We start from the raw sequence: 60,948 nt of genomic DNA, 5'->3' as shown, positions 1-60,948 counted from the left end.
TCTGAGCTTGTTAATCACAACCAAGCTGTGTATACTGGTGAAGTGATATTGTTATTCTCACATAAAGGTCTGGTCAAGGAAAGTGAGGTTTTGCTCTTAAATCATGTCTCGTCCAGTTAGGTTCTAGGAGGCAGAAAAGCATGCTGGGATAGTCACCATTACATTTCTAGGTGTAATTCACTCTTGTGGCTTTCTGTGATCAGCTCAAAAGCGAAGCGAAGCCAGACAGCGAGGCATAATGAAACTGGGTCAGGAGTCATGAGTGAGAGAGCTGAGACAGGATGGATTCACCTACTCATCTCACAAGGAAACACAACTTAATCAGAATCAGAATCAGAAAAAGTTTTATTGCCATTGTCAATGAACAGGGTTCACAGACTAGGAATTTGCTTCGGCATGAAGGTGCAACATAAAAACAAGTAAAGTAGGGAAATATATATAGAATTAATAAAATGAATAAAAATACAAAGGGCAATGTACAACAACAGTACTATATACAGCAGTGCATGTGGAGTAGTGCATTCCAAGTAAAGTGACCAAGGCAGGGTTGTGGGAGATAAGTGACATGATTATATACTGTTCTTGAGTCCAATGGCAGAGGGAAAGAAACCCTGTGGCGGGAGGTTCTGGTCTGAATGGACCGAAGCCTCCTTCCAGAGGGGAGTGGATCAAATAGTCCGTGTGCGGGGTGAGAAGGATCAGCTATGATCCGATCTGCTCTCCCCACCGTCCTGGAGACGTACAGGTCTTGGAGAGATGGGAGGCTGCAGGCTGTCACCTTCTCAGAGGAGCACATAATGCACTGCAGCCTTTGTCTGTCCCTGGCAGTAGCCCCAGTATACCACACCGTGATGGAGGAGCTGAGGATGGACTCAATGATGGCCGTGTAGAACTGTACCACCAGATGGGCCGGCAGTTTGGCTTTCCTCAGCTGCCGCAGAAAGTACACCCTCTGCTGGGCCTTCTTGATGAGGGAGCTGATGTTCAGTTGCTGTTACTGCACCAGGTCACCAGCCGGTCCACCTCCTTCCTGTAGGCAAACTCATCACCGTCTGAGATGAGTCCAGTGAGGGTGGTGTCGTCCGCAAACTTAATCAGTTAGACAGAGTCATGGATGGAGGTGCAGCAGTTGGTGTACAGGGAGAAGAGCAGAGGGGAAAGTACACAGCCCTGGGGAGATCCTGTGCTTAAAGTCCGCGTGTTCGAGACAATCTTCCCCAGCCGTACTCGCTGACTGCGGTCCGTGAGGAAGTCTGTGATCCACCTGCAGGTGGAGTCGGGCACATGAAGCAGAGAGAGCTTGTCCTGGAGCAGAGTGGGAAGGATAGTATTGAATGCAGAGCTGAAATCCACAAACAGGATCCTAACGTAGGTTCCTGGGGAGTCCAGATGCTGCAGGATGAAGTGGAGGGCCAGATTTATGGCATCATCTACGGACCTGTTGGCCCTGTAGGCAAACTGCAGGGGGTCCAGAAGGGGGTTGGTGATGGACTTGAGGTGGGATAAAACCAGACGTTCAAAGGTCTTCATGACTACGGACGTCAGGGCCACAGGCCTGTAGTCATTAAGTCCTGTGGCGTGTGGTTTCTTGGGGACAGGGACGATGATGGAGGACTTGAAACAGGCTGGGACATGGCATGACTCCAGGCAAGAGTTGAAGATTCCCGTGAAGACTGGGCCCAGCTCATCAGAACAGTGTGTCAAGGTGGCAGAGGACACAGAGTCAGGGCCCGAAGCCTTGTGTGAATTTAAGGTGTGTGTGTGTGTGTGTGTGTGTGTGTGTGGAGGGGGAGGCATATGGAGATATAGTTATTTAAAAAGAGAAACCTTTCTGCTGAGTCAGCTTATGATTTGTAAATTACATCAAGCAAGCCAGATTAAGGCATTATACAGATTAAAAAGAAAAGCATAACCGTAACCTACAAGGCTAACCTTTAACCTTTAACCCTAAACCAAGGCCATAGAATTAGCATGGATGTCGGTGACAAAGTCAAGAGCAAATCTATGTCCTTGCCCTTAATCCATAAAATAAACTATATAGTTATAGATTATATTCAGGGAACAATTGTTCGATGGCAAGACAAGATGCTTAAGGTCTTAAGGATCTTAATAATTTATTACAGAATTAAAACGTTTTTCTTCCTGAAATGAGTTAGTACGTACTCTATTGTTGAATTCATAGCATCACCTTGTGGTAGTTCACATGAAGTGCACCATGCTTGCCTCGCATTCTTTGGGCACAATAAGCTTGTAGGTGCGGCAGACCAGTTTGTAATTGTGTCCGTCATTATTGTCCCAGAATTCCTCTCCAAGGACCCGAAAGCAGATGGCGAACTGCAGGGTGGCATTAGGTTGGAGGATGAACGCCGGCACGGGCAAACGAAAGCGAAACACATCCGATTCCGGCTCACCTCCGCCCCTGTGCACGGTAGACGCCCAGCACGCTTTTGATTCATTAGCGCTCTTCCAGTCTGTGAATGAATAATGTACTGTGACCTCTTTCTCGAATGCCAGGTTCAGCACCTGCACTGAGCCAATGACGCCCAGCTCAGAGCAGTAGACATTCTCAAGACAGACGCGTTGACAGCACAGTCGCGCCAGGAAGCTGGGTTCGCCCGCCATGTTCTCGGGGAAGGATGGCTGGATGTAGGGTAAGGACAGCTCCAGGCTCTTCCCGGAGGCGAGCTCGGAGCTAGCCAGCAGCCGGCACATGACGTGAGCTGGAACCGTAGGGTCCTCGCCGGCCTCGAAAAGCTTCACACGTTCCAGCTCCAGGCCGAGGGAGTCCACAAAGCGGACATGGAGGATGTCGTGGGCCTTCTTCTCAGTGGAGGGGGGCAAGGAGCGACTCCTCCTCCTTATGATGGGCTGGGGCTCGGGCTCACAGGAGAAACTCTGGCGGGTGGGCCTCTCTCTCGGCGGAGCTGTGCGGGGGCTTGGGGGGCGTATCGCCACAGACCTCCTCTGAAGGGGCTGAGGGTCAAATGTGTGCTGCAGGTGGAATGTCCTTGCAGGCCTCGACCCTTTGCTGTTGCCGCTGGTCAACTGCACTGTCACCTCCGGCTCCCCTGGACAGGGCTCCCCTGGACAGGGCTTCCTGCCAGACTCTGACATGCTTCACCAGAGCTTTGCGATAAAAGGGGCTTCATTAGTGTTTTCAAATCATTTAAACTCTCATTTATTGACGTCAGTATTATTTACTGTTTGCATATTTGGAAGAAGGAGAAAAATCTGAAAATCTGATTTGGTGCATACAGGGCAGCTTCCGAAGGTCACCTAAAATGAGAGGAGGGCTAATGTCTTTTTTTCAAAAACCATTTAACAAAGACGTCAGGAATAGTCAATCCATACACAGTAATTTATATACATAAGTGAGATGTAATGCAATTTATGTTGCATAACAACTGGGATAGGGCAGTCATTGTCTGGTGGTTAGGGAACCGGTCTTGTGACCGGAGGGTCGTAGGTTCGAGACATGACTGAGGTGCCCTTGAGCAAGGCACCTATCCCCAACTGTTCCCCGGGCGCCGGGCTACACACACACACACTGCATATGAATCTATACATGGCACGTAGTGTATATGACAGCTTTTATTGTCATATGGACAATATTACTTCCAGCAATAATATGATTACAAAGCCACATAGTGGCATAACAAAATAACTAACAAACTTAACGACTTGACCCTGACAAAATACAGGGGAAAAACAACTGGAAAGCTACTGAAACCTACATTGTTCACTCAGTGTGTAACCTCTGCAGCTTTTCTTTTTTCCTCTTTCAGCGCCACCTTTACGTTTCGTAGTTTGTTTAGACCCTGGCTTAGACTGCTCCATCTTTACAACAATGCGGACTTATTTTTTTCACGTTTCAGTAGTGTCAACCGTGTCGCGGAGGGATCACATGATGAGTTAGACCCTCAGCAGTGTCCGTGCTAACTAACTGGCGTCTCTCTCTTGACTTGTCAAACAGGGAGATATAATTAATGTGGCGTTAGTATGGACAAGGCTTTTCCAGTTCGTAACTACTTGTATTAAAGTGACACAGCTGCTGTATGTTTTCGTAGTCCGGCACGGATATTCTGGGACAAGTTGGTTTTTTTTCTGATCTCCGCTGCCTACCGTCAGCCCGCGGCCCGGTCCAACTCGTTCATGTGTTTACAGGCTCAGTCCGCGGCCGCGCTGAGCAGGTTTGTCTGACTGGAGCGGGGGAGGTAATAACACCGTTAAACAGCAGCGTGACTACGGGCCGGGGCCGCAGTGCGCGGTAATGGCTCCTCCACGGGCTGAGTTAAACCACCGGCGGCCCACTAACCCATTGGCCTACCGGGTGAAATCCCCGGTAGTAATGTATGCCAGTCCGCCCCTGACCACATCCCCCTGGTAATCACTAGTGTGTGTTCTAATTGCATAGATGGGTAAATGCGGAGGACAAATTTCGATTGAGGTGAAAATCACAACTGACAAATATGGCACCTTTCACGTTCCCATTAAGAATTGTATAAGGACTGATAAAACCTACCGAATAAAAAAGCAGGTAAATTGACATACTCAGACCTTGAAGAGTTGCAGACTCTTCTCGTATGACTGGATGTGTCCACGTTCACGTTTTGCCACGTGAATCGTCAGCTGCTTGTATCTGTGGCCATCGTTGATCACCGATATGCGCTGATAGTCATAAAATTATTGTATTTATTACACATACATTAAAAAAGAAAAACATTCAAGTCACCTATGTTTTGGCTTCGGCTGTACAAAGGCATGGCCACCTCTGACATTTAGATATGGATCCCACTGGAGGTGTACTTCCAACGGCTGTCGATATGGTTTATTTTTAGACCACAGACCTCTCAGCTGGCGAGAAGAAAAGCGCGTTTTGCGGCCGTTTCTATAAATAATGCACGCGCACACGTCTGTATGGCGGTTCGCTACATGTTCCTAGCACCATTATTGGGAAATCAGTTAAAAACGTTGTACATGTTCAGTTGCAAAATAGCTGAGCGGATTTATATTACTACATTTCCCATGAGTCCACGCGGCTCACAGTACAAACAGAATCCCGCCCACCAACAACTGGATTACGGCGCGTGTGAAAAAATTAATTTGGGTCTATGGAAAATCAGTCAGTCGAATGCGGTATTATTACTAAACGAAATTGATTACGAAACAAACCACCTAGATTATTCGGCATCGTGTTACCGTCTCATTACTGACAGACGATCTGGTCGCTGCTGAATTATTTATCCCAGCCATACAAGGTTCTGTGCCGTCTGAAGCTGTCGAACAGATTACAGGGATTGATGACAGAAAATGTTAATGAATGGTGGGTGTAACAGCACGACCTGGGCACAAGCAAACAAGCCCGGTTATTTACATATAATGTATTAAAGAAAATAAAATTTGTGCGTAAAAACAGTATAATATGGTGCCTCTTGTAATAACCGTTAACGATGAGGACAGTACAGCAGGAATGGGTTATACACAGTGGCCACAATAATCTTACGTCGCACAGTCGGCCCAAGACGAAAATCTCAAGAAATGCCTCACGGTAAGAAATTGTAACTCGCTCCATTGTTTCTGCTATGGGTAAGTAAGCTGGCCGTTAATGTATGTGTTGTGGCACACCCACCTGAGTTCTTCTCTGGACATTTGCAGTACCGTAGATGCCCACTGTCGAGGCTGACTGTTTTTGTTTTACTAGAGATCGGAGAAGCACAAACACCCCTCGAATTCCCGAAAAAGATGGAAATATGGCAGTCGAGAACGTGAGTGTGTTTACGTTAAAGTTTAGGCATGATCAGAATAAGTATGCAAATGGAAAATGTAATAATGGTTCTGTAAATGCACACGTGCTATTTACATCCATTTGTTGATCTGTGAGATAAGTCTATATAGTATTAGTATTATTAATGATGAATTATTGTAATCATGGCTATTTAATAGTTTTTCTTGTGTCAGTAGGGATTACAGATAAGAGGAACTGATCGGGCTTCAGTTGTCATCACAGCTACAGTTTTGTAAGATGTTGCATTTATTCATCATTATTTTATATTGTTATGATTTCTGTGTGTACTGGTGCATATTTCAGTCTTTTAACATGACACATTGTTCTTTAGCAACCCCAGAGAACTCGCCACTAAACCAAAATCTCAGCCGTCCTTGAAAGCACCAAGGGAGAGAAGTCTCAGGAAGAAGACACGGTGCAGTAGTGCAAGGAGCACGAATGTCGCCACCGAGCCGGAGGGCCTTACGGGCTCTTCTCCACTCTCCCTCATGTCTGCGCCCGCCCCACGGCGGGAGCCGTCAGAGGCCCTGCCCCCCAGTGAAGGTGCGGTCTGTGTATGTGTCCCAGGAACTGAGGACACAGATGGCGACAGCGACCTGTCTGACACGGAGAGATTCCCGGAGCCTCCATCCATCACCAGCCCTCCACAGCTCCACCTCCAGGCGGAAGCCCTCGACCGCTGTGACTTCCAGGCCTCGCCGCCTCCATGTCCGGGCCAACGACGTCCCCCCCGTGAAGGTTACCCTGACTTTCTTCCACCACCCTTCAACTCCTGGAGCCTTCAGCAGCTGGCCGTGTACCTGAACACGGACGGGCGCGGCGTGGCCCGGCCCAGGCCTGCCAGCCATCTGGAGCGGTACCTGGACCGGCTGCTGCGGCTGGAGTGGCACCAGATCCAGACGGTGCTGGAGGAGAGCAGCGGGCAGACCGGGTCCACGTCCGGCGGCTTCCATCGGCCCCAGGCCACGGCTCACTGCAACCTCAGCACCCCAAAGAGCATCCTGCACTGCCCACGTGCCTTCCCCCTCGCCTTGCTCTCCTCCCTGTCCGACACGCCGCCCAGCAGCGCCTGCCTTAGCTGCAGGAACCACCATCGTATGGCCGACTCCGCCTGCCACTCACGCATCCACCCTCGCTCCTCCCACTTGAGCCCCCTCCCGGAGGTGAGGGGGAGAGCCACCGGACCATCCAGGAGGAGCAGTAGCGAGACTCGGACTCGTCAGGTTGAGCACGCACCAGCGCCTCGTCATCACAGACTCAGCGACCCGTTGGACACCAGCAGTCACCTGAAGCGCATGCAGGCCATCGGAAACATTCGGAACCCAGCCGCCTCCCTGTGTGGCGCTCAGGGTGTTTCCAGCGCTACAAGCCTGGAGGTGGGTGCTTTGAGGAGGAGGGGCCACGTCGAGGGAGAGGGGCGGAGTCGGTCCTGCGGGGATATGAAGGCCAGGGCTGGGAACACAGTGCATAAACCACCACAGAATACAAGATCACGCCCACAGTCACCAGGTGCTACAGGTTCAGGTGAACTGCAAAGTTCCATAGACTCCATAGTCCATAGTTCAGTAGTCACACGTAAACCTACTGGGAAACAGAAACATGTAGAGTTTGTAATAACATAACATCAAAAATCTCATATATTCCATAATCTGTTTACCATGTACAGCACTTTATCTTTGAATTGTTTGTGATTTTGTTATTTTGTAAATATAGTTAAAATTTATTAAAATGTGTTTTACATGTTTTTTTCCTTTAGAATTAATCTATATTGTCATGTTTTTATTTCTTTACTTTTGTTTACTTATGAAGGTCAAGTGTTTAGTCAGGTGAATTATGGGATGCACACATCAAAGGCAGCTTCAAGAAACTACAGTTTGTCTTTATTAATAACTCTTCTAAAATGATTTTCCTTAGACTTCTATTTGGAACAGTGTGATTAAAAATCCGTATTTCTAAATTGTTATAATACGTCATCTATTTTATGGGCAGTTTTATACAGTAAAACACAATACCTCACATTATTCTGCACTGTACTGTAACACAAAAATGAATGTAAAGTTTGCCTGTACTATGAATAATAGTATATACTATTAGTATTTATATTGATGTGCTTTGTACTCAATTTTTTTTTTCTGACATGGAGAAAGTATATTGTACATATATCAGCTAAATAAATGAATGTCTGTAGTGCTCTCATTTAATTTGTCGTAAGTTAAGATGCTCAAACATAGTTACATATAATAAATATCTAGATTAATAATTGAATCGGTGGAATATCAATCAATCAATCAAATTTTATTTATATAGCGCTTTTTACAACAGTTGTTGTCACAAAGCAGCTTTACAAGTGCCGGGTCCTAGCCCCCAGTGAGCAAGCCAAAGGCGACAGTGGCAAGGAAAAACTCCCTAGTTTTTTGCATGAGGAAGAAACCTTGAGAGGAACCAAGACTCAGGGGGGGAACCCATCCTCCTCTGGCCGACACCGGTCACCATGACAACAACCACAATTTATACAGAAAGAAGAGTAAGAAAAGGAAAAAGATGTAATAATGTCCATCATGGTGTAGGCATCCGGTTTGGCAGGAGGTGGCTGGCCCAGGATGGATCGCTGGTCTCCTCATCTCATTATTCCTCAAGCCGGCGGGCAGCCATGTGGAGAAATGAAACAGGGAAAATTAGCGCTGCATGGGGACATATACAGGACAGGTGAAATTATAAACATTTCTGGAGTGTGGCAGCAACTCCGGCATTAAGTTAAACTATTACAGCCTAGCTAAAAAAAAAAGGCATTACCAGAAGGTAACACAGGCTTGGGGGCAACCTGAGACAATGGCATCCGTCCACTGCACTGTCAACAAACTTGAGTGACCACGAGCAGTGACAGGATGACAGCACCAGCGCCCCAATCTACCATAAAACCCTTTGCCTGTGAACCCCTGGATCTGTACCTTTATCTAAGGGGGGATATTAATTTTCAAACGCTAAACTAAATAAGTGGGTTTTCAACCTACACTTAAAGATTGTTACTGTGTCAGAGTCCCGTACGCATTTAGGAAGATCATTCCAAATATATGTGCACTGTAAATTCAACAGGGAAGACTCAAGAACAATGATAACGAATTTATTTCTGTATACTTAAAATTCTATAACCCCCATACTCACATAGCGAGCTGTTTTGAAATTATTTTTTATATATATTTTTTAATGGATTTTTTTTTTCAATCGCGCTATCCGCTTTTATTTTGAAATCGCGCACCGCGATCTCAAGACGAGGCTGCCTCCACGGCAACAATAAACAGATAGCAGATGCCCAAATACGTTCGCCACTCACCCCCCCCCCCCCCCCCCCCCGTTCGTCGCCACCACTCCCCCTCCCCGTAAATGGCCCCTTCAGTCAAAAAAAAGTGTCCCCTCATCATTTCTATTTGACTCAAATAGAAATGTTCTATAAATTAACAAATCAACTCTAATAGCCTGTCATTTTAGAGAGCTGGAGCAATGTCGGAACAAATCTTACAGTATTCTTGTTTCCGTGGACAGCCGGACATATTTTGCAGGGCGCTCACAGTCTCAGTAGATCATGATGGATTCCCAGCGAATGATAGAATATCTCATGGAGGTGGAAATAGCAGCCGAAGATATACTCGCCGACAAACAACAGGTACATGATCATATATGGTCGTTCACTGCATGATTCATGTAATGAACGTCACGCTAATCATCTGAAATCATCAGACCTAAAGTTAACGCTAGCTAGCTTAGCTAACGTCCCCGCTGTCTCATGTAACACAGATCATAGATCTGGACGCAAGAAGAAACAGAAACCGCGAAGCGCTGAATGCTTTACGATCTACTGACATGACTTCTCAGAAAGGTACGATTTACCTAATTTAAACCATATTATAGAAAGGTTCTTATTCTGCAGTTAAATTCGCGCATCTCCGTTTAATTCCTCCCACAATAGCTGCATTTTCCGTCTGTTTTTCTCAGACAAAGTGAAAGTTTGCTTTGGAAATATGTTCATTAAATTTTCCACGGAAAATACAAAAGCCATGATTCAGAAAGGTAAGTGATCCAATGATTTTACGTCATGCTGTCCTGCTCTAACAGAAGTAATCTGTATTCATTGTGAAACATCTTATTAACAGACCAAGAGCAGCTTGACCGGGAAATAAATGACCTTCGAAAACGTCTAAAAGCAAAAGTCAGTAGTCTCAATGACCTGCAAGGTATTTCAACGTTCTGATTGTTGACGTTCATTAACCGTTTTAATGATTGTTTAAATAAAAAAAATTGCTAGGAACAAATTAGGCATGTTTTTGCATTCATTACATTACGTGTTTGTTTGCCTATATTTTATTTTTGAAAGTAGAATTGTGAGTATACTGTATAGCTTACATATTCATGCTCACCGACTCTTCTTCATAAATCTATTGTTTTCTCATTAGTATTAACACAGTATTACACAGCAGTGTTCGTTATTTGTCATTTTTCTGTCCTACAGGAAAGTCTGAACTCCAGGGATACAACCTGTCTCCTCTCTCCAGTGAAGAACTTAATGCAATTAATAGTATCCTGAAGAGATAATGCACTCCAGGCATGACAGATGAAGCATTTGTAATGTATTAGAGACTGAGGCAGTCAAGAGATCTGTACATGGTGTTTGGGTTACGTTCAGAACTGAGTCGTGTACATATGAAGCCATTTGGACTCCTAATGCTGAGAGGATGGAAATCTCAACTTGAGGAAGAGGCAAAAAGTGTTTTCAGAAATATTTGAGTAAAGTAAAAATGACTTCTATAAAATGCCTGTAAATGTGCATTTCATGCCACAAAGTTGTTTATCTCCTTCTGGCTTATAAACACGTATTATAATGCACAGATACAAAGTTGCACTACAGTGACTCATACTTGGACTTTGCATTATGCTGTCAGTCCTGCTTTTAATTACATTGTACCTGTGCAGTGTATTAATTTTTTTGTCTTTGAGGTTATCAAAACTTGTTTTACATGTTTCAGAAACCAGTAATTTACAAATAAATTGTCTATTGTTTTACTTGATGAATATTTAGATCATAAAAACCACACAGTACCGTATTCAACCAGTAGGGGGTAGTGTTGCTTCATTAACTAGAGCCACAATTGTCCATACAATTTATGTGCTTCCTTCAAGCATTGCTGGTTTGGACCCGCAGTGTAATTTTATCTGAATGGAAATGCTTGGTGGTTAAATTAAATCCTGTTGAACGGCAATACCTCAGTAACAATTTTCCTCCTAAAATGTGTTATGAGCTACTGTGAGCTACTCGATACCCTAAGACAATATTATTTTATGTTCTGTAGAGAAAACAGGAAACTTGAGTACAACTGTACTTAAACTCATGGGGGCAAGTTTTAGTATTCCAGCAAACAAGTGAGAAGGTAATTTCATTATACTGTTCTCTTTATCTCCTAGTAAAGCAGCAGTGGTTTCTTTAGGAGGCTATGGAGTTGCATGTTGGAGGGAAGCCCCTTTTTGCTAAGCCTAAGGGTGTTCAGAGGGTTGTGTGATATAGAACAGGCCTGGATGTGATCCAATGTGATGAATGTATGAAACAGACATGGAAACTGAGTTTGCTTTTGGCCATGTGATCATTGACCTGGATATTTGTACAGAACAATCCGTGTGAACCCACTCTCCACATGTAGATGTGCAAGATATAAAGAAATGCATGGAAAACATGCAGAAATGAGTTTGAGTCAAAGAGGGTATGATTTAATCACTGGGTCAAAGAGGGTATGACTTAAGCACTTAGTCAAAGCTGTAAGCATGATCCAGTGTATAAGCTCAATTTGTGCTGTGATGTTTGTAACACAATTCCAGAGAACCCTGCTACTGTCAAAAGGCAGTTAAGATGGAAACCAGTAAAAAAGGCTTAAAGGCTTACATTTATAGGTCAAGGTGTCAAAACCCCTGGTGCCATGATAGGTCCTGGAAGAATGGAGTCACTGCGGATGCAAGGAGCCTTGCTTTGACAGTTGGGTTGGGATACTTTCAGCTGGCGTTACCTCTCCTGCGCAATGCAGTGGTGGAATGTGGGTAACTGCTCAGCTGAGCCAATCAAGCAGCAATCTCAGACCTGTTTGTCCAAATGGGCATCGGGATGAGGTCAGCTCCACTCAGGTGTGGGAGGAATTAAATAACTTCTAATGCATTAAAGTGTACTCTGAGAAATGCTACAGGTCTTCATTTAGTGTAGAGGGGTTGGAGTGCACAGAGAGAGAGAGAGAGAGGGAGTAGGAGGTTGGAGCTACACTCGCCAGGACATCAGTTATCTTTGGAAGGAGCTTCTGTTAGATTTTTATCAAAGCCAGCTTTCTCAGGCAGTGTGCTTCCAAGATCTTTACTCAGTCTTTGCTTTAACCAAAAATGGATTCATAGCTGAATGCTCACATTTTTGTAGCTCCATTATATAGCAATCCAAAGTATCGTGTTGGACCAGGACACCAGGTTCAGCACTGGTCAGACCTTCAAAATAGACGACTCCCAAATGACAGAGTATCTTTTCCCCCAGGGATAGAAGGCAGTTATAATAATCCATCTTCTCTCTTGTTCCAAAAAGCCATATATATTCTGCTGTTGTTGTCCCATGTGGGGAGACTTGAGTCTAGTTGCAATATGATCCAGTGTCGCCATGCGTGATGAAGAGGCAGCAGCTGAAGGCGAATCTGGATGACGTGTGACCCACCCCACCTGCAGCTGCGGCCGGAGACGGCCCTGTGGGCCTGAATACGGATACCGAACCCCCACACACAGCCAGGGAGGGTGGACAGACATGGCCAAGAAGACCAATTTTCCCATTTCCCTCCCATTGAAACAAAAAATCCCAACAATTACTTGATGATGGTGGCGTGCCGAATCTGACGTTGGGCTTATTCTCATTGGTTGGATGAATACTACAGTATTGTGATCACTGACGCAGAACATCTGATGATTTGCACCATAATCTACATAACAGTACGATGAGGTGATCCTTGTAGCTGCAGACTCCAGCTTAACTCTCCATCCAGAAGAAACAAACATAATGGGGTTATGAGTGAACCATAACACTAAAGCCCACGATGAAGAGAATAACACTGATTATCTCACAGCAATGGCACCTCTACAGGGTAAACATATTAGGTAAGCCTATTAAGTAGCAGGTAAACATTCAGTTCTTGAAATTAATGTGTTGGAAAAATGAGCAAGTGTAGGAGTCTGAGGGGCTTTGACAAGAGCCAATCTGTGATGGGTAGATGACTGGGACAGCACTTCCAAAACAGCAGGTCTTGGGAGGCGTTCACGACATGCAGCGGTTAGCATCAAACCGTGTGATGCTCTGGGAAACCTTGTGTCCTGCCGTTCATGTGTGAATGTTAGTTTGAAATGTGCCAACTGCCTCAGAAATGTTGCAGACATGTGTCTCTTCATGACTGTGGCCTCCTTCAGCAGAATAACATACCCTGGCTGACACTCTGCAAAACCTTCAGGAATGGTTTGAAAAACATGACGTGAGAGAAGGCCTAATTAACACTGGACACATGGCCCCCATTCTAGAAATATAACATAATATAATTAGGGTTCACACACGTAGTGTGGGAAACCTATTGTAATTGTCGGGTTTTTAGGGGTCCAAGCACCAGCGGTGCTGGAACCCTATTGTAATTGTTCCGATTATTATTAGGGTTCACACACATAGTGTGGGAAACCTATTGTTATTGCTCGGATTTTTCTTTCTTATTAGGGTTCACACACATAGTGTGGGAAACCTATTGTAATTGCTCGGATTTTTCTTCTTTCTTATTAGGGGTCCAAGCACCAGTGGTGCTGGAACCCTATTGTATTTGTTCCGATTATTATTATTATTATTATTATTCTTTTTCTCCGCTAAAACGCGTTGTGCAGCCTAAACCGTAAGACCTACAGACTTCTCCTTTGGCCAACTTGTAGTACTCCTCTCCGCTACTCAGGCGCAACACGCCAGCCCGATCCGACCATAGGTGGCGCTATAGCGCACACAAACGCATGAAAAAGTTTAAACTGGTGTTTCTCCTAAACCGTATGGCCTAGAGACAAAATGTAAACTTCATCTGATCAGGCATGTGCTCATCTAAAAAAAGTTTCATTGAAGCCATATGCTCCGCCCCTTACATGTCGAGCTAATTTGCATAACATGCAAATACGCACAAATTTTTGAGCGCGAACTAGTCCCTGGATTTTTCACATACATGCACATATGTGGTATCCAGGCGCTCACAAGAGTCTGAACTTTGATTCTAGCAGAGCAAAAGTGCACATTTCTGCTCATGGGCGTGGCCACATGCCTCACAAGTCAAAGGTCAAAAAATCCTTCGCCAAAAATACACATATTCTGCTATATCTCAGGCATGCTTTCACGTATTCACACCAAATTTCACATACATGCACCTCTTGGGTGTCTAGACCTGCACATACATTTTGGCAGACATGCACACCTAGGTGGCGCTATAACGGCCAAAAAACTCTCCTGCCCACACCGATTGGCCAAATAACTCCAAACTTGGTACGCATCATCTATATGCACCTACGGCACAGGTCCCTGACCTGCACCATCATATGTCCAATATGGCCGCCGCTATCGACCAATCAGCTTTCAGTCTGCTAAAATGCATCGTGCAGCCTAATCCGTAACACCTACAGACTTCTCCTTTGGCCAACTTGTAGTACTCCTCTCTGCTACTCAGGCGCAACACGCCAGCTCGATCCGCCCATAGGTGGCGCTATAGAGCGCAAAAAATTGTCACGCCTACACCGTATGTCATAAACAAAAAATTCCAATTGCATCTGATCAGTCATCTTCCATTCTACAAAAAATTAATTTGAAGCCATTAGCTCCGCCCCTTACATTTCGAGCTAATTTGCATAATATGCAAATACACACACATTTTTGAGCGCGAACTAGTCCCTGGATTTTTCACATACATGCACATATGTGGTATCAAAATGTTCAGAAGAGTCTGAACTTTGATTCTAGCAGAGCAAAAGTGCACATTTCCACACATGGGCGTGGCCACATGCCTCACAAGTCAAAGGTAAAAAAATTCTTCGCCAAAAATCCACATATTCTGCTGTATCTCAGGCATGCTTTCACGTATTCACTCCAAATTTCACACACATGTACCTATTGGGTGTCTAGACCTGCACATACATTTTGGCAGACATGCACACCTAGGTGGCGCTATAACAGCCAAAAAACTCTCCTGCCCACACCGATTGCCCAAATAACTCCAAACTTGGTACAAACCACCACAAATGGTTGTACTGTGAATATTTTCATTTTCCATGCTGAACATGCATGCTGATGCAAAGGTCATTCTTTTCCTCAAAAGAGCTAGAGTTGAGCCTGTAATTGGGTCAGGCCCATTAGCTCAATGGTTAGAGCAAGGTGCTCCCAGCCACAATGCATGTGGACAATGGCAGTTCGAATCCCGCGTCGGGTGGCACACCACCATAAGTTTAAAAAGCTGCAATTTAGATTCTGTTTTTTTAGCAGGCACTTCATTCACGAACGTGCTTCATATACTTTCATATACATTTCAAATACCTTTACATGATGTACCAGTGGGTGCGCAAATCTTGCCAAACCTCAGCTTGGACCCCGTAATTGCCGCTTGCGGCTATATTTATTATTATTTTTCTCCGCATAAAACGCATACTGCAGCCTAAACCGTAAGGCCCAGGAAGACCAAACTTGGCAGACTGGTGTAGTCTGTTTGCGGGACCGTGCTTAAGTACAGACACCCAAATTGGCCTGATGGTGGCGCTATAGCGCAGCATTTTGCGTTTGGGTTCATATCTCCCACCCCGAAGGTCCTAGAAACAAAATTCCACTTCAGGTGCATTCCTTGGCTCCAGACAAACAAAAAAGCCTCAAGAACCATTAAGCTCCGCCTACTTAGATTTTTTGCTAATTTGCATAATATGCAAAACCTACTTTTTTATACTAGTCCCTGGTTTTTCATCTGATCACCACAATCTTGGTGTCAAAATATTCACAAGAATCTCATTATCAAGGAATATCAACAAAACTGTGACATGGGTATACAGTCTGGTTGTCACATGTCAATCAATAGCTCTGAGGCGTGGCCAAATTGACTTCAGCAGCTATATCTCAGCAATGCTTTGACCAGTCTTCATGGAAATTTATCAGTTGTTAGAGCACATGATTCAAAGGTCACAGGTCAAAGCTGGCCATGATTGTCCAATAGGGGGCGCTATAACATGGGAAAAACTGTATCTCAGAAACCATTAGTCACATCAAGCCAAAACTTTACTCGCATCATCAGGGGCCCAAGTGGTATCAAGGCACACATGGATGACATCATTACTCAAAAAACATGGCCGCCATGAGCTAATTAATTTTTATTTGAATTAATTGGCCATTTGACAGACTTACCATAGGTTCATACACATGAAACTGACATGGTATGTTCATGTACACACCCTCTAAGACATACTCATGTTAGAAGGGAATTGCACCACTAGGTGGCGCTATACTAGAAAATCCAGAATTTCTCCTACATATTTTCACTTATCAAGAAATGCTTGCACTCATATGATTGTATGCAGAATTCCTAGCAACTTTCTAATTACATGTGTTTTGCAAAAATGTACCACTTTTTCACTATTATCAAATATATATAACTTGTCATTTTCATACTAGTCCTAGCATTTTAACTCCATTACCTTTAAATCACACCTTGTAATACTCAGCAGACTCTGAAATGCTAAGGTTTGCAAGAAAATCCTAAGGTTTTCACAAATTAATATTTTTCATATGCATCACAATGCTACCATCGTAACACATCAAATTCACAGTTCAATAACTATGCCATAGTATGTCTGATTGTTATGAAAATTGACAGCCGCATTCAAATGACCATTGTGGTGCTGTGTGCCAAGTTTGAGCCAAATCCGTCCACAAACAGCTCTACAGTGAATATTTTCATTTTCCATACTGACCAGTGCAGGGAGGCATAGACAGCTGCTAAGACACGCACGTTCTCACACACGCTGCCCCCCTCCTCCACTCCCCTATGCTTCTAACACTTTACAACCCTTGGGCTCTCCCTCCCCCTCTCTCTCCTTCACATGCACTCACAAAAACAAAGGCCTCTCTGGCCTATAGGTTTCACATACACACTAATTCTAGCCATTACTACCAATTACCCAGTGACTAATATACAGATATTTAGCCTCTTTTTTCCACACACCCTCACATAGGACTTCCTATATGCTTCATATATACATTTCTCTAGCCATTTCCAACACACTGATATTTAGCTTCATTTTTCCATCCACACTCTCAACACATGCCCTCTATACATCCTGAAATGACATAAGAGAGGACAGACACATGTAATTCACATTTCACACACAACCTCTAAATAACTGCATGCTTTACTTATCATCAAAGTCTTGTTAGATACACATTCCTAGTGGCCTCCCTACTATGGGCACAACAGTGAGAACATGTCAGAGTAGGGATGAGAACATCATGAACAGGCAAAGATAAGAATATTTGTGTTATTTTATTGTATAGTAAGCCATTACTCTTTGGTTTGTTTGAGATTCACATGTGACAGATTTTGTCAGCTAAATGAAAAGGGTTAAAGAGTGGGGTTTACATGTGGGGCATTAACAAGAGCTCTCCTGCTGCTATGTTCACAACTTCTGACAAATTCAGCCAAAGGTATATTTATTTGACTAGGCCCCTGGGTCAGTGTGTCAGTGCTTTTAACCTAATCTCAGCATTTGATTTAGTTGTATGGTCTGAATCATTTTGTTTAATATCTTCCACACTGTATGGCCTAGAAACAAATTTCTACTTCAGCTGTATTCCTTTGCTCAAGCCAACCAAAAAAAGCCTCAAGAAGCCCTTACTGCATACATGAAAAAACACACAAACACACACATACAAAGCTAATCACAGCATTTGATTAACTTCTATGATCTGAATCATTTTGCCATGACATTTTGTTTTGATCTTTTGGGCCTTTATTGCCCCAGTTGAATATTTTTTTGCAAATTACTTTATCTGTCCATTTTTTGGACTGAAGTAGCTTCATATCACTTGTTGGTCTAAAAGACCCTTTGGGCTTTTGTGCCTTTTTTTGTGTGAACCCGCCAATCGCCGCTTGCGGCTATATTTATTATTATTATTTTTCTCCGCATAAAACGCATACTGCAGCCTAAACCGTAAGGCGCAGGGAGACCAAACTTGGCAGACTGGTGTAGTCTGTTTGCGGGACCGTGCTTAAGTACAGACACCCAAATTGGCCTCATGGTGGCGCTATAGCGCAGCATTTTGCGTTTGGATTCATATCTCCCACCCCGTAGGTCCTAGACACAAAATTCCACTTCAGGTGCATTCCTTGGCTCCAGACAAACAAAAAAGCCTCAAGAACCATTAAGCTCCGCCTACTTAGATTTTTTGCTAATTTGCATAATATGCAAAACCTACTTTTTTATACTAGTCCCTGGTTTTTCATCTGATCACCACAATCTTGGTGTCAAAATATTCACAAGAATCTCATTATCAAGGAACATCAACAAAACTGTGACATTGGTATACCGTCTGGTTGTCACATGTCAATCAATAGCTCTGAGGCGTGGCCAAATTGACTTCAGCAGCTATATCTCAGCAATGCTTTGACCTATCTTTATGAAAATTTATCAGTTGTTAGGGCACATGACTCAGAGGTCACAGGTCAAAGCTGGCCACGATTGTCCAATAGGGGGCGCTATAACATGGGGAAATTTGTTTCTCAGAAACCATTAGTCACATCAAGCCCAAACTTTACAGGCATCATCAGGGGCCCAAGTGGTATCAAGGCACACAATGATGACCTCATCACTCAAAAAACATGGCCGCCATGAGCCAATTAATTTTTATTTGAATTAATTGGCCATTTGACAGACTTACCATTGGCCAATCAACATGAAACCTCATCACTGTACATATCCCAGGACTATGTGTCATACTGTGCAGTGTTGAAACATTTGGCCACTAGGTGGCGCTATTTGTGAAAATCATACATAACTCCTCCAAATTTTCACTTAGGAACATGCAACTTGTTTCATTTTATACCTTGCAGTAGACCTGACAACTTTGCAATTACAAGTCCTATTAAAAAATGCATACTTTTGTCACATTCATCAATTGTTTGAAAATAGCTCTTTAAGAACTAGTCCTAGGAATTTGATCCAATGATGGCAAAAATGGCATAGGCATAATCTGTAGACACTGTAGTTAACTAAATAAGGAAAAAATGTTGCATTTTTATTTGTCTGATTGGTCAATTTTTCCATTATATCCTTCTGGCCATGCCATAAATGACCTTTATTGCTATAACTCATAAACCATGTAAGTGATCAACTCCCACTTTGAAAGGCTTTTATACACTGAAGTCCTTGTGAGGTAGGCCAAGTTTGGTTCAAATTGGCCTGTCGGAGGCGCTACAGTACCCAAAAACCTGAGAAATTATAAAAACTCACGCAGCAATCTTGTTATGCAGAATACAGACAAGTAATGGGGCTTGTATGATTCAGATCAATGAGGTCTATAACATTGCCATTACATCTCATAACAAAAAGTGCACTGCCTGACCAGAAATGAACCTTTTAATTCACCAAAATGTCATTGCATTACTTAGGTTAATGAGATATCAGTATGATAGTACTTGGGCTCCATCTAGTGGCCAAACACCGAAACTGACTGAAAACAATTGCTCACATGAAACACCACACAAACGCACACAATGCTGATCTCAGCATGTGATTTAGTTCTGTGATCTGAATCATTTTGCCAATACACATTATTTTGATCCTTTTGGGCCTTTAGTGCCTCAGTTGAATTGAATGTTTTGTCACATTGATTTACTTATGCATTTTTTCCACTCAAACAGCTTCTATTCACTTTTGGGTCTAAAGGACCTATTGGGCTTCTTTTTGCCTATTGAGGCCAAGAGGCCAATTTGTTGGTCTAAAAGACCCTTTGGGCTTTTTTGCCTTTTTTTGTGTGAACCCGCCAATCGCCGCTTGCGGCTATATTTATTATTATTATTTTTCTCCGCATAAAACGCATACTGCAGCCTAGACCGTAAGGCCCAGGGAGACCAAACTTGGCAGACTGGTGTAGTCTGTTTGCGGGACCGTGCTAAAGTACAGAGACCCACATTGGCCTGATGGTGGCGCTATAGCGCAGCATTTTGCGTTTTGGTCCATATCTCCCACCCCGTAGGTCCTAGAAACAAAATTCCACTTCAGGTGCATTCCTTGGCTCCAGACAAACAAAAAAGCCTCAAGAACCATTAAGCTCCGCCTACTTAGATTTTTTGCTAATTTGCATAATATGCAAAACCTACTTTTTTATACTAGTCCCTGGTTTTTCATCGGATTTGTTCAATCTTGGTGTCAAAATATTCAGAAGAATCTCATTATCAATAAATTTGAACAAAATTGTTACATTTGCATACAGTGTCGTTGTGACATGTCAATCAATAGCTCTGAGGCGTGGCCAAATTCACTTCAGCAGCTATATCTCAGCAATGCTTTGACCTATCTTTATGAAAATTTATCAGTTGTTAGGGCACATGACTCAGAGGTCACAGGTCAAAGCTGGCCACGATTGTCCAATAGGGGGCGCTATAACATGGGGAAATTTGTTTCTCAGAAACTATTAGTCACATCAAGCCCAAACTTTACAGGCATCATCAGGGGCCCAAGTAGTATCAAGGCACACAATGATGACCTCATCACTCAAAAAACATGGCCGCCATGAGCCAATTAATTTTTATTTGAATTAATTGGCCATTTGACAGACTTACCATTGGCCAATCAACATGAAACCTCATCACTGTGCATATCCCAGGACTATGTGTCATACTGTGCAGTGTTGAAACATTTGGCCACTAGGTGGCGCTATTTGTGAAAATCATGCATAACTCCTCCAAATTTTCACTTAGGAACATGCAACTTGTTTCTTTTTATACCATGCAGTAGACCTGACAACTTTGCAATTACAAGTCCTATTAAAAAATGCATACTTTTGTCACATTCATCAATTGTTTGAAAATAGCTCTTTAAGAACTAGTCCTAGGAATTTGATCCAATGATGGCAAAAATGGCATAGGCATAATCTGTAGACACTGTAGTTAACAAAATAAGGAAAAAATGTTGCATTTTTATTTGTCTGATTGATCAATTTTTCCATTATATCCTTCTGGCCATGCCATAAATGACCTTTATTGCTATAACTCATAAATCATGTAAGTGATCAACTCCCAATTTGAAAGGCTTTTATACACTGAGGTCCTTGTGAGGTAGGCCAAGTTTGGTTCAAATTGGCCTGTCGGAGGCGCTACAGTACCCAAAAACCTGAGAAATCATAAAAACTCACGCAGCAATCTTGTTATGCAGAATACAGACAAGTAATGGGGCTTGTATGATTCAGATCAATGAGATCTATAACATTGCAATTACATCTCATAACAAAAAGTGCACTGCCTGACCAGAAATGAACCTTTTAATTCACCAAAATGTCATTGCATTACTGAGATTAATGAGATATCAGTATCATAGTACTTGGGCTCCATCTAGTGGCCAAACACCGAAACTGACTGAAAACAATTGCTCACATGAAACACCACACAAACGCACACAAAGCTGATCTCAGCATGTGATTTAGTTCTGTGATCTGAATCATTTTGCCAATACACATTATTTTGATCCTTTTGGGCCTTTAGTGCCTCAGTTGAATTGAATGTTTTGTCACATTGATTTACTTATGCATTTTTTCCACTCAAACAGCTTCTATTCACTTTTGGGTCTAAATGACCTATTGGGCTTCTTTTTGCCTATTGAGGCCAAGAGGCCTATTTGTTGGTCTAAAAGACCCTTTGGGCTTTTTTGCCTTTTTTTGTGTGAACCCGCCAATCGCCGCTTGCGGCTATATTTAGGGGTCCAAGCACCACCGGTGCTGGAACCCTATTGTTTTTGTTCCGATTTTTATTATTATTATTATTATTATTATTATTATTATTATTATTATTATTTTTTTTCTGCCTTAAAACGCATCGTGCAGCCTAAACCGTAAGACCTACAGACTTCTCCTTTGGCCAACTTGTAGTACTCCTCTCCGCTACTCAGGCGCAACACGCCAGCCCGATACGACCCTAGGTGGCGCTATAGCGCACACAAACGCATGAAAAAGTTTACACAGGTGTTTCTCCTACACCGTATGTCCTAGAGACAAAATGTAAACTGCATATGATCAGGCATGAGCTCATCTAAATAAAGTTCCATTGAAGCCATATGCTCCGCCCCTTACATGTCGAGCTAATTTGCATAATATGCAAATTTGCACACATTTTTGAGCGCGTACTAGTCCCTGGATTTTTCACATACATGCACATATGTGGTATCCATGTGTTCAGAAGAGTCTGAACTTTAATTGTTATGGAGCCAAAGTGCACATTTCTGCACATGGGCGTGGCCACATGCATCACAAGTCAAGCGTAGAAAATTCCTTCGCCAAAAATCCACATATTCTGCTGTATCTCAGGCATACTTTCATGTATTCACTCCAAATTTCACACACATGTACCTATTGGGTGTCTAGACCGGCACATACATTTTGGAAGACATGCACACCTAGGTGGCGCTATAACGGCCAAAAAACTCTCCTGCCCACACCGATTGGCCAAATAACTCCAAACTTGGTACGCATCATCTATATGCACCTATGACACAGGTCCTTGACCTGCACCATCATATGTCCAATATGGCCGCCGCTATCGACCAATCAGCTTTCAGTACACCTTTCACAAGCTTTTCATATGCCAATTTTTTTTCTGCCTTAAAACGCGTTGTGCAGCCCAAACCGTAAGACCTACAGACTTCTCCTTTGGCCAACTTGTAGTACTCCTCTCCGCTACTCAGGTGCAACACGTCAGCACGATCCGCCCATAGGTGGCGCTACAGCGCACTCAAACGCATGAAAAAGTTTACACAGGTGTTTCTCCTACACCGTATGTCCTAGAGATAAAATTCAAACTGCATCTGATCAGGCATGAGCTCATCTAAAAAAAGTTCCATTGAAGCCATATGCTCCGCCCCTTACATGTCGAGCTAATTTGCATAATATGCAAATTTGCTCACATTTTTGAGCGCGTACTAGTCCCTGGATTTTTCACATATATGCACATATGTGGTATCCAGGCGCTCACAAGAGTCTGAACTTTAATTGTTATGGAGCCAAAGTGCACATTTCTGCACATGGGCTTGGCCACATGCATCACAAGTCAAGCGTAGAAAATTCCTTCGCCAAAAATCCACATATTCTGCTGTATCTCAGGCATACTTTCATGTATTCACTCCACATTTCACACACATGTACCTATTGGGTGTCTAGACCGGCACATACATTTTGGCAGACATGCACACCTAGGTGGCGCTATAACAGCCAAAAAACTCTCCTGCCCACACCGATTGGCCAAATAACTCCAAACTTGGTATGCATCATCCATATGCACCTATGACACAGGTCCTTGACCTGCTCCATCATATGTCCAATATGGCCGCCGCTATCGACCAATCAGCTTTCAGTTCACATTTCACAAGCTTATCATATGCCAATCAACATGAAACTCACATATTATGTTCATCTACACACCCTCTAAGACATACTCAAGTATGACGGGAATTGCACCACTAGGTGGCGCTATACTAGAATTTCCTGAATTACCCCTACATCTTTCTTACACATGCACACACATGCAATGGCCTACCTATAGGTTTCATATACACATTGCTTCACCCATACCTACCCAATGATTACACACACATGCTTACGCATCTCAGGCGTGCCAGATGGTGCCCATACCCTGCGCTTGGACCCCGTAATTGCCGCTTGCGGCTATATTTATTATTATTATTATTCTTTTTCTCCGCTAAAACGCGTTGTGCAGCCTAAACCGTAAGACCTACAGACTTCTCCTTTGGCCAACTTGTAGTACTCCTCTCCGCTACTCAGGCGCAACACGCCAGCCCGATACGACCCTAGGTGGCGCTATAGCGCACAAAAACGCATGAAAAAGTTTAAACTGGTGTTTCTCCTAAACCGTATGTCCTAGAGACAAAATGTAAACTTCATCTGATCAGGCATGTGCTCATCTAAAAAAAGTTCCATTGAAGCCATATGCTCCGCCCCTTACATGTCGAGCTAATTTGCATAATATGCAAATTTGCACACATTTTTGAGCGCGTACTAGTCCCTGGATTTTTCACATACATGCACATATGTGATATCCAGGCGCTCAGAAGAGTCTGAACTTTAATTGTTATGGAGCCAAAGTGCACATTTCTGCACATGGGCGTGGCCACATGCATCACAAGTCAAGCGTAGAAAATTCCTTCGCCAAAAATCCACATATTCTGCTATATCTCAGGCATTCTTTCACGTATTCATACCAAATTTCACACACATGTACCTACTGGGTGTCTAGACCTGCACATGCATTTTGGCAGACATGCACATCTAGGTGGCGCTATAACGGCCAAAAAACTCTCCTGCCCACACCGATTGGCCAAATAACTCCAAACTTGGTACGCATCATCTATATGCACCTATGACACAGGTCCTTGACCTGTACCATCATATGTCCAATATGGCCGCCGCTATCGACCAATAAGCTTTCAGTACACCTTTCACAAGCTTTTCATATGCCAATTTTTTTTCTGCCTTAAAACTCGTTGTGCAGCCTAAACCGTAAGACCTACAGACTTCTCCTTTGGCCAACTTGTAGTACTCCTCTCCGCTACTCAGGCGCAACACGCCAGCCCGATCCGACCATAGGTGGCGCTATAGCGCACAAAAACGCATGAAAAAGTTTAAACTGGTGTTTCTCCTAAACCGTATGTCCTAGAGACAAAATGTAAACTTCACCTGATCAGGCATGTGCTCATCTAAAAAAAGTTCCATTGAAGCCATATGCTCCGCCCCTTACATGTCGAGCTAATTTGCATAGTATGCAAATTTGCACACATTTTTGAGCGCGTACTAGTCCCTGGATTTTTCACATACATGCACATATGTGGTATCCAGGCGCTCACAAGAGTCTGAACTTTAATTGTTATGGAGCCAAAGTGCACATTTCTGCACATGGGCGTGGCCACATGCATCACAAGTCAAGCGTAGAAAATTTCTTCGCCAAAAATCCACATATTCTGCTGTATCTCAGGCATACTTTCATGTATTCACTCCAAATTTCACACACATGTACCTATTAGGTGTCTAGACCGGTACATACATTTTGGCAGACATGCACACCTAGGTGGCGCTATAACGGCCAAAAAACTCTCCTGCCCACACCGATGGGCCAAATAACTCCAAACTTGGTACGCATCATCTATATGCACCTATGACACAGGTCCTTGACCTGCACCATCATATGTCCAATATGGCCGCCGCTATCGACCAATCAGCTTTCAGTTCACATTTCACAAGCTTATCATATGCCAATCAACATGAAACTCACATATTATGTTCATCTACACACTCTCTAAGACATGCTCAAGTATGACGGGAATTGCACCACTAGGTGGCGCTATACTAGAATTTCCTGAATTACCCCTACATCTTTCTTACACATGCACACACATGCAATGGCCTACCTATAGGTTTCATATACACATTGCTTCACCCATACCTACCCAGTGATTACACACACATGCTTACGCATCTCAGGCGTGCCAGATGGTGCCCATACCCTGCGCTTGGACCCCGTAATTGCCGCTTGCGGCTATATTTTTAGGGTTCACACACATAGTGTGGGAACCCTATTGTAATTGTTAGCGTTTTTCTTATTATTATTCTTCTTCCCATTTTGCTGTCTATAAATGATACTGCAGCCTAAACCGTAAGGCCTAGACACACCAAACTTGCCAAACTTGTTCTCTAGGTCAAAAGGACCACACACACTTATAGGGACCCACATCGGCCTGATGGTGGCGCTATAGCACACTATGTGACTTTTTGGGCCATATCTCCCATACCATAAGTCATAGAAACAAAATTCCACTTCCTATGCATTCCTTGGCTCAATTCAATAGGACATTTCATATACAACTATGAAGCTCCGCCTACTTAGATTTTTTGCTAATTTGCATAATATGCAAAACCTACTTTTGCCTACTACTCCTTGGTTTTTCATCTGATCACCACAATCTTGGTATCAAACTACTCAGAAGAATCTCATTATCAAAACTTATCGCCAACATTGTGACATTTCCATACAGCCTGGCTGTCACATGTCAATCAATAGCTCTGAGGTGTGGCCAAATTTACTTCAGCAGCTATATCTCAACAATGCTTTCACCAATCTTCATGAAAATTTATCAGTTGTTAGAACACATGACTCGGAGGTCACAGGTCAAAGCTGGCCACGATTGTCCAATAGGGGGCGCTATAACATGGGAAAAACTGTTTCTCAGAAACCATTAGTCACATCAAGCCAAAACTTTACAGGCATCATCATGGGGTCAAGTGGTATCAAGACACACAATGATGACCTCATCACTCAAAAAACATGGCCGCCATAAGCCAATTAATTTTAATTTTAATTAATTGGCCATTTGACAGACTTACCATAGGTACATACACATGAAACTGACATGGTATGTTCATGTACACACCCTCTAAGACATACTCATGTTAGAAGGGAATTGCACTACTAGGTGGCGCTATACTAGAAAATCCAGAATTTCTCCTACATATTTTCACTTATCAAAAAATGCTTGGACTCATATGATTGTATGCAGAATTCCTAGCAACTTTGTAATTACATGTGCTTTGCAAAAATGTACCACTTTTTCACTATTATCTAATATATATAACTAGTCATTTTCATACTAGTCCTAGCATTTTAACTCCATCACCTTAAATCACACCTTGTAATACTCAGCAGACTCTGAAATGCTAAGATTAGCGAGAAAATCCTAAGTTTTTGACAAATTAATATTTTTCATATGCATCACAATGCTACCATCATAACACATCAAATTCCCAGTTCAATAACTACGCCATAGTATGTCTGATTGTTATGGAAATTGAAATCCACATTCACATGACCATTGTGGTGCGATGTGCCAATTTTGAGCCAAATCCGTCCACAAACAACTCTACAGTGAATATTTTCATTTTCCATACAAAGCAGTGGAGGGAGGCATAGACAGCTGCTAAGCCACACACGCAGGTGCCTTTCTCACACACTCTGCCCCCCCCTCCTCCACTCCCCTCACACTCCCCCTTGCTTCCAACACTTTACAACCCATGGGCTCTACCTCCCCCCCCCCCCCTCTTTCACATGCACTTACAAAAACACAGGCCTCTGTAGCTTTCACACTGCCCTTGCCATACCTACCCATTTCTCTATGAGTAACCCAGATAAAAACACACAAACTGACGTTTAGCTTCTGTTTTTGAAAACACACTCTCACACACACACACACACACACACACACACACACACACACACACACACACACACACACCTACTTATAGGTTTAACATACACACTGCCCTAGCCATGTATAACCATTACTCTTTGACTAAAACACACACACACACACACACACACACACACACACACACACACACACACACACACACACACACACACACACACAGATATTTAACATTTTTATCCATACACATTCACACACAGGACTACAATTATGCTTTATATACACAGTTCTCTAGCCATTTCCAACACACTAACTGATGTTTAGCTTATTTTTGCCATCCAAACACACACTAAGATAATCTCAGCAAGTGATTTTGATCTATTATCTGAATTGTTTTGCCATTACAATGTTTTGTGACCTTTTGGGCCTTGGTGACTCATAAGCCAGTTAAATGGACACTGATACTTCAGAGCACGCTACATGTATTCAAATCCAAGGTTAATTATTTACTCTAAACAATGCTCATATCCTATATGGCCCATGGGCCCCTGCATATCTTCTTGAGATTCAAGAGATTTGACATTGGGTGACTTTATTTGCTTAATCAGATTAATGTCAGAACATACACTATTACAAACAAACACACATACACACACACACACACACACACTTCTACCTAAATGTATGTATAGTTTGTATGCATATTTATAGTATATGTATAGTATATGTCGGTCATGCCAGCAATGTCAGTCGTATCAGTCATATCAGGCATGCCATGCCAGTCATGTCAGTCCAGTCATGTCAGTTATATCAGTCATGTCAGTCATGCCAGTCATGTCAGTCGTGTTCTGCCAGTCATGTAAGTCGTGTCATGCCAATCATTTCAGTCCAGTCATATCAGTCATATCAGTCATATAAGTCATGTCAGTCAAATCATCAAATCATTACAGTCATGCCAGTTATGTCAGTCATATCAGTCCACATTCATACTTTGAATACACAGACAGTCATGTTAGGCGTCCAAGGTGTGCAAGGAGTGAATTAACAAAGCATAGTCTCTGGCTCCCTCAATCTCTCTCTGTCGGTAATATACAGGCCCAATCATGTATAGACACATGCAGGCCTTCCTATATTGTTCACATAGATGCAGCCCTAGCCAGATGTGCTGTTTCTGTGTCTCCCTTTCTGACACATGCAGATGTCATCACACACTATCTGTAGAGCACACACTGGCCAAACCCAAACAGCTTCTTTTCACTTTTATTTTCCAATATCTTTCACACTGTAGGGCCTAGAAACAAAATTCTACTTCTGTTGCATTCCTTGGATCAAGCCAAGATGTACTGCTTAAATAAAAAAACACACAAACACACATACACACAAAGCTAATCACAGCATGTGATTTACTTCTGATCTGAATCATTTTGCCAATTTTTTGGGCTTTTTTGCCTTTTTCGTGTGTGAACCCGCAATTGCCGCTTGCGGCTATATTTAGGGTTCACACACACATAGTGTGGGAACCCTATTGTAATTGCTGGTATTTTTCTTATTTTTCTTATTCTTTTGCCCATTTTTTGACATAAAATGCATCGTGCAGCCTAGACCGTAATGCCTAGAAAACCCAATCTTGGCAAAAAGGTTCAGTTACCTCCAAGGACCAGATTCCCATACAGGGACCCCAAATTGGCCTGATGGTGGCGCTATAGCAGACCATATTGACTTTTTGTCCATATCTCCTACACCGTAGGTCCTAGAACCAAAATTCCAGTTCCTATGCATTCCTTGACTAAATTCAATAGGACAATTAATATACAACCATTAAGCTCCGCCCACTTAGATTTCGAGTTAATTTGCATAATGTGCAAAATCACACACATCTTTGAGCGCGAACTAGTCCCTGGATTTTTCACATACGTGCACATATGTGGTATCAAAACGTTCAGAAGAGTCTGAACTTTAAAATGTATCCAACAAAAATGCTAATTTCTTCACTACCTAGTCAGTATAAGCCAATCAAATGAGGGGGCGTAAATTCAATAGTAAATTTTGCACAAATGGAACTCTAACTTAAGAAAACTTGCATGTAATGAGATGGCACTTCACAGACAGCTTCCGTGTGAGGGTCTGGGGCAGCTCGCAGTGGTTGCCATACCTCACCTGCTAGGGGGCGCTATAACATGCAAAAATTTGCCCCATGCACTCAGATTGGCCGATCCACATGAAACTTGACAGACATCATCTATGGGCCTCTGGAAACCAGGTCCTAAAGCAGACATGCCATACTTCCAAAATGGCTGACGTAATCGGCCAATCAGTGATCGGCACGCGTTTGACAGGCTTACCATTGGTCGATCTGCACGAAACCTCTTGGGTGTGGACAAGTGCACGCCCCCTATGACATAATCCAGCCGGGTGTCGATTGGCCACTGGGGGGCGCTATTGCAAAAAAAGCAAGTGTATCCCCTACATAATTCCACTTGGGAACATGCAATTGGACTCTTTTGATTCCTTGCAGTAGTGCGAACAACTTTCCCATTACATGTCCTATTAAAAAATGCACAGTTTATTTACAGTTAATAATAGTTTGAAATCATCACTTTTCATACTCCTCCTAGGATTTTCATACTATCATGTCAAGCAAAGTCTTATAATACTCTACAGAGTGTGAAATCAAAAAACAATCCAAAGATTTTGGATTTGAGGACACTTATACCTGCTAAATATTTTTTTAATGGACAGCATCGATACATATAATATTCATATTCTTAAAGCTCTTTCATATTTTACCCAATTCTGACCAAAATGCACAAGCCCATTCAGAATCCCATCCTGAACAAATTTGTCAAGTTTCATCTAAATCGGTTATCGTATGGCTCTACAGTGCAGTATTATATACAATGCATAAGAATGCATGTAAAGTCCCTCTGTCACCTTCTCCTTCTCACACGCACGCAAGCTGAAACTCACACTCTCAGTCTCTCTCACACTCTCACCCACATTCCCCCTCCCATCTCTGTGCCCTAAGTAAACATTGCTCTGGCTACCTAGATCTCTCTGTGTCTATTAACCAGGCACACACACATACAGGCACAAGCAGGCCTTCCTATAGCATTCACAATTGACACTTCCCTAGCCATACCCACCCATATCTCAGTGACTAACACATGCTTATACAAACTGATATTTGGCTTCTTTTTTGTCTCTCTCTCACACAAACACAGACACACACACCTTTATACCTATATGTATGTATAGTTTCTATGTATACTTATGTATGTATGTATTAGTATATGTTGTCATAGTTTGAATACATATACTACCACACACACACACACACACACACACACACACACACACACACACACACACACACACACACTTCTACCTAAATGTATGTATAGTTTGTATGCATATCTATAGTATATGTATAGTATATGTCAGTCATACCAGTGATGTCAGTCATATCAGACATGCCAGTCCAGTCATGTCAGTTATATCAGTCATGTCAGTGATGCCAGTCATGTTCTGCCAGTCATGTAAGTCATGTCAGTCATATCAGTCATGTCAGTCCAGTCATGTCAGTCAAATCTTCAAATCATTACAGTCATGCCAGTTATGTCAGTCATATCAGTCATGTTAATTTTGTTCGTCATGCCAGTGATGTCATTCCAGTCATGCCAGTCATATCAGTTATGTCAGTAATGCCAGTCATGTCAGTCATGCCAGGCTTTGCAGACTACATTCATACTTTGAATACACAGGCAGTCATGTTAGGCGTGCTACGTGTACAAGGAGTGAAATAACAAAGCATAGTCTCTGGCTCCCTCAATCTCTCTCTGTCAGTAATATAGAGGCCCAATCATGTATAGACAAGTGCAGGCCTTCCTATACTGTTCACATACATGCAGCTCTAGCCAGATGTGCTATTTTTGTGTCTCCCTTTCTGACACACGCAGATGTCATCACACTCTACATCTGTAGAGCACACACTGGCCAAACCCAAACAGCTTTTTTTCACTTTTAGGTCTAAAGGACCTTTTGGGCTTCCTTTTGCCTACTGAGGCCAAAATGCCTATTGGTGTGTGAACCCGCCAATCGCCGCTTGCGGCTATATTTAGGGTTCACACACGTAGTGTGGGAAACCTATTGTAATTGCTGAGATTTTTCTTATTAGGGTTCACACACACAGTGTGGGAAACCTATTGTTATTGTCGGGTTTTTTCTTTCTTTCTTTCTTTCTTTCTTATTATTATTTTTCTACTGATAAAACGCATACTGCAGCCTAGACCGTAAGGCCCAGGGAGACCAAACTTGGCAGGATGGTGTAGTCTCTTTGCGAGACCGTGCTAAAGCACAGAGACCCACATTGGCCTGATGGTGGCGCTATAGCGCACCATTTTGCGTTTTGGTCCATATCTCCCAAACCGTAGGGCCTAGAAACAAAATTCCACTTCTGATGGATTCCTTGGCTCCAGACAAACAAAAAAGCCTCAAGAACCATTAAGCTCCGCCTACTTAGATTTTTTGCTAATTTGCATAATATGCAAAACCTACTTTTTTATACTAGTCCCTGGTTTTTTATCGGATCACCACAACGTTGGTGTCAAAATATTCAGGAGAATCTCATTATCAAAGTTGCTTAAAAACATTTTGAGATTTGCATATAGTCTGGCTGTCACATGTCAATCAATAGCTCCGAGGCGTGGCCAAATTTACTTAAACAGCCATATCTCAGCAACGCTTTGACCGATCTTCATAAAATTTTAACAGTTGTTAGGGCACATGACTCCGAGGTCACAGGTCAAAGCTGGCCACGATTGTCCAATAGGGGGCGCTATAACATGGGAAAAACTGTTTCTCAGAAACCATTAGTCACATCAAGCCAAAACTTTACAGGCATCATCAGGGGCCCAAGTGATATCAAGACACACAATGATGACATCATCACTCAAAAAACATGGCCGCCATGAGCCAATAATTTTTTTTTTTAATTAATTGGCCATTTGACAGACTTACCATTGGCCAAACAACATGAAACCTCACCAGTGTGCATATCTCAGGACTATGTGTCTTGCTGTGCAGTTTTGAAACATTTGGCCACTAGGTGGCGCTATTTGTGAAAATCATGCATAACTCCTCCAAATTTTCACTTAGGAACATGCAACTTGTTTATTTTTATTCCTTGCAGTAGACCTGACAACTTTGCAATTACAAGTCCTATTAAAAAATGCATACTTTTGTCACATTCATCAATTGTTTGAAAATAGCTATTTACAAACTAGTCATAGGAATTTGATCCAATTATGGAAAAATTGCTATAAGCATAATCAGTAGACTCTGTAGGTAAAAAGTGATTAAAAGAATTTTGGATTTTTATTTTTCTGATTGGTCCATTTACCCATTATATCATTGTGGCCATGCCATTTATGACCTATATTGCTATAACTCATAAACCATGTATGCAATCAACTCCCAATTTGAATGGCTTTTATATCCTGAAGTCCTTGTGAGGTATGCCAAGTTTGGTTCAAATTGGCCTGTCGGGGGCGCTACAGTACCCAAAAACCTAAGAAAACATAAAAACTCATGCTGCAATCTTATGTAGAATACAGACAATTAATTGGTCTTGTATGATCCAGATCAATAAGTTCTATAACATTGCAATTACATCTTATAACAAAAAGTGCACTGCCTGACCGGAAATGAACCTTTTAATTCACCAAAATGTCATTGCATTACTGAGATTAATGAGATATCAGTATGGTAGTACTCCATCTAGTGGCCAAACACCGAAACTGACTGAAAACTATTGCTCACATGAAATACCACACAAACACAAACAAAGCTGATCTCAGCATGTGATTTAGTTCTGTGATCTGACTCAATTTCCCAATACACATTATTTTGATCCTTTTGGGCCTTTAGTGCCCTATTTGAACCTTTTTTTGCACATTAATTTATTTGTGCATTTTTTTCCACTCAAACAGCTTCTTTTCACATTTAGGGTCTAAAGGACCTTTTGGGCCTCTGCCTATTGAGGCCAAGAGGCCTATTCGTGTGTGAACCCGCCAATTGCCGCTTGCGGCTATATTTATTATTATTTTTCCCCCTGTAAAACGCATACTGCAGCCTAAACCGTAAGGCCCAGAAAGACCAAACTTGGCACCAAGGTGCAGCAGGTGTGCAATGAGAGAAATAGAGACAGGGACCCACATTGGCCTGATGGTGGCGCTATAGCGCACCATTTTGCGTTTTGGTCCATATCTCCCAAACCGTAGGGCCTAGAAACAAAATTCCACTTCTGATGGATTCCTTGGCTCAAGCCAAACAAAAAAGCCTCAAGAACCATTAAGCTCCGCCTACTTAGATTTTTTGCTAATTTGCATAATATGCAAAACCTACTTTTTTATACTAGTCCCTGGTTTTTTATCGGATCACCACATCCTTGGTGTCAAAATATTCAGGAGAATCTCATTATCAAAGTTGCTTAAAAACATTTTGAGATTTGCAAATAGTCTGGCTGTCACATGTCAATCAATAGCTCCGAGGCGTGGCCAAATTTACTTAAACAGCCATATCTCAGGAACGCTTTGACCGATCTTCATAAAATTTTAACAGTTGTTAGGGCACATGACTCCGAGGTCACAGGTCAAAGCTGGCCACGATTGTCCAATAGGGGGCGCTATAACATGGGAAAAACTGTTTCTCAGAAACCATTAGTCACATCAAGCCAAAACTTTACAGTCGTCATCAGGGCCCCAAGTGATATCAAGACACACAATGATATCATCACTCAAAAAACATGGCCGCCATGAGCCAATTAATTTTTATTTGAATTAATTGGCCATTTGACAAACTTACCATTGGCCAAACAACATCAAACCTCACCACTGTGCATATCTCAGGACTATGTGTCATGCTGTGCAGTTTTGAAACATTTGGCCACTAGTTGGCGCTATTTGTGAAAATCATGCATAACTCCTCCAAATTTTCACTTAGGAACATGCAACTTGTTTCTTTTTATTCCTTGCAGTAGACCTGACAACTTTGCAATTACAAGTCCTATTAAAAAATGCATACTTTTGTCACATTCATCAATTGTTTGAAAATAGCTCTTTAAGAACTAGTCATAGGAATTTGATCCAATTATGGCAAAATTGCTATGAGCATAATCAGTAGACTCTGTAGGTAAAAAGTGATTAAAAAAATTTTGGATTTTTATTTTTCTGATTGGTCCATTTTCCCATTATATCATTGTGGCCATGCCATATATGACCTATATTGCTATAACTCATAAACCATGTATGCAATCAATTCCCAATTTGAAAGGCTTTTATATCCTGAAGTCCTTGTGAGGCATGCCAAGTTTGGTTCAAATTGGCCTGTCGGGGGCGCTACAGTACCCAAAAACCTAAGAAAACATAAAAACTTATGCTGCAATCTTGTTATGCAGAATACAGACAAGTAATTGGTCTTGTATGATCCAGATCAATAAGTTCTATAACATTGCAATTGCATCTTATAACAAAAAGTGCACTGCCTGACCAGAAATGAACCTTTTAATTCACCAAAATGTCATATTGCATTACTGAGATTAATGAGATATCAGTATGGTAGTACTTGGGCTCCATCTAGTGGCCATACATTGAAACGAACTGAAAACTATTGCTCACATGAAACACCACACAAAAACACACACAAAGCTGATCTCAGCATGTGATTTAGTTCTGTGATTTGAATCATTTTGCCAATACACATTATTTTGATCCTTTTGGGCCTTTAGTGCCCCAATTGAACATTTTTTTGCACATTGATTTATTTGTGCATTTTTTCCACTCAAACAGCTTCTTTTGGGTCTAAAGGACCTATTGGGTCTATTGCCTATTGAAGCCAAGTGGCCTATTCGTGTGTGAACCCGCCAATTGCCGCTTGCGGCTATATTGGCAATTATAATTGCTTAGATAATAATCTAAAACTGTAACTACAGCCTATGGCATACATCCTACAACCATGAAACTTGGCAGAAAGGTGTAGTCTCTTTGCAAGACCGAGCACAAGTACAGAGACCCATATTGGCCTGATGGTGGCGCTATAGCGCACCATTTTGCGTTTTGATCCATATCTCCCACACCGTAGGTCCTAGAAACAAAATTCCACTTCAGGTGCATTCCTTGGCTCCAGACAAACAAAAAAGCCTCAAGAACCATTAAGCTCCGCCTACTTAGATTTTTTGCTAATTTGCATAATATGCAAAACCTACTTTTTTATACTAGTCCCTGGTTTTTCATCGGATCACCACAATCTTGGTGTCAAAATATTCAGGAGAATCTCATTATCAAAGTTGCTTAAAAACATTTTGAGATTTGCATACAGTCTGGTTGGCACATGTCAATCCATAGCTTTGAGGCGTGGCCAAATTTACTTAAACAGCTATATCTCAGCAACGCTTTGACCAATCTTCATAAAAATGTATCAGTTGTTAGAGCACATGACTCAGAGGTCACAGGTCAAAGCTGGCCACGATTGTCCAATAGGGGGCACTATAACATGGAAAAAACTGTTTCTCAAAAACTATTAGTCACATCAAGACAAAACTTTACATGCATCATCAGGGGCCCAGGTGGTATCAAGGCACACATTGATGACATCATCTCTCAAAAAACATGGCCACCATTCACCAATTAATTGGTTTAGGCCATTTCACAGGCTTAACATAAGTACATACACATGAAACAGATATGGTATGTTCATCTACACACCCTCTAAGACATCTGAATCATTTTGGCAATATCTCCCACACTGTAGGGCCTAAGCAGAGAACTGCTAAACCACGCACGCTGGCCATTCTCACACACGCTGAGTGCCCTCCCTTCCTCCACTCCCTCCAGACTCCCCCGTCCTTCGAACAACCCAAGGGCGATGCCTCCACCCCTCTCTCTTTCACATGCACTCACAAAAACACAGGCCTCTCTAAAAAATAAAACGCCAATACACATTATTTTGATTATTTTGGGCCTTTAGTGCCTCAATTGAACCTTTTTTTGCACATTGATGTAATTATGCCTTTTTCCCACTGAAACAGCTTCTTTTCACTTTCAGGTCTAAAGGACCTTATGGGCTTCTTTTTGCCTACAGAGCCCAAGAGGCCTATTTGTGTGTGAACCCGCCAATTGCCGCTTGCGGCTATATTTAGGGTTCACACACACAGTGTGGGAAACCTATTGTTATTGTCGGGTTTTTTCTTTCTTTCTTATTAGGGTTCACACACGTAGTGTGGGAAACCTATTGTAATTGTCGGGTTTTTTCTTTCTTATTATTATTATTAGGGTTCACACACGTAGTGTGGGAAACCTATTGTAATTGTCGGGTTTTTTCTTCTTATTATTATTATTATTTTTCTCCGCATAAAACGCATACTGCAGCCTAGACCGTAAGGCCCAGAGACACCAAACTTGGCAGAATGGTGTAGTCTCTTTGCGAGACCGTGCTAAAGCACAGAGACCCACATTGGCCTGATGGTGGCGCTATAGCGCACCATTTTGCGTTTTGGCCCATATCTCCCAAACCGTAGGGCCTAGAAACAAAATTCCACTTCTGATGGATTCCTTGGCTCAAGCCAAACAAAAAAGCCTCAAGAACCATTAAGCTCCGCCTACTTAGATTTTTTGCTAATTTGCATAATATGCAAAACCTACTTTTTTATACTAGTCCCTGGTTTTTCATCGGATCACCACAAGCTTGGTGTCAAAATATTCAGGAGAGTCTCATTATCAAAGTTGCTTAAAAACATTTTGAGATTTGCATACAGTCTGGTTGTCACATGTCAATCAATAGCTCCAAGGCGTGGCCAAATTTACTTAAACAGCCATATCTCAGCAACGCTTTGACCGATCTTCATAAAATTTTAACCGTTGTTAGGGCACATGACTACGATGTCATACGTCAAAGCTGGCCACAATTGTCCAATAGGGGGCGCTATAACATGGGAAAAACTGTATCTCAGAAACCATAAGTCACATCAAGCCAAAACTTTACAGGCATCATCAGGGGCCCAAGTGATATCAAGACACACAATGATGACATCATCACTCAAAAAACATGGCCGCCATGAGCCAATTAATTTTTATTTGAATTAATTGGCCATTTGACAGACTTACCATTGGCCAAACAACATGAAACCTCACCACTGTGCATATCCCAGGACTATGTGTCATGCTGTGCAGTTTTAAAACATTTGGCCACTAGGTGGCGCTACTTGTGAAAATCATGCATAACTCCTCCAAATTTTCACTTAGGAACATGCAACTTGTTTCTTTTTATTCCTTGCAGTAGACCTGACAACTTTGCAATTACAAGTCCTATTAAAAAATGCATACTTTTGTCACATTCATCTATTGTTTGAAAATAGCTATTTACAAACTAGTCATAGGAATTTGATCCAATTATGGAAAAATTGCTATGAGCATAATCAGTAGACTCTGTAGGTAAAAACTGATTAAAAAAATGTTGGATTTTTATTTATCTGATTGGTCCATTTCCCCATTATATCATTGTGGCCATGCCATATATGACCTATATTGCTATAACTCATAAACCATGTATGCAATCAACTCCCAATTTGAAAGGCTTTTATATCCTGAAGTCCTTGTGAGGTATGCCAAGTTTGGTTCAAATTGGCCTGTCGGGGGCGCTACAGTACCCAAAAACCTAAGAAAACATAAAAACTCATGCTGCAATCTTGTTATGCAGAATACAGACAAGTAATTGGTCTTGTATGATCCAGATCAATAAGTTCTATAACATTGCAATTGCATCTTATAACAAAAAGTGCACTGCCTGACCAGAAATGAACCTTTTAATTCACCAAAATGTCATATTGCATTACTGAGATTAATGAGATATCAGTATGGTAGTACTTGGGCTCCATCTAGTGGCCAAACATCGAAATGGACTGAAAACTATTTCTCACATGAAATACCACACAAACACACACACAAAGCTGATCTCAGCATGTGATTTAGTTCTGTGATCTAAATCATTTTGCCAATACAATTTATTTTGAACCTTTTGTGTCTTTACTGCCTCAACTGAATCTTTTTTTTTTAAATAAAGTACACTGCCTGACCAGAAATTAACCTTTAAGTCTCCAAAATGTCCTATTTCATTACTGAGATTAATGAGATATCAGTATGGTAGTACTTGGCCTCCATCTAGTGGCCATATTCCGGAACTGACTGAAAACTATTACATGAAACACCACACAAACACACACAAAGCTGATCTCAGCATTGTGATTTAGTTCTGTGATCTGACTCAATTTCCCAATACACATTATTTTGATCCTTTTGGGCCTTTAGTGCCCTAATTGAACCTTTTTTTGCACATTGATTTATTTGTGCATTTTTTTCCACTCAAATAGCTTCTTTTCACATTTAGGGTCTAAAGGACCTTTTGGGCCTCTGCCTATTGAGGCCAAGAGGCCTATTCGTGTGTGAACCCGCCAATTGCCGCTTGCGGCTATATTTATTAGGGTTCACACACGTAGTGTGGGAAACCTATTGTTATTGTTAGGTTTTTTCTTCTTTCTTATTATTATTATTATTTTTCTCCGCATAAAACGCATACTGCAGCCTAAACCGTAAGGCCCAGGGAGACCAAACTTGGCAGACTGGTGTAGTCTGTTTGCGGGACCGTGCTAAAGTACAGAGACCCACATTGGCCTGATGGTGGCGCTATAGCGCAGCATTTTGCGTTTTGGTCCATATCTCCCACCCCGTAGGTCGTAGAAACAAAATTCCACTTCAGGTGCATTCCTTGGCTCCAGACAAACAAAAAAGCCTCAAGAACCATTAAGCTCCGCCTACTTAGATTTTTTGCTAATTTGCATAATATGCAAAACCTACTTTTTTATACTAGTCCCTGGTTTTTCATCTGATCACCACAATCTTGGTGTCAAAATATTCACAAGAATCTCATTATCAAGGAACATCAACAAAACTGTGACATTGGTATACAGTCTGGTTGTCATATGTCAATCAATAGCTCTGAGGCGTGGCCAAATTTACTTCAGCAGCTATATCTCAGCAATGCTTTGACCTATCTTTCTGAAAATTTATCAGTTGTTAGGGCACATGACTCAGAGGTCACAGGTCAAAGCTGGCCACGATTGTCCAATAGGGGGCGCTATAACATGGGGAAATTTGTTTCTCAGAAACCATTAGTCACATCAAGCCCAAACTTTACAGGCATCATCAGGGGCCCAAGTGGTATCAAGGCACACAATGATGACCTCATCACTCAAAAAACATGGCCGCCATGAGCCAATTAATTTTTATTTGAATTAATTGGCCATTTGACAGACTTACCATTGGCCAATCAACATGAAACCTCATCACTGTGCATATCCCAGGACTATGTGTCATACTGTGCAGTGTTGAAACATTTGGCCACTAGGTGGCGCTATTTGTGAAAATCATGCATAACTCCTCCAAATTTTCACTTAGGAACATGCAACTTGTTTCTTTTTATACCTTGCAGTAGACCTGACAACTTTGCAATTACAAGTCCTATTAAAAAATGCATACTTTTGTCACATTCATCAATTGTTTGAAAATAGCTCTTTAAGAACTAGTCCTAGGAATTTGATCCAATGATGGCAAAAATGGCATAGGCATAATCTGTAGACACTGTAGTTAACTAAATATGGAAAAAATGTTGCATTTTTATTTGTCTGATTGGTCAATTTTTCCATTATATCCTTCTGGCCATGCCATAAATGACCTTTATTGCTATAACTCATAAACCATGTAAGTGATCAACTCCCAATTTGAAAGGCTTTTATACACTGAGGTCCTTGTGAGGTAGGCCAAGTTTGGTTCAAATTGGCCTGTCGGGGGAGCTACAGTACCCAAAAACCTAAAAAAACTTAAAAACTCATGCTGCAAGCTTGTTATGCAGAATACAGACAAGTAATGGGGCTTGTATGATTCAGATCAATGAGGTCTATAACATTGCAATTGCATCTCATAACAAAAAGTGCACTGCCTGACCAGAAATGAACCTTTTAATTCACCAAAATGTCATTCCATTACTGAGATTAATGAGATATCAGTATGATGTTACTTGGGCTCCATCTAGTGGCCAAACACCGAAACTGACTGAAAACAATTGCTCACATGAAACACCACACAAACGCACACAAAGCTGATCTCAGCATGTGATTTAGTTCTGTGATCTGAATCATTTTGCCAATACACATTATTTTGATCCTTTTGGGCCTTTAGTGCCTCAGTTGAATTGAATGTTTTGTCACATTGATTTACTTATGCATTTTTTCCACTCAAACAGCTTCTATTCACTTTTGGGTCTAAAGGACCTATTGGGCTTCTTTTTGCCTATTGAGGCCAAGAGGCCAATTTGTTGGTCTAAAAGACCCTTTGGGCTTTTTTGCCTTTTTTGTGTGAACCCGCCAATCGCCGCTTGCGGCTATATTTATTATTATTTTTCTCCGCATAAAACGCATACTGCAGCCTAGACCGTAAGGCCCAGAGACACCAAACTTGGCAGAATGGTGTAGTCTCTTTGCGAGACCGTGCTAAAGCACAGAGACCCACATTGGCCTGATGGTGGCGCTATAGCGCACCATTTTGCGTTTTGGTCCATATCTCCCAAACCGTAGGGCCTAGAAACAAAATTCCACTTCTGATGGATTCCTTGGCTCAAGCCAAACAAAAAAGCCTCAAGAACCATTAAGCTCCGCCTACTTAGATTTTTTGCTAATTTGCATAATATGCAAAACCTACTTTTTTATACTAGTCCCTGGTTTTTTATCGGATCACCACAACCTTGGTGTCAAAATATTCAGGAGAATCTCATTATCAAAGTTGCTTAAAAACATTTTGAGATTTGCATATAGTCTGGCTGTCACATGTCAATCAATAGCTCCGAGGCGTGGCCAAATTTACTTAAACAGCCATATCTCAGCAACGCTTTGACCGATCTTCATAAAATTTTAACCGTTGTTAGGGCACATGACTACGAGGTCATACGTCAAAGCTGGCCACGATTGTCCAATAGGGGGCGCTATAACATGGGAAAAACTGTATCTCAGAAACCATTAGTCACATCAAGCCAAAACTTTACAGGCATCATCAGGGGCCCAAGTGATATCAAGACACGCAATGATGACATCATCACTCAAAAAACATGGCCGCCATGAGCCAATTAATTTTTATTTGAATTAATTGGCCATTTGACAGACTTACCATTGGCCAAACAACATGAAACCTCACCACTGTGCATATCCCAGGACTATGTGTCATGCTGTGCAGTTTTAAAACATTTGGCCACTAGGTGGCGCTATTTGTGAAAATCATGCATAACTCCTCCAAATTTTCACTTAGGAACATGCAACTTGTTTCTTTTTATTCCTTGCAGTAGACCTGACAACTTTGCAATTACAAGTCCTATTAAAAAATGCATACTTTTGTCACATTCATCTATTGTTTGAAAATAGCTATTTACAAACTAGTCATAGGAATTTGATCCAATTATGGAAAAATTGCTATGAGCATAATCAGTAGACTCTGTAGGTAAAAACTGATTAAAAAAATGTTGGATTTTTATTTATCTGATTGGTCCATTTTCCCATTATATCATTGTGGCCATGCCATATATGACCTATATTGCTATAACTCATAAACCATGTATGCAATCAACTCCCAATTTGAAAGGCTTTTATATCCTGAAGTCCTTGTGAGGTATGCCAAGTTTGGTTCAAATTGGCCTGTCGGGGGCGCTACAGTACCCAAAAACCTAAGAAAACATAAAAACTCATGCTGCAATCTTGTTATGCAGAATACAGACAAGTAATTGGTCTTGTATGATCCAGATCAATAAGTTCTATAACATTGCAATTGCATCTTATAACAAAAAGTGCACTGCCTGACCAGAAATGAACCTTTTAATTCACCAAAATGTCTTATTGCATTACTGAGATTAATGAGATATCAGTATGGTGGTACTTGGGCTCCATCTAGTGGCCAAACATCAGAACGGACTGAAAACTATTGCTCACGTGAAACACCACACAAACACACACACAAAGCTGATCTCAGCATGTGATTTAGTTCTGTGATTTGAATCATTTTGCCAATACACATTATTTTGATCCTTTTGGGCCTTTAGTGCCCCAATTGAAAATTTTTTTGCACATTGATTTATTTGTGCATTTTTTCCACTCAAACAGCTTCTTTTGGGTCTAAAGGACCTATTGGGTCTATTGCCTATTGAAGCCAAGTGGCCTATTCGTGTGTGAACCCGCCAATTGCCGCTTGTTATTAGGGTTCACACACACAGTGTGGGAAACCTATTGTAATTGCTGAAGTTTTTCTTATTATTATTTTTCCCCCTGTAAAACGCATACTGCAGCCTAGACAGTAAGGCCCAGAAAGACCAAACTTGGCAACAAGGTGCAGCAGGTGTGCAATGAGAGAAATAGAGACAGGGACCCACATTGGCCTGATGGTGGCGCTATAGCGCAGCATTTTGCGTTTTGGTCCATATCTCCCACAACGTAGGGCCTAGAAACAAAATTCCACTTCTGTTGGATTCCTTGGGTCAAGGCAAATAAAAAATAAATTTGAACTATTAAGCTCCGCCTACTTAGATTTTTTGCTAATTTGCATAATATGCAAAACCTACTTTTTTGTACTAGTCCCTGGTTTTTCATCGGATCACCACAACCTTGGTGTCAAAATATTCAGGAGAATCTCATTATCAAAGTTGCTTAAAAACATTTTGAGATTTGCATACAGTCTGGTTGTCACATGTCAATCAATAGCTCCAAGGCGTGGCCAAATTTACTTAAACAGCCATATCTCAGCAACACTTTGATGGATCTTCATAAAATTTTAACAGTTGTTAGGGCACATGACTCCGAGGTTATAGGTCAAAGCTGGCCACGATTGTCCACTAGGGGGCGCTATAACATGGGAAAAACTGTATCTCAGAAACCATTAGTCACATCAAGCCAAAACTTTACAGGCATCATCAGGGGCCCAAGTGATATCAAGACACACAATGATGACATCATCACTCAAAAAACATGGCCGCCATGAGCCAATTAATTTTTATTTGAATTAATTGGCCATTTGACAGACTTACCATTGGCCAAACAACATGAAACCTTACCACTGTGCATATCTCAGGACTATGTGTCATGCTGTGCAGTTTTAAAACATTTGGCCACAAGGTGGCGCTATTTGTGAAAATCATGCATAACTCCTCCAAATTTTCACTTAGGAACATGCAACTTGCTTCTTTTTATTCCTTGCCGTAGACCTGACAACTTTGCAATTGCAAGTCCTAAAAAAAAATGCATACTTTTGTCACATTCATCTATTGTTTGAAAATAGCTATTTACAAACTAGTCATAGGAATTTGATCCAATTATGGAAAAATTGCTATGAGCATAATCAGTAGACTCTGTAGGTAAAAACTGATTAAAAAAATGTTGGATTTTTATTTATCTGATTGGTCCATGTTCCCATTATATCATTGTGGCCATGCCATATATGACCTATATTGCTATAACTCATAAACCATGTATGCAATCAACTCCCAATTTGAAAGGCTTTTATATCCTGAAGTCCTTGTGAGGTATGCCAAGTTTGGTTCAAATTGGCCTGTCGGGGGCGCTACAGTACCCAAAAACCTAAGAAAACATAAAAACTCATGCTGCAATCTTGTTATGCAGAATACAGACAAGTAATTGGTCTTGTATGATCCAGATCAATAAGTTCTATAACATTGCAATTGCATCTTATAACAAAAAGTGCACTGCCTGACCAGAAATGAACCTTTTAATTCACCAAAATGTCATTGCATTACTGATATTAATGAGATATCAGTATGATAGTACTTGGGCTCCATCTAGTGGCCAAACACCGAAACTGACTGAAAACTATTGCTCACATGAAACACCACACAAACACACACAAAGCTGATCTCAGCATGTGATTTAGTTCTGTGATCTGAATCATTTTGCCAATACACATTATTTTGATCCTTTTCGGCCTTTAGTGCCTCAACTGAATCTTTTTTTTTTACATAAAGTACACAGCCTGACCAGAAACGAACCTTTTAATTCACCAAAATATCCTATTTCATTACTGACATTAATGAGATATCAGTATGGTAGTACTTGGCCTCCATCTAGTGGCCATATTCTGACTGAAAACTATTGCTCACATGAAATACCACACAAACACACACAAAGCTGATCTCAGCATGTGATTTAGTTCTGTGATCTGAATTATTTTGCCAATGCACATTATTTTGATCCTTTTAGCCCTTTAGTGCCCCAATTGAACCTTTTTTTGCACATTGATTTATTTGTGCATTTTTTCCACTCAAACAGCTTCTTTTTCACATTTAGGGTCTAAAGGACCTTTGCCTTTGCCTATTGAGGCCAAGAGGCCTATTCGTGTGTGAACCCGCCAATTGCCGCTTGCGGCTATATTCTTCTTATTATTATTATTATTTTTCTCCGCATAAAACGCATACTGCAGCCTAGACCGTAAGGCCCAGAGACACCAAACTTGGCAGAATGGTGTAGTCTCTTTGCGAGACCGTGCTTAAGCACAGAGACCCACATTGGCCTGATGGTGGCGCTATAGCGCACCATTTTGCGTTTTGGCCCATATCTCCCAAACCGTAGGGCCTAGAAACAAAATTCCACTTCTGATGGATTCCTTGGCTCAAGCCAAACAAAAAAGCCTCAAGAACCATTAAGCTCCGCCTACTTAGATTTTTTGCTAATTTGCATAATATGCAAAACCTACTTTTTTATACTAGTCCGTGGTTTTTCATCGGATCACCACAAGCTTGGTGTCAAAATATTCAGGAGAGTCTCATTATCAAAGTTGCTTAAAAACATTTTGAGATTTGCATACAGTCTGGTTGTCACATGTCAATCAATAGCTCCAAGGCGTGGCCAAATTTACTTAAACAGCCATATCTCAGCAACGCTTTGACCGATCTTCATAAAATTTTAACCGTTGTTAGGGCACATGACTACGAGGTCATACGTCAAAGCTGGCCACGATTGTCCAATAGGGGGCGCTATAACATGGGAAAAACTGTATCTCAGAAACCATAAGTCACATCAAGCCAAAACTTTACAGGCATCATCAGGGGCCCAAGTGATATCAAGACACACAATGATGACATCATCACTCAAAAAACATGGCCGCCATGAGCCAATTAATTTTTATTTGAATTAATTGGCCATTTGACAGACTTACCATTGGCCAAACAACATGAAACCTCACCACTGTGCATATCCCAAGACTATGTGTCATGCTGTGCAGTTTTAAAACATTTGGCCACTAGGTGGCGCTATTTGTGAAAATCATGCATAACTCCTCCAAATTTTCACTTAGGAACATGCAACTTGTTTCTTTTTATTCCTTGCAGTAGACCTGACAACTTTGCAATTACAAGTCCTATTAAAAAATGCATACTTTTGTCACATTCATCTATTGTTTGAAAATAGCTATTTACAAACTAGTCATAGGAATTTGATCCAATTATGGAAAAATTGCTATGAGCATAATCAGTAGACTCTGTAGGTAAAAACTGATTAAAAAAATGTTGGATTTTTATTTATCTGATTGGTCCATTTCCCCATTATATCATTGTGGCCATGCCATATATGACCTATATTGCTATAACTCATAAACCATGTATGCAATCAACTCCCAATTTGAAAGGCTTTTATATCCTGAAGTCCTTGTGAGGTATGCCAAGTTTGGTTCAAATTGGCCTGTCGGGGGCGCTACAGTACCCAAAAACCTAAGAAAACATAAAAACTCATGCTGCAATCTTGTTATGCAGAATACAGACAAGTAATTGGTCTTGTATGATCCAGATCAATAAGTTCTATAACATTGCAATTGCATCTTATAACAAAAAGTGCATTGCCTGACCAGAAATGAACCTTTTAATTCACCAAAATGTCATATTGCATTACTGAGATTAATGAGATATCAGTATGGTAGTACTTGGGCTCCATCTAGTGGCCAAACATCGGAACGGACTGAAAACTATTGCTCACATGAAACACCACACAAACACACACACAAAGCTGATCTCAGCATGTGATTTAGTTCTGTGATCTGACTCAATTTCCCAATACACATTATTTTGATCCTTTTGGGCCTTTAGTGCCCCAATTGAACCTTTTTTTGCACATTGATTTATTTGTGCATTTTTTCCACTCAAACAGCTTCTTTTGGGTCTAAAGGACCTATTGGGTCTATTGCCTATTGAAGCCAAGTGGCCTATTCGTGTGTGAACCCGCCAATTGCCGCTTGCGGCTATATTATAACTTGTTTTTGTCCATTAAACTAAATGTGTGCCAAATGACAAAGCAAAAAATGTTCAGTGCTATTTCTTGGCACACACTGCCGAGATAATAAATGTGGCACAACTGACATTTCATGAAACAAACAAATAATTTCTTATCAAAATATAGAGAAAAGAATTAAGCTATGAATATATTTTACACCATCGTGCTGATTCTTCTGGTATTCGTTCAGTGCTAGTAAAGTCACACAAATGCAGCCACAAAACCTTTTGTGAACTTCTGCCTTTCCAAGCAAAGATACTTCCAGTTCAGTAAATGCTTGTTCCTGGTGACTTGGTTTAAAGGGAATGCCAGGTTGAGGGGTTGTGGAATCAATTGCAATACCCAGTACACATTCTTGTTCCCAACACTTTTCAAAGTAAAGTTACGCCCATGTGACAAAAACGTCAAGGTGCTGACATGGCCTCCAAATTCCCCAGATTTCAATCAGAAGAGCATATGTGGGATCAGTGAGAAAAACGAGTCTGAACCATGCTGCAGCAATTCTAGAGTCTGTTGGGGCCCTAGGCAGAAGTGCATTATGCTCCCTAGGGAATTCAGGTTTCATACCGTCATCGCACATTGCTACTGCTGTAATTTAAAGTGTGTCAGCCCTTGATCGCCCCCCACTGGCCTGGGGCTCCAACACAGTTCCCTGCCTTTTCTGGCGGCCTGGATCTGCTGTTAACATCTTGGTGCCAGTTATCACAGGACACATTCAGAGCTATTTTGCCGAGACATTATGAAAACTGTGAGTTATTCTAACAAATGTTGATTTCTGAACAGCTCTGAAGTTAAAATATCAGTACTGTGTTGTTTAAAAATGAATGTGAATTATAGAATTGCATTATTTATATATATATATATATAATTTATATAATAATATAATATATAATAATCATATATAATTTTACACAGGGACCTGTGCGGATCAATCACAGATCTAAAATGTCTTCATTTTTGTTTGTAACTGTCCAACCGCATTAGCATGTGCTTCTGCACCACCACTGTGAACAGAGTACATCCGCAGTTCAGTTTGTACAGAAATACAGTGAATGTGTAATGGCTATAAGGGTTATAAAAACAGGGTAGTAAAAGTCAAGAATAATTATCACATCAGTGCTTTGGGATAGACAGTGACACATTCAAGATTTAAAAAACAGACTGTGCTTGAGTGTAGCTATTTTAAATGAGACCTCAGTCGTGCAGAACTCAGTCAGAGTTGCAGAACTAAACCCCCTTTTTCTCCAGATCTCTGGATTTAGGAGAAAAACACTACTGCCTCAGCAGCAGTGGGGGTTAACCTCGGTGACAGGGCCACGTGTTTGTTTACATCAGAAATCCCTGTTGTGCTTTATGTGAAGTCCACTATGTAAAGAGGCCATATTTCCCTTGTATGTGTGATAGGGGCAGCAAGGAGCATTTGGTTTAGAGCCTAAATCTTTCCCTCATGCTCTCTTTCCTTCATGTTCAAAAGCACTCCCGCTGGTTCGATTTCACTCAACGGAGCTGTTGGGGCTCTTTGGTGGGAGGCAGGGGCGATTTTAGGATCTGGTCTTTAGGGGTGCCCAGCCCCCAGTGCTCACAGAGGCGCAATACCAAAGTATTGCGCAGGTGCAGAGCAAGGTTTTTGCATAATATAATATTTAAAAAATGTGTTGAGCCAGGGGGTGCTGAGCAACTTCACGGTGGTGCTCTAGCACCACTAAAAATACCCTAGCCTCGCCCCTGGTGGGAGGCATAGTCTTTTAACAGGTAGGAAAAAAACGAGGTGGATATGGTTGGAAGTGAGAGAATAACTCACACAAATCATGCGGTTTTAGAATGACAAAAGCACAAGAGGATATGTAGCTGGGGAATAAGTAGTGTTGACTCGGACAGCGTGAGACCTGCGTGCTACACCTGTCTGCTACTGTACGTAAACAAGCCGGTCTGTTTTTCTTTGTTCTTGGTCGTTTGTGGGATATTCTGACCACTGGAATTCAGCAGCGCTAACAGAGTGGAACTCTGCTCAGCACTAACTCCTCGCTGAGCCGGCCGTATCTGGGCACACCCTGTCCCCGAGGTTAACCCCCACTGCTGCTGAGGCAGTACAGTGTTTTTCTCCTAAATTCAGAGATCTGGAGAAAAAGGGGGTTTAGTTCTGCAACTCTGACTGAGTTCTGCACGACTGAGGTCTCATTTAAAATAGCTACACTCATGCACAGTCTGTTTTTTAAATCTTGAATGTGTCACTGTCTATCCCAAAGCACTGATGTGATAATTATTCTTGATTATTTCTACCCTGTTTTTATAACCCTTATAGCCATTACACATTCACTGTATTTCTGTACAAACTGAACTGTGGATGTACTCACATTTGACGAAGACATTTTAGATCTGTGATTGATCCGCACAGGTCCCTGTGTAAAGTCAGGTTTGGATCATGTGTACGGTCAGGACTGGATCATGTGTATGGTCAGGACTGGATCGTGTGTAAGGTCAGGACTGGATCGTGTGTAAGGTCAGGACTGGATCATGTGTAAGGTCAGGACTGGATTGTGTGTAAGGTCAGGACTGGATTGTGTGTAAGGTCAGGACTGGATCGTGTGTAAGGTCAGGACTGGATCGTGTGTAAGATCAGGAATGGATTGTGTGTAAGGTCAGGACTGGATTGTGTGTAAGGTCAGGACTGGATTGTGTGTAAGGTCAGGACTGGATCATGTATAAGGTCAGGAATGGATTGTGCGTAAAGTCAGGACTGGATCATGTACTGTGTGGTAGCATATAGACATGCTCAAATTCTTGCCTATATTGCATGAATGAAACAGATGAGGAAACTATGGTTTTCGGAACAGACATTTCCAGAACCAATCAGACGCATGCATGGTGAATCGAATCAGGGGACCAGAGTATTTTTCAACCAATCCCACATTTTTGGTCCTGGTAAAAACAATGTTGTAAGACATTATGTAAAACACAAGTAACGTGAGTGTCATAGGTCAGGCACTCTTGTAGGTTGCAACATCACTTTAGAAAATGCTAATTAATGCTGTTTTATTTGAAGCCCATAAGTAGATTCTGTAATATCTAGGGTAGTGATGAAAATATACTGCCAGAGAGGGTCATGAGGATCTCATAAGGATGGTGAGTCACATGCATAGTTATTGAATTCACAGAAATGTAAAATTGAGTGACTTCTGCCAAAAAAGACCCATGAACAAGTTCACAATATGTGAATATTGTATATAAATATAAAAGAACATTATATAAGGAAGTAGGTGGATAATGGTGGAGATTATTGAGCAATGATTTTGAGTCCAAGTACATAATTTATTTAATTTTCTTACATACATTTCCATATATTTCTACATACGTTATTATTTATAGACTTGTTGTAGATAATTGAATTATTTTAGAAAACTGGACAAATTACATTTATTGGACAAATACATTTGAAATAACTGAAATTTGACTAACATTCAAAGAGATTGTTGAAAAAATGTGATGCCAAAAATCAGTGTCAAAGTCATTTTGAAAATGCACTGAATAATAAACTGCATTCTCATTGATGAACAGGATGTTAAAATGTAGAGTCTATAATAATGTCTACAATTTCTCTATAAGCAAGCTGAACGCTGTTTTTGTGGGTAGAACTTCACAGATGAACTTCACAGATGTGTGTAATAATGACCAGTTGAACATCAATATGGCAACATCCAGACAATGTACAGGTGTTAATAACATACTTACTCATATGGCAGAATAATTAATTTGGCTTTTGGTCAGGAAATGTAGCACACAATATTGTTTTTCTCTGAGGTTTTGCCTTTTTATGCAATTGAATAACTTTAAGAATTCAGATAAGCTCACACAGCAGTGTGCTGTTGTACGCGCTTCCAATCTTGTGGGTTGGGCATTGTTTTGTTCACCAACATACTTTAACAACAGATCCGATTGGTTATGGTTGTTTCCGCAGGGCTGAAAAACCCAGTTTGGATGTTAGCATGAAATGTCTTTCCAGCCACCCTGTCAGAATCCTTCCACCTTGAGAATGTGGAGTTGTTATGTTTCCTGGCTAAGTCTCTGGTAACTAGATCCTGTGGTTCCTCTAAATTCCTGTAGGGGGCAGAACATGGGTGTGTTGTGTTCTCCAGCTTTCTGTTCCTGGTGGTTCTGCCTCTGGCTTCAATCAGTTTTAACAGGAAGAGTGAAAAAGGACACCAACCACCACTTTATTGAGGTGAAGACAAACTTATTCCAAGTTCACACACCCTGGTATATCCCCATGAACAGGTTCTATGAATATTCTTTGCACATAAATGTCAAAACAACCATCACATTCAGAATTATGTTTATATGCAGTAGTATATAAAGTCCCCCATTAAAAAAATCTCCTAAAATGTAAAATTACAATAGAGACTATTCAAACAGCTTTTGCAAAGCAGGGTACAATTATATAAAGAAGACTGGTGATCATGAAACTTAAACTTCTCCAGACACAGGAGGACACAAGATCAGCTAACGTGTATTCCCAGACAGGGTTATTATGCACAATGCAAACTGGGATAGTGATCCAATAAATATGGTGTTATAGCCTGAGCCCATTTTATGTACAAGTCTGGTAATTGTACTTTCTCTATAAATAACTCACGTTATTCAAGTGTAGAGTCACTGTCTGAAATTTATGAATGCCAGGTCTGAATCTTTATTATGGAAATAAATATTTAAACACAGGCACTTTCTTTAAAATATCATGTACATTTATGGCATTTGGATTATACCCTTGTGTGTAGGAGTCTATAATAAAAAACATCCTCACACTAGCATGGACTCTGGCTTCTATTCCTAGTGAATATTTAAGTGCCAGTGACTGAGTGATGAGCTGAGACTTCAGTCTTTGTCTGAAGACAGCCAGTGTCTCTGCCGTATGGACAGTGGGGGACGTTCACCGCACCACCTAGGTGGCAGGAAAAAAGAATGTTGATACATGTCTTCTCTGTGTCTTGAGGGTTTGTGATGCTGTTAGATATATGAGAGCTGGTTCGTTTTTGACTTTGTAGGTGTGTGTTTTAAATCTGATGTGAGCTGCTACAGGGAGACGGGAAGGAGAACAGCAAGGAAGCAACATGAGTTACTGTACTAACATGGGGCGCTGTACTAACATGGGGCGCTGTACTAACATGGGTCACTGTAATAACATGGAGCACTGTACTAACATGGGGCGCTGTACTAACATGGGTCACTGTAATAACATGGAGCACTGTACTAACATGGGGCGCTGTACTAACATGAGACGCTGTACTAACATGGGGCGCTGTACTAACATGGGTCACTGTAATAACATGGAGCACTGTACTAACATGGGGCGCTGTACTAACATGGGTCACTGTAATAACATGGAGCACTGTACTAACATGGGGTGCTGTACTAACATGAGACGCTGTACTAACATGGGGCGCTGTACTAACATGGGTCACTGTAATAACATGGAGCACTGTACTAACATGGGGCGCTGTACTAACATGGGTCACTGTAATAACATGGAGCACTGTACTAACATGGGGTGCTGTACTAACATGAGACGCTGTACTAACATGGGGCGCTGTACTAACATGGGTCACTGTAATAACATGGAGCACTGTACTAACATGGGGCGCTGTACTAACATGGGTCACTGTAATAACATGGAGCACTGTACTAACATGGGGCGCTGTACTAACATGGGTCACTGTAATAACATGGAGCACTGTACTAACATGGGGTGCTGTACTACATGAGACGCTGTACTAACATGGGGCGCTGTACTAACATGGGTCACTGTAATAACATGGAGCACTGTACTAACATGGGGCGCTGTACTAACATGGGTCACTGTAATAACATGGAGCACTGTACTAACATGGGGCGCTGTACTAACATGAGACGCTGTACTAACATGGGATGCTGTACCAACATGGGACGCTGTACCAACATGGGGCGCTGTACTAACATGGATCACTGTACTAACATGGAGCACTTTACTAACATGGGGTGCTGTACTAACATGGGGTGCTGTACTAACATGGGGCGCTGTACTAACATGGGACATTGTACTAAAATGGCATGCTGTACTAACATGGGATGCTGTACTAACATGGGATGCTGTACTAACATGGGACGCTGTACTAACATGGAGCACTGTACTAACATGGGACATTGTACTAAAATGGCATGCTGTACTAACATGGGATGCTGTACTAACATGTGATGCTGTACTAACATGGGATGTTGTACTGGTGCTATAGATGTTGGCATGGCGGTATGCAGAGTGCAGAGGTGCTCTGCAATGGATTGACATCTTGGTTCCACGCTCTGTGCTACTGGGATAGATCCCGAGCCCCCCAAAAGGATTCTGTCTTTTGTCTGTTTAGGAACAGATGAATGGTTGCTTTTCACGAGATGAATAATAGCACCTGCTGTGCTGGGGGAAATGTTGTGTATGAAAGTCTAAGTTCAAAGCTGTCAGAAAGTCCCACAGTAATGATCTGTGGTGTTTATGGGACAGCCCTTGGCAGTGTGACGGACAAAGCCCCTCCTCGGCTTCTCATTTTTTGTAGACCATTCAAAATCTGCATCCCAGTCCTGTGCCCATCACTGTGATGAACAGCTACACAGGGGAGACATTCAGCCACGCTGCACAGGCCCAGGCAGTCTGAGATAAGCTCAGCATTCACTTACGGGGTGATGTGAATGAAAATGATCCAGATGAGTTGAACATCTGGCCTGTCAGTCAAGTGTTGCTTATACACAGCATGGGACGTTGGGGAATGTCCTTGATTAAAATGTTTCTATAGCAACTTCTGAAGAATGAACCTAGAGAGTCAAAAATGAGTCCTTTAACTGTGTTTGTAAAGTTTTGACATTTATAAACAGTAACTGGAATTTCAAAGCTCACATTTGACAGCATGAGTAAATTAGTTTACATTTGTTCAATTACCAATCTAGGTTTATTTACAGAACATAATAGAACACACAGTAATGCAACTGTCATGCTAACCAACATAATCTGGGCAGGTGAAACAAACTCAAAGGCTGAAGTTTAAAGGAATTGCATTTTCATTGTTAGTAGCTGTAAAAAATGTCGACGCTACTGTGGTTGAAGAGATGTTATGTGATATCTCACATGCTCTCCTCTTTCTCCTGCAGGTGCAGTGTTGCGAGACACATCTGCAACATTCCTCAGCTGCAGGACAAAGTGAACGAGACCTTAAACAGACCAGGTAGTTTGACCAGCACCTAACCTCTGCAAGTGGAAACACACTGCTTAGTAGAGTGCAATAAATACAGCAAAGGAAGAGCGGATGTGTACTTCAGAGACAGATACATCGTCTAATCTTTCCTCCAGGGACTTTTATTTTCTACATCTTAAGCAGCAGGCCTCTGTGCTATAGATTTATGAGCGCCTGGCAGGACATACTGGACGGTGCATGTGGAGTTCATTGCAGAACCCACACAGTTAGGACATTTACATTACAGACACTGATAATGTGTGATTGACGGGCCCTACTTCAGTGACCCTGTGAGACCATCTCAGGGCTTAAGTTGTTTTAGTTGACTGCTACAAAGCAGCAGTTTAATTTCCAGAAGTTTAATCTTTCCTGAGTAGCATGAGACAAATCAAATACACTTTAACTTTTAAATATATCTTGTAGTACTTTTTCATAAGTAGACAAAATATTAGCTCATGAGGTTTATTTAAAATTTGGGATTACTATTAATTATCCCTATACTACTATAATTAATTAGATTTTAAGTAAATTAATTTATTAATAATTAGTTGCAGTTATTACAGAATAACTCCAAGTAGATTCTCAAATGTATAGAACTGTGATTAAAAAAAAGTTAAAAAAAATTATAATCAAAGGATGTGACTTGCTTTTGTCATATTTGCTTGGACTCTAATGGACTTATAGGTAGCTTTGTGCTGCACCTGCATTTCAGAATGACACATTTGCAAAGTTCTCACGTCATTTTACCATCTGTATCGCCCTCTAAGGAACAACAAAACAGTTCCCTGCATCCGTCAAAGTGCAGCGCTGCCTATAGACCTGCTTACATACCTGTTTACAGACCTGCTTAGACACCTGTGTACAGACCTGTTTACAGACCTGTTTACAGACCTGGTTACAGACCTGCTTACAGGCCTGCTTACAGTCATTTTTTACCCAGTGCACTTTAGTGGTATTTTATCTTTTCTTTCGTTTTTTATTTTGTTTATATGGTCAGTGGCTTCCAAGTGGTACTACTTGGGAACCCAAACAGAAATCACTTCATTTGACAGAAATCACTTCACTTTTGGACTTTTTTATGTTAACCTGAATCTTTTATAAATTCAATGTCTTGTACTGTATCTCTAACTGGGTTTGAATGTAAAATTAACACTACAGTGCAATACAGATTTGAATGAAACACTGACACTGACATCAGTCGATTGATTTTAAGCACTACACATAACAAAACAAAACACGCAGAGCATTCACCACATGGTAAATGAGGGTGTATCATACGTCACAAACAGAAACAACATTAAAAAACCCCAATGGTTATTTCCACTGTGGTCCCTAAAATAAAACTACAAAAGGGGACATCAAGAATAAAACAATAAAAAATAATCGAACTAACAATAAACTATAAAGTCTATTTTCTCCCTTCTATTAACTATTTATTACAGGCGTGCCTAAACTCAACTGGCTGCAGGAGTTGCTACCACATTAAAAGAATTCTCTTACATCCATAAAAGAATCCTCTCACATGCATAAAAGAATCCTCTCACATGCATAAAAGAATCCTCTCACATCCATAAAAGAATCCTCTCACATGCATAAAAGAATCCTCTCACATGCATAAAAGAAGCGTCGAACATGCATAAAAGAATTCTCTCATGTGCGTAAAAGAATTCTTACCCACATTTTTTAGTAAAACAAGCACAAACAAATCTGGACAATCCTTGTCATCTTGAGAATAATTTTATCCAGGTGAATTGTTATCATTTTGTTTATCCGAAGGATTATCTGAAATCTTTTCACCTGAATAAAATAATTCACTCCACAACTTTGTTAAGGCAACCTTATACTGAACTTTTAACCATCCAAGTATTTCTCAATGATAAAAGGTGGGTTCACATGGAATGGTTTAAAATAACCCTAATTAACTTGTTTTGAGAAGCCTAAAGTCTTGCTCCTGCCAGGGTCCACTATTGTTTTCCTCCCCAAAAACTGGAATGCACAAGTAGGGTTTCGATCAGTTATATAAGAATCTGGTTATTTTCTCTTTTAACTCCACTATTCACAATGGGTATAGACCTGTGATTTCCTTCATTCAGTCTTTTACCATTTTTGTAAAGAGGAGAAAAAAATGCTATTTTTATTCAAAATTTAATGTGTGGTGAAATTTATTGAGTAGTCTCTGCAAGACTCTAGCTGATAATTGAACTGTATAGTTTAGTTTTTCCCTTTGTGATTACCACTACCGTATCCACTGAGATGAAAGGGTCAACATTTAAATACTGCCACACAGATCTGAAGCAATCATAATGTCCTGTTTTGCAGATGTAAACACACATGAGCTTAGCTGGAGGTTATTGGTGTCTCTAGAATGTTAGGATGTTGTTAGGTGGGTAAATATGTCCCGTGTGTACAGTTAGCCATGTTTTCTGTGTCATGAGAAGATGGGATACGTTATGGAACAAGATCTGTAGGCTTTTTGATTTCCAGACTTAGATTTTCTACTTTTATCTGTGACATTCCTCTTCATAAACAGTATAGACATGCAACATCGAGACACACAGTACAATCTGAAAGCTATTACGCTAGTATTTTATAACGTGTCTTGTTTTGGGTTTTTTTTTTTGAACTAAAATATCTGAGGCCAAGTACCATGCGAACGGCCAATATTCATAACAAATAGTCATGTCTGAATTTTTTTTTTATTCTTTTTATTCAATTGACTTGTATGTTGTTCTCCAGTTTAATTCAGATTAACATTTGTGAAGGCAAATGTTAGTTCACCATGATCAAATATACACCAAATGTAAGCCACAAGACACAGAACACTGAATATTTCACTTCAAAACCTGCAGGTCTTTTAAGCAAAATATACACCAAATGTAAGCCACAAGACACAGAACACTGAATATTTCACTTCAAAACCTGCAGGTCTTTTAAGCAATTTTAAATGTCTTTTGTGAAGGGGAACCCTAATGACATCAGAGTTAGTTGCTATTTGATTTCATTTAGCGCTATGATTGCCTTAATTTAGAGATTTATCAAATAAAAAGATTTTAAATGTCACTGTCATTTGAATTTTGAATGCTTATTTGTTCTAATATAATATCATAATATTCCACTATGTCAAATCAGGTTATGTTGTGTGTATTTTATGTTCAGCACCAGGTTGCATAAATTTGTCCTTCAGCTCGTGTTTATATATATGATTCTCTTTGTCAAAACTCAGATTATATGTAGAATGTTGTTCAAGGAATTGTCAGCAATGACCATGTCCTACTTTTTTTTTATTCATATGTTTTAGCAGATTCACTTTGATTCAATTAATCAAAGCCAAATATCATAACATTGTTTAAAGTTTTGAAGTGATGACAAGGTTCAATCAGATAATACACCTGGGAGTATCTGCTTAATTTTGAAATAATCTATTTGTGTTTGGATTTTGTCATCAGTTCAACACTCTTTGTTCTTTAAACAATATTATGATTTTATGTGTTACGGCCTGTCTAGGCGTGAGGACCGTAACAGTGGTGTATGTGAACAGCAGTGCGAATGTTAGTGATGATGGGACAACAGGAGTGGGTGGTTAAAGGTGTATTATACAGAAATTGTATTTACAAGATATATACATACACGTAACTGGTCTCAGCTTCAGGAGTGGCCCAGGCCAACATAAACAGAACTGAACTATAAAATAAACCAAACACTAATTACTCTAACAGAAAACAAACATACAGTACTACCCTAACTCCCTAACAAAAAAACCATACAAACCCAAATCCCAAAACAAAATGGCAGCCACTCCCTACTTACCAGAACACCAACAACACGTAGAATATTTACAAAATGTACAACCGGCAGACAATCCAACAGGGGCAAAGGCAAAAAGCATAAACAAGTTCAAAGCAGTCAAAAACCAGAGTTCTAAGATGAGGTACAAATGCAGAATACTAATAACTAACCACCAACACCACCAAGGAGCAAAAATGTCTCGCTGGGAGGCACCGGGAAGGGCCTTATATAGTGCAGGGTGAAATGGAGTCTGGAGCGGAGTCTGGAGCGGAGTCTGGAGCGGAGTCTGGAGCGGAGTCTGGAGCGGAGTCTGGAGCGGAGTCTGGAGCGGAACAGACAGCAAACACAATACACAACACTATCATAGGACATATCACCCCCCCCCCCCATAAGTGTGAGACCTCCCACCAAATCACAGATAACCCAACACATTCCAATTAACACCTAGAGAGGGTATCTGCCACAACATTCTCAGACAGGTGCTTTAAGGCCTCAGAGTTAGCAAGTCTAGCACTTGGAACACAGCTCCTACCCAAGTGAAGGTCATCCTGTTCAGGGGCATACTCAAGTGATGCAGATGCTACTGGCACAGGGACTGACAACTGAGCAACAGCTGTAGCACTTACAGTTGTGGGGCGATCAACATATGGCTTGAGCATGTTAATATGACAAAGACGTGACTTACGCCGACGATCAGGGGTTGTCAACACAGTTTGTTGAGGACAGTTTCTGCTGGACCACATAGGGTCCCGAAAAGCGAGTCTGTAGGGTAGAACCTGACATGGGTAACAGAACCAGGACCTTGTCACCAACGTTAAATGAACGAGCAACAGCGTTTCTGTCAAATTTCTTCTTCATAGCTTGCTGAGCTACACACAAATTCCGCTTAGCTGTTTCACGAGCTACCTTAAGGTGTTCACGTAACTTGCCGACATAGAGGTCTACAGTTTCAAAGGAACGAGTTGTAGGGGAAGCTAACCACTGCTCATAAAGCAATTTGAGTGGGCCACGGACTGAGCGTCCGAATACCAAGGCATTGGGACTGAAACCAGTGGACTCTTGCACTGTATCACGGATGGCAAACAGTAATGGGACACCTTCATCCCAATCGTTTCCTACTTCCAAGCAATATGATCGCAACATAGTCTTAAACGTCTGATGGAAGCGTTCGAGAGCTCCCTGGGACTCAGGATGATAAGCACTCGACACTTGGTGCTGTATATGCAGATTTGACATAACTTGAGCAAAGAGTTTTGACATGAAATTGGACCCTTGGTCCGATTGTACACATTTTGGCAAACCGAAGGTAGTACAAAATTTTACAAGGGCTTTTATTACAGATCTTGACTTCAACGAGCGTAATGGAATGGCCTCAGGAAACCTTGTAGCAGCACATTATGGTCAGAAGGTAAGTATTTCCTGAACGAGACTTCGGTAAAGGTCCAACACAGTCTATCAACAACCGTTCAAATGGATCTCCTACCACAGGTATGGGACAGAGAGGAGCAGAAGGAATGGCCTGATTTGGCTTCCCAACAAGTTGACAGGTATGGCAAGACCGACAATGACTAACATCAGATTTCATTGCTGGCCAAAAGAAATGCTGCAATAGGCGCTGAACTGTTTTTCGAATGCCTAAATGACCCGACAAGGGGTGGTCATGGGCTAAGGACAAAACATGCGTTCTAAATGGTTGGGGAACTACTATTTGGTGCACATCATCCCACACACCACTGGCATTTGCTGGAGACCATTTTCTCATCAGGACGCCATCTGTATAAAAATATGTCACACGAGTGTCTAGTGAGAGAGGGTTTTCCGTAACTGCATTAAAGAAAGGGACCAGGCTTGGATCAGCCCCTTGTGCTCTGATTAATGCTGTTCTAGTAACAGGAGGAGGAACACTGGACTCCTCTACTTGTGATCCCAACTCACGTTTGCTAATATCCCTTGTCACATCAGGAACAGGGCTAGGGGCACAACAGGGTTAGGATTCATAAATGTCTCTGCCAAATCTATGTCACCGAATTTACGTGCCTGTGCACGAGTCAACACACATGTAGGAAACACTGCATCAAGGTCTTTATCGAGTGAAACATCCACAGGTTCATCTACCACTTCTGGTAGAGTGAACAGTGTACCACCAGCAAGATCATTGCCCAGAATAAACGACACACCTGTGACAGGCAGTTTAGAACTGACCGCAACTTTAACATAGCCAGTAAGTGCCTCAGTACATAGATATACACGATGCAGAGGAACCCTAAGTACTCCAAGTTCTATTCCTTGGACAAGCACATCACTACCACAATAAGACTCTACAGAGAATGGCAATACACTCTCCAAAATAAATGACTGAGCAGCCCCAGTGTCCCGTAGGATGGATATGGGCTGTTTATGTGTACAATCCTCAGTTAGTGAGGTAGTCCCAGAAAACACAAATGGTTTAAACACAGGGTCTACTGTGGCTGAAACAGTGGCTCGACATCCTAGTGTCTCCTCTGTAGGGCTGGAACTAAAAGCATTGACTTTCTTCACAGTAGGGTTTTGACGATCATTTTTACGCTTCAAAGTAGGACATGCAGCAATGAGATGGCCTTGCATATGACAATAAAAACATTCCCGTTTGTCTGTGGCTGAAGTGTTTTCCCGAGACTCTGAAGAAGCAACAGGTTTGGACATAACAGGTCGACTAGGGTTTACACTTCGGGGAGTCAAATGAAATACAGTTTTGTGTGTCAGCACAAATTCGTCTGCCAATGTAGCAGCAGAAGACAAATTAACTACCTTCTGTTCATTAAGGTAGACCACCATTTTCTCAGGAAGGCAATTCTTAAACTCTTCTAGCAACACAAGCTCTTTGAGTTGATCAAGAGTTGTTACACTGCAGGCTGCACACCACTTATCAAATAGGAGAGATTTCTCTCTAGCAAACTCAACAAAGGTCTGGCTCTGGGTTTTAGCCAGACGCCTGAAGTTCTGTCGATAGGCTTCAGGTACTAACTCGTATGCTTTCAATATAGTGGATTTTACAATGTCATAATCTAAGCTCTGTTCAAGAGACAGAGAGGAACACACTTCCTGCGCTTTTCCTACAAGTTTACACTGTAGCAGCAGCGACCAAAGACTCTGTGGCCAACTAAGTGTGGTGGCTATGCGCTCAAAAATGGGGAAATAGGCATCTACCTCATTTTCCC

The 60,948-nt window shown here is 41.4% G+C and overlaps 3 protein-coding genes across 5 annotated transcripts; 2 read left to right on the top strand and 1 right to left on the bottom strand.

Moving 5' to 3' along the window:
• Positions 1–311: 311 nt before the first annotated feature.
• ppp1r3db (protein phosphatase 1, regulatory subunit 3Db) lies at positions 312–4,905 on the bottom strand. Of its 3 annotated transcripts, XM_077006927.1 has the most exons (3): positions 4,770–4,905; positions 4,558–4,668; positions 312–3,126 (listed from the first exon to the last, which is right to left on the bottom strand). In XM_077006927.1, the coding sequence occupies exon 3, from the start codon at positions 3,112–3,114 to the stop codon at positions 2,200–2,202; it is 915 nt and encodes a 304-aa protein (XP_076863042.1). In that variant the 5' UTR covers positions 3,115–3,126; positions 4,558–4,668; positions 4,770–4,905; the 3' UTR covers positions 312–2,199. The 3 variants fall into 3 exon arrangements, with proteins under 3 accessions (XP_076863042.1, XP_076863033.1, XP_076863024.1); XM_077006918.1 differs by lacking the exon at positions 4,770–4,905 and having other exon boundaries at positions 4,552–4,678; XM_077006909.1 differs by lacking the exon at positions 4,770–4,905 and having other exon boundaries at positions 4,523–4,644.
• A 495-nt stretch (positions 4,906–5,400) lies between these two features.
• On the top strand, positions 5,401–7,975 carry fam217bb (family with sequence similarity 217 member Bb). Its single transcript, XM_077006898.1, has 4 exons — positions 5,401–5,548; positions 5,702–5,765; positions 5,962–6,017; positions 6,117–7,975. Exons 1-4 carry the CDS (start codon positions 5,451–5,453, stop codon positions 7,405–7,407), a joined length of 1,509 nt encoding a protein of 502 aa, XP_076863013.1. The 5' UTR covers positions 5,401–5,450; the 3' UTR covers positions 7,408–7,975.
• Positions 7,976–9,208: 1,233 nt separating this feature from the next.
• On the top strand, positions 9,209–11,037 carry pdrg1 (p53 and DNA-damage regulated 1). The gene is made up of 5 exons (XM_077022005.1): positions 9,209–9,446; positions 9,578–9,659; positions 9,776–9,850; positions 9,934–10,014; positions 10,290–11,037. Exons 1-5 carry the CDS (start codon positions 9,366–9,368, stop codon positions 10,370–10,372), a joined length of 402 nt encoding a protein of 133 aa, XP_076878120.1. The 5' UTR covers positions 9,209–9,365; the 3' UTR covers positions 10,373–11,037.
• The last annotated feature ends 49,911 nt before the right edge of the window (positions 11,038–60,948 follow it).

This window comes from Brachyhypopomus gauderio, chromosome 1 (assembly GCF_052324685.1).
Source record: "Brachyhypopomus gauderio isolate BG-103 chromosome 1, BGAUD_0.2, whole genome shotgun sequence".
Lineage (NCBI taxonomy): Eukaryota > Metazoa > Chordata > Actinopteri > Gymnotiformes > Hypopomidae > Brachyhypopomus > Brachyhypopomus gauderio.
This window is presented reverse-complemented; position numbering and strand designations above follow the sequence as displayed.

Bases quoted from the DNA above. Each gene is read 5' to 3' on its own strand.
- ppp1r3db (XM_077006927.1), bottom strand. From the start codon at position 3,114: ATGTCAGAGTCTGGCAGGAAGCCCTGTCCAGGGGAGCCCTGTCCAGGG.
- fam217bb (XM_077006898.1), top strand. From the start codon at position 5,451: ATGAGGACAGTACAGCAGGAATGGGTTATACACAGTGGCCACAATAAT. The intron at 5,766-5,961 runs GTGAGTGTGTTT...TTGTGTCAGTAG, and splicing joins GAAATATGGCAGTCGAGAAC to GGATTACAGATAAGAGGAAC. The intron at 6,018-6,116 runs GTAAGATGTTGC...ATTGTTCTTTAG, and splicing joins GTCATCACAGCTACAGTTTT to CAACCCCAGAGAACTCGCCA.
- pdrg1 (XM_077022005.1), top strand. From the start codon at position 9,366: ATGATGGATTCCCAGCGAATGATAGAATATCTCATGGAGGTGGAAATA. The intron at 9,851-9,933 runs GTAAGTGATCCA...TCTTATTAACAG, and splicing joins AAAAGCCATGATTCAGAAAG to ACCAAGAGCAGCTTGACCGG. The intron at 10,015-10,289 runs GTATTTCAACGT...TCTGTCCTACAG, and splicing joins TAGTCTCAATGACCTGCAAG to GAAAGTCTGAACTCCAGGGA.